Source organism: Lissotriton helveticus, chromosome 11 (assembly GCF_964261635.1).
Source record: "Lissotriton helveticus chromosome 11, aLisHel1.1, whole genome shotgun sequence".
In the NCBI taxonomy this organism is placed as follows: domain Eukaryota; kingdom Metazoa; phylum Chordata; class Amphibia; order Caudata; family Salamandridae; genus Lissotriton; species Lissotriton helveticus.
Genome location: NC_136072.1, coordinates 28,804,534 through 28,876,622, shown reverse-complemented (window position 1 = coordinate 28,876,622; position 72,089 = coordinate 28,804,534). Strand labels below are relative to the sequence as shown.

The 72,089-nt window shown below is 42.3% G+C and overlaps 1 protein-coding gene across 1 annotated transcript; it reads left to right on the top strand.

The window, feature by feature from the left end:
- The first annotated feature begins 18,202 nt into the window (after positions 1-18,202).
- On the top strand, positions 18,203-42,474 carry LOC144792113 (receptor-transporting protein 3-like). The gene is made up of 3 exons (XM_078666980.1): positions 18,203-18,460; positions 22,948-23,462; positions 42,347-42,474. Exons 1-3 carry the CDS (start codon positions 18,315-18,317, stop codon positions 42,472-42,474), a joined length of 789 nt encoding a protein of 262 aa, XP_078523106.1. The 5' UTR covers positions 18,203-18,314.
- Positions 42,475-72,089: the final 29,615 nt, after the last annotated feature.

The window sequence follows — 72,089 nt, the reverse complement described above, 5'->3', positions numbered from 1 at the left end:
GTCCTGTAAAAGGAGAAAAAGGCAGCATAGGGAACACAGGAGAAAGAAGCCGAACCTGCTGCCACGCAAAAACAGACAGCCTCGGTGTGACAGTATGGTAGTGTAGTATTGAGTCTTCAATATTGTGCTACAGCAGTATTGAAGCAAAAATATAGTTGACCAGAATGTCGACAAGGTAATTATATGTACATAAAAATAGCTGTGTTATAAACAGTGCTTAATTTGAGCCAGTCCTTCAGGTGGACCCCACTGGCACTCCTTTTGGGGAACGGGGACTTATTTCTCCACAACATGGAGATTGTGCTTCAGAGCAAGAGACAGAAAAAAACAAATGGGGAAGAAGTGGGACGAGAAAGAAGAAAGAAAAGTGAAAAGGGAAGACAGTAGAGATGAAAAGAACCTGCAAGAGTGAGATAAGGGGACAGGAAATGTCTGGATGTGGATTAAAGAGGCATGAGGTGCAATCAAGACTACGCAGCCTTGTCATTCTAACCCCACCTTGGAAAGTGACGGGCAGTGACTTCTTAGTAAAACTTTGGGCCCTGGCACTTATACTTTTCCAATCCTCATGACCTAAGCATGCCCCCTTCCCCCAAGAAATCAGTAAAAAACCTGGGGGTTGAATGGGATTCTAACCTCTCCTTCCAAAACCAAGTCCAGACGGTGACTGCGGCATGCTTCTCAAAAATTAGGATGCTCAAAAATGTATTAATTTCCTTCCCAGTAACACCAGGAAAACCATTGTCCAGGCACTTATAACTTCCCATTTAGATTATGCGAACAGTCTGTATATTGGACTTGCTTCTGGCCTCTGCCACCGGTTACAGACAGTCCAGAACGCTGCAGTCCGGCTGGTCTGTGGCATTTCTCTTCGAGAGCATATCTCTCCTCACCGACGTAGGCTACATTGTTTGCCAGTTCAAAAAAGGGCACAATTCAAAGCACTGGTGGGCGTAGTGCGCGTAGTCGCGCTACGCGAAGCTACGCGAAGCTACGCGAAGACGTTTTCGCACTACGCGAGCTTCGCGTAGCTTCGCGAGCATGCGTAGTAGCCTGCTGGTCCCGTTCGCGAGCCGTTTTCTTGCTCGGGAGCGCGTAGTGCGTGGTCGGGGCGCTGTCTGCGTGTTCGGGGAATTGTAGCGTGCGACCTTACCCTTGTGGTTGGGCTATGGGCGCGGCCATCTTGTTTTTTCAATTGTCCCGCCCGCCCGCGCCCCCTATTTCCTCTTCCGGGTCGCGAATAACGCGTTCGCGCGGTGCACGTCTTGTTCGGGAACACAACAACTTGTTTGCACTGACAAAGTGCGTGTTCGCGTGAAATCTCGCGCGAACTTACCCACGTGGTCGCGATGGGCGCGGCCATCTTGGTTTTCACACTCTATGCTATGGTTCTGGGCCTAGTTTTCTATCCACCTTATATCTCTTCAATCCTTACCTCTTTTCACAGTTTTTCTTACTTTTTTTACTTATCATCTATCTCTCTCTGTCCCTAAGTTTATATTTTTCATTTTATTTCTACTTTTCCACCTTTTTTTAGATTTTTTACTGTTTTATTTTATTCCTTTATTTAAGCTCCTACTGCTCCCCCCTAACTTTCTTTTCAACCTCCACCTCCACCCCAGAACCATGGCAAAGGGGAGCAGCAGAACCGGCTCGAAGGGCAAGGCGCCAGCGCCCAAGAGCCGGCTGCCTTGCGGCAGAATGCGCCCATCAGGGGTGAAGGCCCGGAATCTTTTCGGGGAGGCGGAGGTGGCCGCCCTTGTTTTTTTCATGCAGCGCCACCTCCCCTTGACCTTGGCAGCAGGCGGCAGGCCAGGGTCTGGTTACCTGCCAGAGGAGCGTCACCGGCGGTGGGCGAAGGTGCGCCGGGCAGTCTACCGTCGCTCAGGAATCCGGCGCACCCACCAGCAGCTGGCCCACCGGTGGGCAGACATCATAGACAGGGAGCAGGACCTGTTGGACCTGATAGGTGTTGAAGTCGTGGGGCTTGGTGAGTATCTAGTAATATTAATAATTTAATATATATTATAGTAGTACAAGTATTGTGTAGAATTCTTTGATGAATAAGTAATGTTTGCGGGTAAAAATAAAATTGAAATGCCAACGTACTGACCAATTGGCCCATCTGCATTATTGAATAGGTGGTGTAGGTCAGGTGGTACTGACTTCGTTAGTATTCTGCAATCAGAATGTTTATGGCACATTTGATTAGTGTTCTATAAGTAGACGGTCTGTGGATCTTGCAAGCCAGTAGTCATCACTTCGAAGTCAATTTTATTGGAATTGTTGTTTCCTAAAATGTTTGAGAGGATGTTTGAATGAGGTCTTTGTTTCACAGCACTTAATGTTTTTCTTTCTTTATTATTTCTTACATGGTCAGCACCACCGAAGGGCAAGAAGAAGACGGGGTCCGAGTTGGCGGGACAACCACAGGAGGCGCGCTCCTCTACCGCGGATCCTGCTGCTGGCCCCAGTAAGTCCTACAGTGCTTATATTATTAACAATTATATTTCCCTAACTTTTTAACGCACCTTATTTTTTCCAACCTATGAATGCTCCTTCGTAATTCAATGTTAGCAAAACCTTCTTTGGTCTTACATTTGTTTTCCAAATTTTGCGTAACTATCCAATGCCATCCCTGACTTTCAGTTCCTTCAAACTGCCTCTGCCCCTAGAGTCTCTGTGCTACTACTATTAGACTGTGTGTAGCTAAGCTTGCCCTGTTGGCCACTCTTTAGTTAAGGACCGGTATTCTTTTGAATGATAGAATAGCTGTAGCCATTGGGTCCACTCCTGTCTTTTGCGTTGTCCTCTGTAATCTCCAGTCTCTCAATCCCACCAACAAAAATGCACAACCAGATGTTTACCTACTAATTTTTGTTCAGTTAGTATACTTCTACTACTGTTGTGGTTATTATTATTCTCTCTCTGCACATACACAACTATGTACAAGAAGAAAATAGGATGTTGTTGATGTTGGTGATAGGGAGGTTGGACCTTACACCCTGGTCACAGAAGAACTCAGTCAGAAGAACCCATAATCCAATGACCATCTAGTCTACCTACCTAAGTGTCTCGGTCATAGCCAATTGTCCCACTCCCGACGCCCGCACGAAGATAGTTAGATATACCCAATGTTAATACACAACCCACGCCACAACAGAAGAAGAAGAGTCGAAGACCCTTTCGCTCACTCACTCGTTTCAGTCCCCAGCACCCCAGACACTGAAAATATACCACAGAGTCTACGTGCAAGTTCAAAAACTTTATTTTTTGTAATAATTAACAAGCTTTGTAATGTTGAAACCTGGAAGTATTTCAATGAGAAACATCCTGCTCCACCATGCAAAATGAAGAAGATAAAATACTGTACATTTTGTACATCTAGTGCACGATAGAGTAATGTGTGAATTGTGGGAGACATCTTTCGAAAGCTCTGCAAATCCCTTGTTTCGTAGAAGGCGATCTTCTCTTCTCATCTGCCTATGAGAAAAATGTTGCACGTTAGACAGTGAATACAACTATGCCAGTTTTTAGCAGTCATCATCACATGGCAACAAGTGCAACATTATGGACTAACAATACTGGTTTGTCAATTGTATGCCAGACTCATCATGTGCCCTCAATGGTGTCTTTCTTACCGTGCAACAAGCTGCAAGGTAACATGGGCAAAGCAGTAGACACGGATCAAAAAATGATTATATGGCTCAGGCTAACTTTCCAAAGACTATAGTAGGAGTAGATTAGATGACCCTAGGGACCATCTAATAAATTAAAACAAAACTCTGTCTAATGTGAGTGCTGTAAATTGGACGCAATTTGGACAAGTTACACTGCCACAACGATTGTTGTTGTACGTAACTGTTTTTTCAATCTTCCTTCCTGGTGAAAAAAGTACAACTAGTAAAATAGGGGGCGGTGTGCAGGCATCTAAAAAGCTGTACTTGTTTTTACAGGTGCACAATCAATACTAACGACCAGTGCTGACGGGGCCAGCGGCGAAGAGATTGGCATCCAGGAGGGGACAGAGGACGCGGCGCCTGCAGGAGCATCAGTGGGGGAGGAAAGTTCAGCGGTGGGCGGTGGTAAGTTATATTGATAACTTATTTGCATTACTAGATGGATGGGGGACATTTTTTTCCTCACTGTGCTATGAGACTTATTAGGAAATTATGAATTTGAAGTTGTACTGGACAAAATACAATGGTTGAAGAACACACCCTTTGTAGCATTACCAGTTTGCGTTGAGTAAACAAGGCCTCTTCCATCAGACTCCAACTCAGTTGTGTAACTTTTGGAGAAGACTAAAAGTCAGATCACATGACCTGAGGGATGTGTTGAACAAAAAGGGAAAGAAGTTAACTAGGGTGGAAGGATAGACATTGACTTTTAATGGGTGGATGCCCCCTAAATGTATTTGTACATTCATCATAGGTGAAGACTGTCACTGGAACCAGAGTCTTACTTTGAAAAACTAAAAGGATACAAAAAAGACTTTTGTTCTTCTTATGTGTACTCGAGTCAAGGCCACCCAGTACTAGGGCAAGTATAATGCCGGAAAAAACTTCAACAAATGCTACAGGCAGGGGAAGCAGGAGGACAGATTAGATAGATTCTAAAAGTAGACACCAATTGTATGTACTGCGCTCGGTAGTGCTACTATGCCGAAATGTACTGTTGAATTAATTATGAAGAGTTTCAGTTACAATTCTGTTTCTTTTTTTATAGATACTCATACTCCTTCCTCAAAACCATCGCGGAAGGAGTTGGCAGCCAGGGCCCGGCAAAGGAAACTGCAGGCCATTGTGGAGGAGTACCGCAAGCTGGTGGCTGAGGCTGAGGAGGAGGAGGAGGAGGAGGCGGCTGCCTCTTCCAATGCGTCTGGCCCCAGCAAGGCTCCACCTGCAGGAGTACGGCGCCGCGGCCAGGCAGCCGCTCACCGCCGCCATTCAACATCTGCCACCCCCTCACAGCATGGATGCCAATGTAGGTGCCGTGCATTTCGTCAACAACTTCTCCTCCGGGTGGCCAAGCTGGAGGCCCAATTAGAGGAGCGTGGAAAGAAAGATTTTAGTGGACAAACACCCGCCAATTGGACTGGACCCTGTTGATTTGCCCTTTTTTGAATACTTTTGTTGGTGGGTGGGAATTGGGTGTTGGGGTTATTTTTGCGGGACATTCTTTGGACTTGGACTATGGTTGGGGTTAGGGTGGGGATAGGAGAATATTTTTATACATGAATAAATGTTATTTATTTTCAACTTCTACAGATATGCTATGATGTTGTTTTGTGGTGGGGTTACTGTTGTACGTCACAAGGTTTACTCTAGATGCAGGGCAGCGGCCAGTGTTTGATTGAAATAGTTTATTAACTGACCACATGTGTAACATGCAAACAGATAGATGCTGTGCCCCTCACTGAAAGCTATATTTGTCCTATTAGTACTACGAGCCTCTCCTCCAGTATACCTCCCAGGAAACTTCTCTTCTTACCTGTGGCTGATGTTGATTACGTTTGGCACCGCAAGGGCTAGTTGTCAGGGAAGAGGAGCTCGTCCTCAAACCCTGGTGGTTCTTCTGACAGAAGTAGGTCCTGTAACCCAATACTTATTTCTTCCGACTCGCTCTCCTCTTCCAGCTGTGATTCACGGACTTTGTAGTCTGGTGGTATCAAGTGCTGGTTCATTTTTATCATGGTTAACCGCTCCACGCTTTTGGGTGACAGACTGGTCCTTCTCACAGTCACGATGGCACCAGCAGCACTGAACACACGCTCTGAAGAGACACTTGCAACAGGGCAAGCTAGATACTTTATCGCCAGCCTGCTAAGCAGTGGCCATTGGCTTCTTGTCCTATACCAATACACCAATGGGCTTTGCTCCATGCACACCTCTGTTGTGTCATCCAGATAGGCCTGGACCATCCGCTCAATGTTCATTGGTGCTCTGGTTTGCTCGTCCTCTTTTTGCTTTGCGGCAGCAACGGACTTCCCCATCCCTTTCCGTAGAAACCAAGCAGCTATTTTTTTGCTTGTGTCTGATGAATCAGATCCTGTGGGTGTTATTGTTTGTGTTGGTGACTGCTGGGAAGCAAACACACTGCTCGCATGCTGTAAAGAGGACCTTGACTCTGTAGGATGCTCAGTAGTACTTGCACTGTCCTGGGCTGGCACTGGCAGGCCTCTAATTGAGAGCCGTTCGTTTTCGAAATCAGTGGCTTCCTTGGCTATTACAGTTTTGTACTTGGAAACATCCTCTTTAGAAAAAGGAATTAATGCATTACTATTCACAAATAATTTGTACCGTGGATCCAAAATTGTGGCAGTAATGTAATGTTCATGTGACAAAATCTTATTTTGAATCCTTGTATTCTGAGATAAGCGCCATGCTAAGGACTTCGCAAAATTAAATGCTTCACGTTTTCCTTCCATACCTTCGTACGTTTCATACACCTCCTTCAGCTCTTGCTCAAGCATGTACAACAGTGGGATTGCTTGGCTCATAGTACAGTCCTCCCTGCTGACTGCACGTGTGAAGACCTCAAAAGGAAGTAGCATCTCAGTCAGGCATTTAATGAGATCCCATTGCCACATCTCAACGGTCATGTCTTTAACAGCATTATCCCCTGATCTTGTCATGACATATGCATTGAGTGGTATGTACTGCTCAAACAGCCGTTCGAGCATGTAATACGTAGAGTTCCAACGTGTTGGTACCTCCTGAATGAGTGCTTTGACTGGCATGTTACACTCACGTTGAATGACCCGTAGCTGCTTCCGGGCTTTAAAAGAATGATTGAAATGCGTGCAGATTCTTCTGCAAATGGTCAGTAAGTTGCTGACTTTGCTTTCACTTTTCAGAAAGTCTTGAACCACAATGTTGATGCAGTGTGCCAAACACGGGACCCTGAAATAGCCGCCATCTTCCATGGCCTTAACTACATTACTGCCATTGTCGGTGGCAACAAAACCAATTGTGAGGCCTCTTGGTCGCAGCCATTCAAAGACCTTGCTGTTGAACTCATCCAAAATGTTTGCAGCAGTATGCGAGTTCTCCATAGCAAACATGGCTACAGTTGCATGTTTGCGAGTATCATTAAAAATCTCATTAATGTCAATGCCTGTAGATATCTTGTCTCTAACACCTGAAAAAGAGATCCAGTGTGCTGTGATGCACATGTAATCTGTGCCTTGACTACTGCTCCACATGTCTGTTGTCAGGTGGATACTATGCACTGCACTCTGCTGCAAGGTTTTTCCAAGCAATTCCAGCACGTCGTGGTGTAGTGCTGGAACAGCAACTCTGGCGAAATAGTAGCGGCTGGGAACATTCCATTTTGGGCAGAGGGTTGACACAAATTCCAGGAAACCCATCCCTTCAACAAAAGAAAATGGGAGAAGGTCCAGTGCTAACATTTTAGCAAGCTTAGCATTGTATAAACGTGCTATTGGGTGGTTGCGCTCGTACTTTCCCTCCTGCTTAATCATGCTAAGAATGGTACGCTGCTGCTTGGTATTTCTTTCAGATATGCCCAATGTAGTACTTTGTGTCGCAGACTTCGCACCCGTACTCCTTGGTGTCTCCGGGCTACTCGTACTCTGGTGCCACAGAGATGTTGCTGATCCGGAGGATCTGGGTTCTACCACTGCAGTGCTGGGGAGTGGACCTTCTACTGCTTTCCCACCAACATTAATGGTTCCAGTATTCATGATACGTAGGTGGTCCTCCCACTTGATTTGGTGGTGTTTTTTCAAATGGGTCATTTGGCCTCCGGTACCATAGTTTGTGCCAAGCTTACCACGACGAACAGAGGAATGACAAATGGAACATATAGCAATGTTGTCCTCATTTGCGCTAACTGTAAAGAAGTCCCACACTGGGGAGCTTAACTTTTGTCTCCTGCTAGAGGTGCCACTTCCAATGCCGGATGAACTGGAGGTTGTGTGCTGAACTGCACTATGTGGCTGCGCAGTAGTACCACTACCTCCTTCCGCTGAGGTGGAACTTGTGCTGGTTGTAGGACGCTGCCGGCTGTGTGCAATTGTAAAAATGGAAGCTGGAGGTAGTTTTGGTGTGGCCTGGGTTGGTGGTATGCGTGCTACTACATCCCTAGTCGCAGCCATTCTTGATAGGGTAAAAATGTTGGTCTCCATGTCCTCAGGGCCAGGAGTAATGCTTGTGATGACTGGGTCTGACTCATCATCACCATCAGAGTCATTATCATTATCCGGCTGCTGAACATTGCACTCCATAAGTGGTAGGCTTCCTGGAACATTCCTTTTCTCTCGCCTGGTCTTCTTGGGATGTCCCTCCCTCTCATGCTCCGATCGTTCTGGCTCCCAATCGAGATCAAGATCATCAGAAGGGATGCTTGGCGAAGAACTCAATGTACTACTAACCCTCCTTTTCCTTGGTGGGGATTTCGAACCCAATAGATCTCCTGCAGGATGTGCTACCTCTTCTTGCTTTGCATCAGGCTCAATTTCCTGAACTGCCCCGACTTCAGGAGGAACTACTATTGCCAGTGGTGGTTCTTGAAAAACTATTGCAGGCGGTGGTTGTGGTAGTTGTTTTGATACATACAGTTGTTGTTGTTGAACATCTACTATTGCAGGCGCTAGTTGTTGTTCACCGCTTTTCTGCTGTGTTCCCTCTTGCGTGGAATGTGTACTACTTTGCGATAAGTCCAGGTGATGCTCAGTATCACTGCTTTCCAAGATTAGGCTGGCTACCTCTCCCCCACTCATCTGCTTGGGCGTACTTTTTTTTCTCCCAAAAAAGGTTTTGGGGTCAACACCAGACTTAAGTGTCAGTTCCTTCTTCTCAGCAACTATTTTGGAGGACCTGGTACCTGCTTTCTTTGGGGCCATCTTCTTCAGATGTCAGCAGCAGCACTCAGTTGCACAAGTTGCTGAAAATGATGTCTGGTCAGGTTAGTCACTCACACCACACGTGACGTAGTACAAAAGGACGCCCGTCTGGCAGTAGAACAGCCGATGAAGGATGACAGACACCTGCTCCAGTATTTTGTGCACCTACAAGCAAAGAAGGCAGAACAACATCAGTCAAATATGGATTTATTTTAGCTTTAATTACTACTAGAAGTATTTCTACATCCAGTAAGAGTAAGAATAGAAAAGAATTAAAATGCAAATGTAGTGGAAGTGGAACTTGTTTATCCATAATTTGTGCATCATGGATGCAGCATCAGTGACCTGCAGCAGATAGCAATGGGGATGTGAACAGTAGTAAGCCAACAGGAACAATGGCAAGACACAGGCCAATTTCTCTAATACAAAACGGCACACTACTACTACTACTACCACAACAGGTCCACATGGGCACTCATCACAGGTACATGGGTAAAGGGCAAAGGCCAAAAAAAATAAACTCAACCAGGCCGATATCCCTCCTTATATGGCCAGAAAAAGGAGGATGCATACATCACAGCTTAATGCAAAAAAAAAAAGTCCCCATAGCTACAAGGTTTGAAAGTTACACATCAACACAAACAACAAAGGCATTTTGGAGTTCCCCCCCAAAGAGTTAACTAGTTAACTACACCCCAAACACCACATATGAAAATTCAATGCATTGCCACCCATGCCCTAAATGATGTTAAATTCAACAGACAAAATGGCAACCGCTACATCAAGCATCCCAGCTGACTATGTCTGGGACTCTAGGCCTACTGGCAGAAAAAAATAACACAACTGTGGAGGCCTGCGGCAAACAGGATGGAAGGTCACACAAAATGGCCGCCCCCACATGGCCGGGCCAGTGCCACCCCCAAAAACAGGAAAAGAAAGAGAAGACAGACAAATAGACAATACATTCCTATGGCAAAAGGACAATGCTTGGCTTGACAACAAGGCCGCCACCAAGCCGCCCACATGGTCAGGCCACCCTCAAACAACAAGGTGCATAGAGGACAGAAACAGTGAGTGGTCCATGCTCCAAAAACTACGAGCAAACTACGAGCAAATGACAACATGAGGAGTTTCTATTAGCAAAATGAACAGCATCTACATTTTCGGGAGCTTTTTATGCAACTCGAGAGATATTGCTCGCGAGAATGCAAATTCGGCGTGTTCGGCAGCGCGAACTGAACAAAACGTCGTGATCGCGCCCCCGAGCACGCACATTGAGCGCGCGAAGATGACAAAAACTGTAAGGTCGCGTTGCAGCAAAGATTAAGAAGCACAGAAAACTGTAGTTAAAAAAAACATTTATACAGTACACCAATTCTCAAACTTACTTGTGAAAGAAAAGTTCAAATCCAAATTCCTCAATAAATCCAATTAAATGCTATGATGCAGCAGACACAAAGAGTAATCCTTCCAGCTCCAATTCCAAATGAAAGTGAACACCACATGGACAAAGCACTGGGAGGAGCCTGGTGAACAGGAACAGGAAGTTGGAGATTTAGGGTCACTTCCTTTCTCTTGAAACAAATAGTAGAAACAAAAAGAAGACTCCTAGCACAAAAAAAATAAAGCAAATCACAATCTGAGGGGTTAAATGAACATTTTAGAGAAAATTTTAACATGCTCGAGAGGTATTCTGTGCCAGATTGCAGTTTCTGCGTGTTCGGAAACGCGATCTTACCAACATAGCGCTGTAAGAAGATCGCGCGTCCTAATGACGTGGTCGCGCGTCCGAATGACGTCATCGCGTTCTCACAGTCGGGTTGGATTGTGCGGCCGGATTCCAAACATCGTCGCGAACGCAAACGGGAGAGAAAAGCGAGAAAGCGAACGCAGAACCACGGTAAGTCTTTACCGCGCACGCGAGAATGCTACTGAGCGCGCGAGGAAGAAAAACTACTACGCGACGGCGAAGTAGACGAAGTAGACGACAGCTTCGCGCTCCCGACGAAGCGCGAAGTTGCCAAAACTTCGAAAACTCCGCGAACGGAGCGTAGTTGTCCGCCCACCCCTAACCCTGGCACATCGTGCAATCAAGGGAAAGGGCTCTGTATATCTCTCTTCTTGTCTCCGCCCTTACAGCAATGCTAGATACCTCCGATCCAGCACGAAAAATCTGCTGTGTACCCTCATATTTAAAAAAGTACGTTCTGGGGGAAAAACCTTCCAGGTATGTGCTTCCTCTCAATGGAATAAGCTCCCTAATTCCATTAGGCTTATTCAGGAGGAGTTGCCCTTTCACAAGGCACTGAAAACATACCTCTTCTGCTAAATTCCCCATGAGTGAGATCCAGTACACACACAGAAGCGCCGGGACACCCCGTTGGGGTAGCTGTGCGCTATACAAAACACACTAAATAAATAAATAAATAAACATGGTCTATAATTAACTCCAAATGTTTTTAACTTGTTTGTCCATATATAGTAAGGAATGTAGTTGGAAACTTGCAGAGTTGGGTTAACTTTAGCGTCACATCAATAAAGTGTGTTATTGTTTGCACAAAGAAGACCTTTGAGGCAGAGTTTTTCTATGGGTTTCAGTGGGTTGCGCCGGAGGGAGTGAAAGGCAGTGGCTGTAGTGAAGCAGGGCCGGCTCTAGGACGGTGCAACTTGTTCCATCGCACCGGGCGCTGACTTGGGGTGGGGGTGGTTAAATGTCGACGTAACTCAGGCACTTCATGTTCTTCCTGAAGAGAGACCTTTCCTTACCTTTGTCTAGTTGAAGTTTTGACTCATCATAAAGTCGCTCAGAGGGTTAACGTGACTGCTGCAAAGACCGTGCACCATACAAATCACAAAGTGTAAATAATATAAATAGGTCAGAGGGTTAATGCTTTTGTCAGAGAGAGTATAAGTTAAAATCCAAACATAGAACAGTCAGCTGTTGGAGACGCGCGAGCGCGCGACTCCAAGATGGCTGCCGCGTGTGAGGCTTAAAACGTTTTAAGCCCTTTTTTCGAAATAAAACGACAAATTCTGTCAGGAAACTTAATTAAAGGAGGTCACTGTACTTATTAAGGAATTACCAACGTTGTGGAGCATTTTTAATGGATTTCTGGCCGTTGAAGTTGTTTTTTTTACTGCTTGGTTCCTGCTCCCAGCACAACTCACAGGTACAGCCAGTCTTTCTGTCAAGGGGGCAGACTAATCTTTCAGGAAAGGGCCTGACTTGGGCCTAGCCACTACCCCAGCCCATTTTAGCTGCTGCACCAGTCATTTCCGGGTTATGTACACAGCTTTCACTTTTAATTATTATTTTGCTTCTGCACTTATAATTTTGACTCTTTTGCATGAAAAATGGTAAACAAAAAATCTATTAATAGTAAACCGAGACAGCAAGTTGCTCCTCCTCCTGCTAAATCGAAGGTAGTAGAGTCTTCTGAACCATCATTATGTTTAATATTGGAGGAAATTCAGGCACTTCGTGTTAATACTGACACAATTGCATCTAAAGTAAAAAAATGTACGCAAAGAAATGGCCAGTCTGTCAATGAAAATATCAGATAATTCTATCAAAATACAGGATAATAAAGTCAAAATTGACGCAGTTAGTCCTCTTGTGGCAAAAATTTCACCTATGTGCTCAACATTATTGGATATGGAAAATCGTAAGAGACAATACAATCTTCGCATATTTAATTTACCAGCAGATGTTGAGGGAAATGATTGTAGACTATGGACATCATTAGGATGGCGGGTGGACTTTGTCCGCCCGCAATCCTCATGATAAAAGGGACTGCCCACCATATGTGCAGGGGTCCCGTGAGTGACATTAGGATGCACCGGCGACATTGGCAGGCGCATCCTGCATTTTTAACATTGCGGCGGTCGGTTCTTTCAGCACCGCCCACCGCAATGCCAAAAATGCATGTCCTGCCTGCCATGTTGTGCATGCACACCATGTGCCCCCCCAACCCCCCAACATCCTGGGGGCCCGCAACGGGCCCCTAAACTCAAAAACCGCATGCCTTTCCGTGGCGGAGTTGCCACCATGGAAAGGCTCCCTCTCGCCTGCATCCTGTCTAGCAGACACCGCCACCTTATGAAAACCTTTTCCGCCCGGTTGAGTTGTCGACCAGGCGGAAAAGCGGCAGACGGTCTTCCCGACCTCCGCGGTCCCCCCGCCATACTAATATGGTGGGGGAAATTGGTGGCGGGCGGGCTAGGATGTATGGCGGATCGCCACCGCCATGTGGGTGGCGGCGATCCGCCCTACATCCTCATAGGCCCCTATATTTGGAGAATCTACTTCCTGGCCTTTCGCAAATTAAATTTCTGGAAACCATCACATAGGAATCCTCAACACACAAAACTGCAACCAATGTTTTTTAAGGCTCTTCGACATCACCATTTGATTTTAATCAGAAAAGTTGCAAGACAAATACCTTCATTGATGGTAAATAGGAATAGAATATTTATTCATCAAGATTTTGCCAAAGAAACTGCCTCAATTCGCAAAGAATTTACTGCTCTTCGTCCTCAGTTACGAAGTCTGGGCTACAATATGGTCTCTTCGATCCATCGACGATGCGCATTTGGAAGGATACTTTCTCTAAATCTTTTCATCGTCCTGAAGAATTGAGACATTTTTTAGATCATCAGTCACAGCATTCAATGGATACCAATGACTCTGCTACTTGAATTCTACCAGTTATGTTTTTCCTGATACAATACTGAAATTTCTTTATAATGGGCTCCAGCAGTTCCGGTCATGCTTGTAAAGCGTGTGTGCGTTTTACTTTTCACATTTATGTCTTCTGTTTGTCCTTTTTTCATTTTTCCTTTCCTTTTTCTGTATCTGGAGCTACATTTTTCTTATTCACTTGATCATCTTTTCTCTTCCTCTTCTTTTCCTCTTTTCTCCTTTCCTCTACTATGGCTAATACTCATAATATTAAAGTAGTTTCATTAAATGTTAAAGGTTTGCGCCATCCAGTGAAACGTACAACAATTCTAGATTATCTAAGTAGTTGCAAAGCTGATGTATGTTTTATACAAGAGACTTATATAGATGATATGAAGAAGAAATGTTACCATCAGGTATTTTAGCCTTAGATGCTGAAAAAACGTTTGATAAAATCCATTGGCTATTTTTATTTCATACGTTATCATCATTTAATTTTGGAGATACTCTTATACAAATGATTTCAGCTTTATATTTTGCCCCTACTGCTCGTTTATTTATCAATGGCCAAGTCTCAAATCAATTTTCACTTTTTAGAGGTACTAGACAAGGATGTCCTCTTCCTCCTCTTTTATTTGTAGTTGCCATTGAACCTTTCCTTAACTCTATAAGAAAATGTGATAATATTAAGGGAATCATTATTAAGGATGTTATTCTTAAACTCTTGCTTATGCTTTTATTTATTAGTGACCCTATATCCTCCTTTCCTTCGCTAATGGATATCATAACAAGATATTCTAGAGTCTCGGGCTACACTTTAACCAAAAAAGCTGATTTTTTTCCCTTAAATGTTTAAATGCACTCCTGATATGCTTTCCATGCATGAAATTGTTTGGCAAAAGAATAAGTTAAAATATCTTGGTATTTTATTTTCTTCATCCATAAAGTCAACAATAACTTTAAATTGTGATTTCATCATTAATTATATTAAAAACAAAACATCTAAATGGTCATCATTACATCTTTCGTGGTGGGGTAGATTGGATTCTATCAAAATGACTATAGCTCCCAAAATCTTTTATACCCTCGCCATGATCCCTACTCAATTTCCATTAAAGTTTTATAAGGATGTAGACAAATCTCTGTCAAAGTTTTTATGGAACAACAAATCTCCTTGCATTAGTTATAAAATGTTAAAAGTGCCTAAACCCAATGCTGGATTTTGGTATCCCTGATTTTTTTCTTTATCATAAAGCCTTTATTTTAAAACAAAGTTCATTATGGTTTAATCGCTCCTTTTTAAATAATCCTCCTGCGTGGTTATGTATAGAGAAGGCAATAGTAAACCCATTTCTATTGCCTGCTTTGTTGTCCATGTCTAATACTGCTACATTTCTCCACAAATCAGTTATTATTAAATCTACTAAAATGTTATTTAATGATCTTCACTTAATTTTTCTTTTTCCCATGAATAATACTGAATAATTATCACTGTGGTATAGTAATGTTATTAAATTAAATAGAAATGTTAGTTTTTGGTTTTCATGGATTAAGGCTGTATTTTTTATCCCAAAGACGTTTATTCCAATAATTCTTATATTTCTTTTGAATCGTTACAATCAAGATTTGATTTAACTAAATCAGACCTTATTAAATATACATTTTTGTGTGGTTCAATGTTAGATTCCTTCCCCAATGTTATTCCTTCTAATGTTACAGCTGATTTATCTATTTATATTCAAACAGTTTCTCAATCATCTCATGGTGTTTCCATTTTATATAAAAATTATCAGATACCTAAGGCAGCAATATCGATATGATTTTAACTTTTTGGAATAAAGAACTTTCGCTTTATTTATCTATTGACATGTGGAAAGATATTTGGCTTAGTAGTATATCTGGTTGGCTTCCTGTTTCACTATACCAAACTAATTCCTATATTCTGTTCAATCGGTTATGGACCCCATTACGCCTATTCCAAGCTAAACGTCTCCCATTTGTAGATTGTTGGCATTGTAAATTACACCTAGGTAGATTATGGCATATGCTTTTCGATTGTCCTTTAGTTTTTTTAATTTTGGTCTGAAGTTTGGGTTATCATTAAAAAGATTTAAAAAAATTCATATAGATGGTTCCTTTCAAATAATTATATGTAAATCTGCTATACTATCACAAAACCTACTTGATTTAGAAAGCTCTTAAATTTTCCTAATTTCAGCAGCACAAAAATCAATCACTTTTTGTTGGAAAGATGTTTCTAAATTATCTATTAATGCATGGTGCTCTTGGGTTATCTTTACTAGAAGAGGTGCTCAATTATCCATGAATGGGATTAATCATAATTATGTATCTTATAAATCTTTTTGGTTACCTGTTGATATATACTTATCCTCTTAATGTATGTTTATAACTTAACTTCAGATTTTATCACATTTAGATTATTCTTGTTATAGGATATAGTAGCTCTATATTCATTTTTTGCAATATTTGTTATTATTGTCCCTTCTTCCCTCCCCTTTTTACGTTTCTTTTGAATATGTAATGTTTCTCTACCTAATGTAATTTTTCATTGAATTTAATTAATGTATCTATTGCTGTTAAGGTATTATTGCCAAATCATAATATTTTATGTACTGTCTTTGTTATTGTCAATAATCAAATTTCAATAAAATATTTTGAACTTAAAAAAGAACAGTCAGCTGTTAACTTTTATCAAAGAGCTGCATGCAAACTGCAAGGTATAGATTAGAGCATTGTGTGTTTTTTCTACCAAGTCTTTTGTTATCCTAATTTTGCAAAAAGGGTTCATTTGAGTAGAAATCATTTCTTATTTTTAAAGAGAACCCCAACCATGGTGTTACATTCTGAGTTTTTGCTTTCCCAGACCACACAAACTCTTAAACTATACTGCCTGCCAGTATGGGTGACGTGTGACTGCTATATGTTGTAGTTTTCTGTCTTATGTAGCATTTCCTATACGCTGATTTACACACGTATGATTGATTATCTCTGTGTAATGTATGTGATGTAAAGTGCCCTAAAACCCTACACTAGTATGAGTGGCGCTATGAAATTCATTAAATGCATCCGAGAGAGAGTGGTTATGGAGTCTTGAATGGCACTGATAAAGCGTGGTAGTGAGGGAATCAGTGGCAAAGGTGGTCATTGGGGGCACCTACAAACATTGGGCACCAACAATGCTAAAGTCGGCCCTGACTTCATACTCGCCAATGGTGCTATTAGCCTTTGCACAGTAAAAACGACAATGAACATATTCTGTGACAGTATTGTTTCACGAGTTTGTCTTTTTAATGCACATTAATAGCACTCCCTGGGCAAAATATAACTACCCGGGTACCAGTTTAATTCCAGGAGCTCAATCAACAACCTATTAATTACACTACTTACTTTTTAATGAGCATTCTGAATCAAGAGTACTACATCAACCCTCGCCCAAACTTTTACTCACTTTTGTTTGCCCCCCACATTTGTATGCTCATATATGTTTAATTTTCCTTATGTATAGTGCTCTGTGGACCTGGCTTGGCAGTTCGGGCTGGACTGTTCCCACAAGTAACAGGGTCAAGACTGATTTGCATATGGCTGGGTCCAAACTGGGGTGGTGTGCTGAGCAAAGGAATGATGGATTTAACCCAGATCCTTGTGAGTGGGGGTGAATGTTTGCATTGTCCAGCATTCCGTCCATCAATTGTTTCTTTTGCATTTATTTCTTTTGCATATGTCACCCTAAATGGGAAGAGTATGCCCAGACGTGGGTCCCTTGCTCACTACACCACTAGATTCAAGCTAGCCTGGCTGATGAAGGGTGATGACCTGGAACCAGTCCCAGGATGCTTGTTTCCGGTCCAGGGAAGACCTGACTTTGCAGTTTGGGCTGGACTGTTCCCACAAGGAACAGGGTAAAGAGTGATTTGCATATGGCTGGGTCCAAACTGGGGTGGTGTGGTGAGCAAAAGAATGATGGATTTAACCCAGTTCCTTGGGGTTGACGGTTTGCATTGTCAGCATTCTGTCAATCAATTGTTTCTTTTGCTGATTCCCGAAAAGGTCACCTGTATATGCTTTTCTGTTTTCCTCAAAGTAGTACATCGCTCTAATACCCGAAAGGGTCATGTTTGCGCTTTATGAAGCTCAATAAATAAAATACAAAATAAATTAGGAGGGCGGTTAACCTTGGCAAAGAGAAGCACATTGTTGGGTGTTTTCTGTAATAACTTTGATCCGTTTAAGCTATAAAAAATGTTTTAGAAAATCTGACAATTATGTAGCAGATGGGCCGTTCATCAAGTAAATCCTTAATTATGTGGAAAACATTATAACCGCATTGTTGCAGAATTCCAATGCCCTTGGCAACCCTCTAATCCCAGAATCTTGGCACATATTGGTTGATGTTGCAAAATGCCACCTTTTGGCCTTGGAAGAATGGAAAGGTGAGACGGCCCTTCCGTGAATGCAACTACTTCCTTGCAGATCTGTTCTGTGGCGGATGAAAGCATGTATCTCTTCCTTTATCATGAAAAAGAGGGAACGACGGGGTGAATTTTACAACTAGCTGTGTGTTGAAAGAGTTTTGTTTGCTCAGTGAATTACTTTATCAGTTTCGTTTCTCAGTCCTCACTGGCTGGTGTTTTTCCACCCTTGGCCACACCTGATATCTCGCCTGCTCCTCACCCAACATTTCCACCGACACACACAGCGCTTCTCTGGCAGAAGTGTCCCTTCCAAGCTCCCAACGAGGTGAACATGGGCAAAGATGAGGAAATCTGGGACTACTACTTCAAGGCCTTGATGTTTCGAGAAAAGCTGGAGGACAGCTGGTCCCTCCGGTGGGAGAACCGCGATTCCGTGGAACGCGACTGGGGTCAGTACGAACAGCAGGCCTTCGGCAGGTGAGACACAGGCTCAAAGGAATTTCAGCTCAGATGAAATGCTGAGCTGTGAAATATAACTAGAGTATTGCTCATGCTTTCAAATTGCTGCAGACCTTTCAAATGTCCAAGAGAATAGGGGATTTATTTATGAGAGCCCTGGGTCACTTTTGCACCATGTAAGGGCTTTCCTTTCAATTTATGAAGCTACACAAAACCACCCTGCGTTGCCTTACTCTGTGCCCGGAAGGCGTTCCTTGGGCGCTGCGGTCGATTTTCCCATGCAACACCCATAGAACTTGATTGCCCTAGATTTACAAAGTGGTGTAAACCTCGAGAAGTGTAAAATCTGTAAGTCTCCCAAGGTGAGGTGTAACGAGGAGAAATATCTTTGTTTCGCCTAATTTTTCCTCGTTTCATGAGCGTTGCATTCTGCAGCACACATAGAAAGAGGGAAATGATGCCTCTTGGGATTGTGTTTGTGTAGGATGGTGTCCCTTCCGGCTTCAAATCAATCCTGCATGCAATGAAGGCCATGGTGCAAGGGTGCCTACGTTGGTGCTAGGCTGCCGAAACGGATCCAGTGCAGGAAAGAAATACAGGAATGCACCGTATTGCATAAAGATGGTGCCTCGCTGCCGGAAAAGTCAGGAGTTGGTATTTTAATGCATATTTAAATAAAATCCTTTAGCTTCAACTTCTTTGTTTCTCGATGTTTCAAAGCACACAGGTGCTCATAAAAGAAATGTATTAAATAGTAACTTGCAGATTTGCAAAAAGCACTGATTTGCTTGATTCAAATTAATTATATGAAGAAAACAATTAAATAAAATATAATAAATATATAAAAACTTTTTTTTTTAAAGAAAAGTTAAAGTTTAACTCTGTTAAAGAGATGTATAAGAGTTTAATATGATCCGACTTGGCAATCTAGATATGATGGTTAATGATTAATAAAGTTGAAGACATTAATTAGGAGAATACTAGAGTCACCTGCACTCATATTTTAACGTGCCAATTCTGTCGCTTTTCCTTAAAAATGTTTAGGATTACGTCATATAATTTTAAGATGCTTTCCAAGTGATTATTTCTTGTATGTGCTATTTTAAGTAAATTTTTCAAAGGAGATGAAGGCCAGCTTGTGTTGTTTATTCCTGGTTTTAGCAGGCCTTATATAAAAATATCGCTAGGAATACGTGCCGGCAGCAAACCCAGTGGAACCCATTTTAATAACTTCAGACATTGATGGCGTCTGTGAACACAGCATTATTCAAATCTCTGACTGCAGGTTGAACAGTTGTAAGACAAACTATCATATAAAAAATCTACAATTTGAGATGCTTTGTGGTTTCCGAATTGAAAAAGACGAAATGTCTGCCAAAACGCATCGGTCTAATTAACAAGGATTTGATACCGTGAGTGCTTTGAAATGTTCCTTACTTGGGGCGTTGTTGATGAGAAATTCATTACATGCAGCCACTTGCACGTTGTGGATGCCCCCGGTCTGAAAAGTGTTCGATGGTCCAAAGTAGCATTTGTTGGTATATGTAAACATATATTTATATAGTAAATATATATACATGTGCGTATACATATATATAGAACAGCATATTTAGAATTTTAAAAAGTACAATACTATTAACAGCAAAAACAATTATAGAAACATAAAGTTATATAATTCCAGAAAATAAATAATGACTTTATTATATTAAATGTAAAGACATACATTTTTAATGCAATCAGCATTTTTTGTGAAAATAATAATATGGAAAAAAACAGCAAATTATTACAAAAAATAAAAAATCTTGCAATATCAAATACCAATCCCCCCAAAAATTATTATAAATACTGTTTAACAAACATAAAACAGAATATGTACCTTGCAAGGGCTTAATTTACAAATCCCACTCCATTCTAATAATCATTAGGATAAGTGTTGAAGTTCAGAGGGAATACATTCACTATTCAAATTGCAGTTTAAGAGAAGAGAGAAACTTTTGAATGCCGGAGGGGTTAGATTTACGGTTCCCACTCTAGTCTCACCAACAGTAGGGACAGTGGTTGGACTCTGGAGGAGGTAGATTTACTATTCTCTCTCAAGTATAGGGGACAGTAGACAAACTGCTGGAGTTTTGAGGGACTAAAAATAGCATTCTTACCCTAATCATTATATTCAAAACATGTAAATATCTAATATCAGAAAAATATTTTTTATAATATTAAATAAATAAAAATACATAATGAATTTAGACAAAAAATTAAAATGATTTAAAAAACTTCGGTTCTCTACCTACAAAAACAGTAAACACCAAAATATTAGTTTAAAATGTGTTGTAAAAAACTTACATAAACAGATTACACTTAACAAAATAGTTATACATTATTTAAAAAAATGTATATAAATTGTCCACCATTAATACAATACATAAATAATAATGATGCAGTTAAGTGAATATTATTACCAATTAATTTAAAAATATTACAACCTCAAAAATCTCCCACCCTATTCCTATACCAAAAACAGAAACCCACTTCTATAATATAAATAATTAATATTTAAATATACTAATTTAAATATACTTACATATTTAAAAATAAAATGCAAATAAAACAACAATGAAAAATGTAAACATTTTACATGATTATTCATAAAGTACATAATTTCTAATTATAAATGAATTACCATTGAAATCTTCTATATAAATTAATTAACTTCCCATCATATTCCCCAACAATCCCTACAACCTGCTACTACAAAACAACATAATTAGCACAAAATGAAAACTTAAGTAGGCATAAAAAATGACAAATTAAACTTAAATACATAAATTAATTATTAAACAATAAAACAATGTACTTAAGTATTAATTAATAAAATATTTACATTATAATATAAAATGAATAAGCAAAAAATTAAGTAAGCAAACTTTAATTAACTTCCCACTCTATTTTCATACAAACCCCTAGAACCCACTACCTCATTATAAATTACTATTTTGAAAAAAAATTAAACATTTTAAATTTCAAACTGTACTTTAAAGCATTGATTACAATTATACTACTAATATTAACACCTACAATTAATATTTTATCTAATACATATTAGATTCATCGAAAAACATTATTTTTTACAACTATATTTAAATAAATGACATGAAATAAAACAATATTAGTTACAACAATATCATTAACCAGACAAAAAATGATACCTGCATGTAGCCTCTAACCGGCGATGGTTAGAGGCTACATGCAGGTATCGAGCGGGTGGCAGGCGTTGCGGGCGGTGTGCCATTTTCACCTCCACCCCCCTCCCGAGACCTATGGTGCGTGGATCTTTTACTTTGCAAACTATACAGGCTCCTCTGATTTTGAGGTAATTTCCCCACAACTTGTTGGTTTGTTCTTTTTGCACTTTTTTCTACACCGATTTTTAACTTTCATGTCCTCTGGTCAGGGTGGGCCTTAGCGTGCCCATACCGCCGAGGTACACACCCCATGGTCGTGACGAATGCCCAGTAAATCACACATTAAGGGCAGAAACATGTTGACCCCTCTTTAAGTGGAAATAGCCAAAAAATTAACTTGGTAGTTTCCTAACACATCACTTTTAATATGTCAGATTGGCCACAGAAAAAAGTTTTTATGTGAGACACAATCGTGACATTTTTAACCTTTTCACATTTACATAATCTTCACAAATAACCAGCTCCACAGTAACCTGGTGTTTTAGTCGGGGAGGCATTTGGCTTCTTCCGGTGGGCCCGATGATGAAGCATGTCACCAACCAGGGTGGTGAGTGAGGGCTTTCTATACAAATGTAATAAGATTTGCATATTCATCTCTCCTTTTGTGCTTTTATACATCATACATTTAACAGTGCCACACATGGTGAAGGGTATGTCCTGTGTCACAAGTACACACAATAGACTCTCTCATTCACCCATGCACATGTATCCCATTCATACACACACATGTTCATACATCCCCAAACACCACACTCTCACTCACACACATGGCAGCCCTGTCATCGTGCCAGTAGACAAAGTATTTTCATCAGAGTCCTTGGCTATATGGACAGTAGGCTTCAATTCAATGAAACTGGACATGGGGACTCTGGTAACAATGCACAAGTGCCTTAGCCTTCAGTAGCTCACTATCATTTTCACTGATCAGAAGTAGCTCTCACTACAGAAAAGGTTGAAGACTCCTGATCTAACACAACCACTACTCACCTATATCATGGTTGGATCCTAAAGAATTTCCGAGGGTGAATCGAAAACTATTTTAAAAGCTATTCTGGAATATAAAAGACATTACTATGCAATTATAATACTAATAAATATATTTCTCATTTAGGGCAAAAATTTAAATTAGTATCAAAAGGATGAGTAAGTTGTACAAAATATTTGGGGATTGGGAGCGCGTGCAGACGTAGCACTATATATTTTGTCATTACTCTTTGCGCTGTTCCAGGACCAGGTAAATTCTTCAACATTTTTCGCCCGCAGGTTCAACTGCTCCCACTGCGCTAACTCCTGGACCTCAGTACGTGTGTGGATCCTCTTCCAAATGAAACTGGAAAAGGAGAGAAGACGAGGAACTGTGAAAATGCACATCTTGAAGCAGAAGTGTAACAGCTGCCGAGCAGGAGTTTATGAAGAACCAGAGTTTACTGTGGAGAACATCAACATCATCTTAAACAACCTGCTGATCTCCATCCTGGAGTCGTGCTACGGCAAGGACGTGGAAGACGACGAGCTCCAGCCCATCGTCGTGTATGGAAGCCACCGTGGGCCACACCAGCCGGAGCACTGCACTGCCTGCCAGCAAGGGATCTGTGACTGGACTCCGAGTGGCAACAAGGCTTCTAAGAAGCCATCCTCTACCGATCACGCTTCTGATGCATATCAGCGCCAGTACCCCAGAGAGCCGACTCTGCCCCTTTACGCCACAAACCCTGTGGCTTTTGCAAACCAGCCTGATTGTAACTCTAAAAGCAACCTATTCGAAAACCAGCTTGCTTGTAACTCTGTCCCTGACCTGTTAAAAAACAGCCTGTTTGTAACTTTTTTATGTGGTTGTGTTGCATTTGCTATTCTACTGTTATTCATATTAGCATTTTCTGCCAAGTAAACTAGAAAAAAAGGGCCAGATTTGCTAAGGTCTTCCTTTGATAACACCTATGATGGGGAGATAAAACCCATTAACCCCTTGTGTGCTGTTGACGAGCTCAGCTCGTCGTAAGGGACGGTTGAGCTGCCCTCATGACGAGCTGAGCTCGTCACAGCTGCTGTAACGTTCGCACGCGGGGATAATTACCCCGCTGTGCTGAACGTTAGAAAAATGGGTGTGGTGTGACGAGCTCAGCTCATCACGAGGGCAGCTCCGCTGTGCCTCATGACGAGCTGAGCTCGTCAACAGCACAGCGGCGCCGCACGCGGTCCACCGCATAGCGGGGGGAAAACACCCCGCAGCCAGGGGTTAAAGAACTAGCCTAGGTTTTTTAAAGACCCTCATCCACTTTATTAGTGGCATGCTTCATCATCGGATCTCATCCTGGCCCCTATAAACCAGAACGGGCTCAACCAAATTTCAGGGATCACTTTATATTTTACCTGACTGGGTTTTTTAGGATAAAAATACCTGAGGGACATCTCAGTTTCCCTTTATTATCAAGTGGTATTGGTATAGTGATAGTCAGACGTGGGTGTTAAAAGATATTATTGTCCATGCACCCTTTTATAAGTCAACTTGTTTCAGCCTTAGAAATATAGCCTCTGTGGGTCTTAGGCTTTCTTCAGGACTGATTCAATCAGGGAATTGTAAGAGCGCTACTCACCCATGAGGGTCTCAAGGCGTTGAAGGGGTGTCCGCAGATCTGTTTAGCTGAAGAGCCAAGTCTTGAGGGTCTTCCTGAATGTGTCAGGGAGGGAGCGCGTCTGATATCTGCCGGTAGCTCGTTCCAGGTCTTGGCTGCAATGTGAGAGAAGGATCTTCCGCCTGATCTGGCTCTGTGGATGCATGGGGTTTCGGCCAATGCGAGGTTGGAAGATCGGAGGCTTCTTTTGGGTACGTGGAAGTTGATTCTGTCGTTGAAGTATTTGGGTCTGTTGTTGTGTAGGCATTTGAAGGCGAGATTATGTATCCTTACATAGTGGTTTGGCATCAAGCCTTGTCCTTACCAGTCTGGTAAGATTCAAGGGAAAACACAGAAGGCCACATAGGGTACGTGGATGTTGGACTATTCTACAGTCATTTCCCCCGACCTCTGGGGTTGTAGAAGTCAGGTAGGTGTAACAGCTGGGAAATTTTTCATGGGAAATGATCAGAGAATAATCCGACGTCCAAGTACCCAATGTGACCACCCTCTAATGAGGGATTTAGGGTAATATAATTTGAGTCAACTGCAACCTGAGCTTATGGGATGTAACTTATGTGGACAAATGTGATCCTTTCACCAGAGGTGGGGGGTTTACTTTTTTCCTCATTAGTATAGGAACTCAACCACAAGAGAAGATTAGGTTATTGTTATTAGGTCCTGAAGAAATGCCACATCCTTTTGGACGATATAGGCATGAAACATGTAGACCTATTGATTGACAACAAACCAACAGATAGACTATCATCCAAGTATCATTTATTGAGAATAAAGGAACAATATTTGCCCTATACGCTCTTAATTGTTTTGAATCTTAAGACAGAACCCACTATTAAATAAAAATGACTATCAGGGTTCTAGAGTTGATTTTAGTCTCCCTCCACCAATCTTCCTAGAAAATACTTTTCATGCTTTTTAACACTGGAGGCATTTGAATTGCCCTTTAGACAACCATATTGGTGATAAAAAGACCTCCGGCAAAGAGACCTTTTCCGGGGCACTTTGGGAATTACGGTGTCGGTCCAACGAGGAGCGTGGCTCGATGACGAAGCTTGCCACCCTTGGGTGGGCGAGGGGTTTTTGCTCCACTAAGCAAACGCTTCCAGTGGCCTTCAAGATCTGGACATTTAATACTTGATCTAGGATATACTTAAATTATATTTGTAGAAAGTTTGGACAGGAATATCTCTCAGTCCTCTACATTTAAGGCAGTGAAACTGGTGCTCCGTTGAAAAACTAGGACTTTAAAAAACTCTAGAAGCATTTTATATGGTGATCCATATACATGTGGAATGTTTTAATTGCCTAATTGGATGTTTATCTATAAATGAAAATGTTTGTGATAACCCCACAATTTCTTATCTGATTTAGATTTGCCTCTAAAAAGCTGTCCTATAAATAACAAATTGACTTGATTAAATTAGACCGGAAATGAACGAAGAGTGACGTGTTCTGAAAAACATATTTAAGGAAGGTCTTTAAATGCACCTTTATAATGGTATTTTATTATAATTTTGTTATGATCAATGCACAGATACATATATGCTTTACATTTGTACTGCTTTCCATATATTGGGCCATATTATCAAGAACGGCGCTAACGTTATCACCGCTTTAGCGGCAGAAAACTGCAGCTAAAGCGACTATAAGGGGCTTGATAATATGCACTTGCGAATTCCCTTAGAAACCCAGGTTCTGGTGTTTACCTGGGCTTGTATGGGAATTCACAAGGTCATATTATCAAACCCCTTATCGCCGCTTTAGCGGCAGTTTCCTGCAGCCAAAGCGGCGATAATGTTATTGCCGTTCTTAATAATATGCTCACTGTTTATTAAACGTGTGGGATTTGCCTCGAAGATGCTTTAGAACTGCCTCTAACACCAACTCCATTTAAAACAAATATGTGACCAAAAAGTATTTTGAAATCCCAATGCAGAGAAGAAGTTTAACAGGAAAATATTGAAGCACCTGCATTGCTAAAACATCTCTCAAAACAATTTTAATTTTGACTAGTGTACTTTTAAAACTGTTGAAACATTAACTGCTGTAAAGTGAATTTTGAAGACCTAAATGGATTAATATCGCAAGATTGAAAAATGCACCAATATCTCTAATTATTTTACTATTTAGAGAATGCTGCAAACTATGGGCCCGATTCTCAGAACTAACTTAAGACAAAATCCTAAACGTACTACTTTTGGTATTCACAGAAGTTAGGATTTTGTCTTAAGTTTGTCTTAGGACAGATTTAAGACAGACTTAGGACAAAATCCTAACTTAAGTCTGTCTTAAGACAAACTTAAGACAAAATCCTAACTTCTGTGAATACCAAAAGTAGTAAGTTTAGGATTTTGTCTTAAGTTAGTTCTGTGAATCGGGCCCTATTTGTTTTCGACCAAATAGTCAGGCGCAATTTATCTGAGATTGGAAGCTCGGAAAAGAGAAAGTGGTAGCTGTCACCATGTTACCTCTCAGCCGGAAGTGGAAAATAGAGAACAGGTAGTGGTTAGGCAAGGGGTAGATGCCACACCCAGTGGTTTGGGTAATTGTTGGGTGCGATATTACCTCCCCGACTAACAAGCCACGCGCTTGAAATCGTAAGTGATTAGAGCTGCACATTTCTGCACCTATTTGCAAATGTGAGAAAATCTTCATACTATAGTTGCAATATTAAAAACATCTGTTTGGCATGCTGTCCCACTGGAGGCTGATGAGGGGTCGGTGGCCCACTCATCCTGAGTTACATGGGTTTAAATCCTCACAGTCACCAGCAGAGCGGGGAGGGTGTGGTATGGGAGAACAGCCATGACAACGCGGGGATTACCCCGCATTGCCATTACAACGCGGGGATTACAACGAAAGTCGTTACAACGACTTTCACTGGGGGGCGCTGTTGGATAGGGAATAGTTTAATTTTCTATCCAACACCTTCTCTACTATCCACGGGGACTGGAGTTGGAATAGAAAATTAAACTATTCCACTATCCAGCGCCCTCCAGCGAAAGTCGTTGTAACGACTTTCGTTGTAATCCCCGCGTTGTAATGGCAATGCGGGGTAAAAGCCCGCATTGTATTGACATACAACCATGGTATGTAGCCGGTGATGCATTTTGGAGCACGCTGTCCCAAATATATCACTAATGCATGGTGTGGTAGTGCACTGCTATTTACAGGCTGCACCTTTTCCACTAAAATGGCCGCCAGACAAGCAGTTTTACTGATTCAGTTATTTAACACATAAACAATTTTGTGGGGAAATCAGGTTTCACAAATATGTGTCATGTGTGCACCACCTAGTAAAGTGCTTGGATTTATTTTGAGCATGCAGGAATCTTTGTTTCCATCATGCTTAAGAACTACAAATAATTTGTGCCTCCTTTGTGCTTTCCTAACTTCTGATATGTTTTGAATAACTTGCACATCTCATTTACAGGGATTCAAATGTTATTGTGGGTTAAAAAAACATGACATCCTACAGCCTTCCTTTCTACTCTCCCTTTAGCACTTGAAGATTGTGACATAGTTCACTTTACAAAATCCTCTGACTTTGCACTCAGACAAGAAAGTAAATAGTCTCCATGTTTAAAGAACGAGCATTGGTAAAACCAATAGATCTCGCCCGTGAGAGCTAATGGCTTTGGCAAAGTTTTGTACCCATGCTCTAAAGCAGTGCGGATGCTTTGTAGTGTGGCTAAAACTAATTTTTAAAAAGTACTATGACGCAGTCAAGGTTAATGCACTTCTTTTTTTAAGGGCATTAGTGCTGGATCCATCATAGTTCTTTATTATATTATATTTAGCCATGCTGCACAGTAGCTGCAATGCTACACAGCCTGACTGCAAATCATTACCAAACATGGCAATGCACATGCTGTACAAAAGGCAGTGGCAGATTAATATTCCAAGAGGCGACACCTATTTGCTTTGTCAATGCTTGTTAGGTCTTGGCACAACATTCTTTTTCATTCTGAGAAAATCAGTTAATCTCCCCATGCATGAAAAAGAAAGAAAAAAATTGACATTAGTCAATGAGTAACATCAGATAAAGATAGCAATTGCACGCATGTCCATGTCATAGTGAAAATACATTTGTAAACAGATAACATCTGTTGTTACTATAAACATCCATTTTAAAAGAGAAAAGGGCTTCTTTGACGTGCGTGTGGCAGAGTAAAAAACAGCTACAGATGGCAAGAGGTTCAACAAGGATGACAGGGGAGAATAAAAAAATTAAAGTAGTGCCTCATTTACAGGGCAATCAGCAGAAGGACAGCAAGCTGAAGAGATCAGTACTTGGTCCATGCTCCAACCCAACTAAAAGGAAGTGAAGCCAGCACATGCTGGCCAATCAGAAGGCAACAAATAAGAGTCACAATTAAGCTAACGAATGCTAAGCAATGAGTGGGCTATAGGCTCTTGTATGCAATGTCTCTTGCAAGTGAGACCCAGCAAGACTTAAAAAGCAGAAATCTGGCAAAAGACATTGCCTGACATTTGGCCTCTGCCTCTGAATGCACAGCAATTGTGACAAGATTAAAAACAAAATGTAAAGGCATCTTTATTGCTTAATTACCTTCTGAAGTCCAGCATAGTTATTTTGGGGGGGGGGCTGCAGCACACACACCACCCCCTACTTCCTGTACCTATGTTTTTTGGCCGATTCTGCACAAATGGTTTAAACATCTCACAGGAACTATCCACCTGTAGTTTTTTACCACCTCTTCTGCTTATTGTGAAACTTTTCACTGCTTTGTTCGTCACTACACCACCTCCCGAGGCTCCCAACAAATGACTTCTCCAGCATCTTTGCAAAGTGTGCACACCACTGATTCGATAGTGCTGCATCCTTAATCAGCCGCGGCCGGTAGTGGGAGTACCGGCCGGGCGGTGATGTGGGGAGGGTGAGGGGCAGGGTGGGGGGTAGTAATGTATGGATTACGGAGTTTAACAGGTAAGTAAACATATAAATAAATAAAACGAATTTCGTTGCATGCACTGCATCGCATTTGGTGATGCAGTGCGCGCAACGAAATTCGTTTTATTTATTACTACCCACCACCCTGCCCCTCCCCCTCCCCACGTCACCACCCGGCCGGTACTCCCACTACCGGCCGCGGCTGTCCTTAATATGTAATGAGTGAGGAGAAGAGAGAATGGTTAGAGGTGCTATGAGGTAACACTAATGATACAGTTCCACCTCAGCCTTTGCATGCGTGCCCACCCACACATTGGCAGGCAGCTACACACACACACACAAACACACACACACACACACACTCACACTCATGCAGGTAGTCATAGATACATGCAAACCTAGACTCTCAAACACAGATGAGTACTCAAATGCACGCAAACACACACACACACACCTACAATCACAAGCATGCACACCCATGTATGCATGCATGTCTGTGCACACAGACACCCATAGATACCCATACAAATGTGGTCACACAAACAAGTGCATAAGAACATGGAATCTGACACAGAAACACACACACTTGGGGGTGATTCCTGCACTTTATAAATTCTCTACATACATACATACATACACTATCGAAGACACAATCACACACACACGTGTATGCAGCCACACACAAAAAGAGACACGTACATGGTCGGCGACTGGCTGTCGTCCCCCCCCTCCCCACTCACCACACCCAACACAGGATTCAGGCTCATGAAACTTGGTTAACTTTTGGAAGGCGGGGGGGGGGTCGCAAGACCTCCCCCCGGCCGTATTTATTAAGATAAAAAGATCATAAAATTTAATAGCATGATAAACGTTTTATACAAAATCATCAAGACATTAGATACAATGTTGTCAACAAATGTGAGAGCCTAACCTTAACAGAGACTCTAATACAGCTTGTTCCTAACCGAATCTAACATCCTCATCTAGATTTTGTATATTACATTTCTGGCCATATGGCAAGGTCGCTAACCGGTGTCTGGTCCTACAAACTGCGCCTTACCTAGAGATGTGCGCATGCGCAGCCGGGCCCGTTAATTACCTCGGTCCACGCCGTGAACTCCATTTACCCACTAAAGGAGGGCCCTTACTCTGCGTCATCCGGTGACGTCATAAGTATGCACGCGCGGGGTGTCTACCAGCCTAAGGAAAGCGTGACTACTCCAACCCGCGGCCCTTTGAAGCACCAGTTACCTTGCCCCTGAAGTTCTAGGAGGGGCCAATGGCCCCTCCCCCTGGGCGGGAACCTCCATGGGATGATGCCCGCCCCCTCAGACCTTAAAATTAGCTGCTCACCGGTCATGACCTTACCGCCACAGGCCAGCATTGTTAACCGACGATCTGGCCTCCCCCTGTCTTGACCCACCCTAGAAAGTGCTCACCTAGCAAAACCCTCCAACCAGGCCCAGACATTGTTAGACCACAGTACGTTCCCTGCTTCAGTCAAATGTACCCCATCACCCAGGTAGAATTGTGCGCCCCAGATACACCCATGTGGAATCGTCTGCAACCGGGGGGCTCGGAATAATTTGTCCAACTGTGTGTTGATCCTCTTTACCGAGTGATTCAACGCCCTGACCGAGTCCCCCCCTCGCCACTGCCACCGAGGGATAAGTTGAGACCATACTACTGTGCAACCCGGGCAAGTCCTAGACACCCACCCCGCAGTGGAAATGATCTCATCAATGAGGATGCGCCTCCCCAGTTTGGCCAGGTCATTCTCCCCTAGGTGAAGTATCACCACTGACGGGGGGTCGGGCTGCTGAGCTAAAAGTCCCTGAAAGAAGTTCCTAAACTGACCAAGGCACAAACCGCCTCTCCCGAAGAATGAGATGTCTAACCCCTTCAATGCCGCCCTTCTCTTACGGTCTCCTGAAAGAAAAACATTTTGCACCCGTCTTACATAAGAGTGGCCCACGATCCAGATCTTCATTGTCCCGCGTCCAGCCTGTTGCTTGTGCTTTGACGTTGTAGCTCCTCCACTTCTGGCGGTGAGTTCCTCCCCTGCGTCACAGGTTTGAGAAACTGCAAGAACCAGAAAACATACCCAGCGTGAGAATCATCTTGTCATAACATGTCAATCCGTACATATCGTTTATAACAATCAGATGACCATCTCCCAATCTTCTTCACACTCTCAGCCGAGAGACCCCCTAAGGCTGCTTCAGTTGCCGCCCCTATCCTAAAGGAGTGCGTGCCAAATTCCTTGGGGTCCAACCCTGCCTGTCTAACCGTCAGTTCCAGGACCCGCCTAAACTGGTATCTAGTCAATGGTGTCCCGTCGGCATGACACAACAGTGCACCCCCCGCCGTGCCCTCCCGTTGCCTGTGGAAAACCTCCACATGAGAAACCGGGCAACAGGGGTTGGTCCCGGCCCGGTGGAGCACTATGGTGTGACCCCGAGATTCCTGATCCGTTTTTGACCTCTGAATTGTCACCCACATGGTATCCTCCTTGATCCTAACACTAGTCAGTCGTAGGCCGCCCAACTTATCCCCTTTTGACCCTGCCACCAGTTCGCCAATTCTTAGAGCCCCATAGAAAGCAAGGGAAAATGCGGCTTTGAACAGATGTATCTCCCATTCTGAACTACACACCCCGTGCAATGCCAGTAATAGGGCTGCCAGCCGCGCCAATCCTATGGGCTTTCTCGTATCCGCAGAGTGGCCCTGCAACCGGCGCCATCCCCTCATGGCCTTGCGCACCATAAAATTATTGGTGGGGTCTCGCATGCCCTTAGCCTGCGCAAAGAAGGAGACCGCCGCCCTATGTCTGCTTGCGGCTGCCACTGATCTCCCTTCCCTGTGCATCCATTCCAGATAGTCCGCAAAGCTGTCCTCCTGTGCCCACCTAACCTCCCAATCCTGCCCTAAGAAAGCGCGGTTAGACAAAAACGCCCCTTTGTAAGCTGTCTTGGTCCTGGGGGCTAGGCTAGCAACCACGAGGTCCTGTAATCTGGGGCACCAATCTGCCAGAGTACTGCCGGGAAGTGTGCTGGCGAGGGGTCTGCTGCAGGAAGATGTTCCCTGAAAACCTGCATTTTAAAGCGAGAAAGGGAGGCAGCTGCATTGTTGAGGACGCCTGAGACATGTTTGGCCCTGACGAGTACATTCCATTTTAAGCACTGAAGCACAATCTCTTTAATCAGGCGCAAGATGAACGGACAGCGTGCCCCCTGTTGGTTTATGCATTCGACCACTGTCATGTTATCCGACCAGAACACCACTGATTGGTTACATAGATGTTCAGGCCAGACCTTCAATGCCACCCATACTGGAAAAAGTTCCAGGAAGCCGATGTTGGCAGTCAAGCCCCATCTTTTCCATTCCTCCGGCCACCATTGGGCGACCCACTTGGTCCCTAGAATGGTGCCAAAGCCCACACTACCAGCAGCGTCTGTCCATAAACCTAATTCTGCTGATGTAGCGGGAGGACCTGACCACACTACCCTGCCATTAAAGTCCTCCAGAAATGCCATCCATATATGCATGTCCTGGCGAACCTCAGCTGACAGCCTAGTGCGGTGGTGTTTCTCCCGTAGTCCTTTCATAGCCTGGGCAATAGAGCGTGAGAATGGGCGCGCCATCGGGATGACCCGTAATGCAAAATTCAATTGCCCCACCACTTCCTGCAGCTGCTGCAAGGAAACCTTGCTCTTACATAGGCATTGACGCAGGGCTGCCCTGAACCTAGACACCTTGTCCTTGGGCAACCTGAAGCATCCCTGTACTGAGTCAATTTCGATACCAAGGAATTCCAGGCAAGTGACTGGGCCAACCGTCTTCCCCGGTGCCAGCGGGACCCCAAAAGCCCGCATGAGCACGCAAAATTCCTGCAATGCCCAAGCACACTCCTGAGAGTCCGCCGCACCTAAGAAAAGGAAATCGTCCAAGTAATGCATGACCTGTTGGTGGCCCGTTGCCTGTCTCATAGCCCATTCTAAGAATGAGCTAAATGTCTCAAAGTATGCACATGATATGGAACAGCCCATGGGCATACATTTGTCCATGTAAAACTTGCCCTCAAAAGTGAAACCTAAGAGGTGGTGATCCATCGGATGTACTGGGAGAAGACGGAAAGCAGATTCAATGTCAGACTTTGCCATTAATGCTCCTGTTCCCAGAGCACGCAATAAATCAACCGCCTGGTCAAATGAGGCATACTTCACACTACAAATCCCTTCATCAATCGCATCGTTCAAGGATGCCCCCCTCGGGGCCGATAGGTTGTGGATCAGTCTAAATTGTCCTTTCTCTTTTTTGGGTACTACCCCAAGAGGTGAACACACAAAATTGGGGACAGGCACCTCCTGGAAGGGGCCAGCTATCCTGCCTAGCGACAATTCTTTGGAAATCTTAGCGGCCACCACCTCTGGGTTCTGTGTTACTGACAGTTGATTCTTGCAGTGTGGGCTACCTGTGTAACCCATCGCCGGGATCCTAAAACCTTGTGAAAAACCTTCCTGAAGTACAGTGGCCGCCGTGCGATGAGGGTATCTATTCAACCAAGGGATCATTGCAAAAACGTCTATTGGCGTAGGGGGGGCCGGCTTGTCTGAATTACTCTGGCTTCCCCCTTCCCCTGTGACCGTGGTTACCTTGCTTGTTCCTGCACGTTGTCTCGGGGTGGGACGGGTGACCACAGATTGCACATGCATGTCTAAATCTACAGGTGCCCTGGGCCCTTGTGCAGGAGCGCTTATTAAAGTCCCAACATACCCCTTTCCTCTCTGATCCCCCCCCCTATTCTTCCCCGGGACCTCACTCCCTTGATTTGACCGAAAGGGTTGTTGGGGTCTGGCGGAGAACACCCTGACTGCACTGGTAGCCTGTGTAGGGGCTGTGTCCCCTGATAACTGCTTGTGCCAGGACATAGAATCCACCACGTCCCACGTTAATGATGTATTAAATTCTTTGGCCTTCCTGAAATTAACATCATACTCCTTCCAGGCATCCCCCGTATATTGGTCGCTCCACCCCACAATCCTACTCATGTAGCAAGACATTGCTGCCTGCACATTGGGGGGGCGTTCGGCCGTGATAGCCAAAAGGACGGAAAAAGCCCTGATCCAATTCTTCAAAGTCTCCTCTACCTTGAACCTGGAGCACTGTGCCCTCCATTCACTTGGATGCATCCATTCCTTTAGTAACTTAGCTTGTTCCATCTCCCTATTGTCTAATAACAAAGAAAAAATGTATACATACTTTCCCGCCCAAATCAACTCTTTCACTGCCTGGGACACATGTTGTCCCAAGTTCTCACTCCTGGATGGCACTACGCCGTCCCCCAAGAGGGGCAGCGCCACCTCCTTACCATTTACGGGCGCCTGGGCCGGTAGCACACTATCTCCATTCGGCTGGGCGGGACTGGAACCTGTAAGTGAAGAAGATACGGGCACAGCAATACTGTCAGCCGCCGTAGCAGCCTTAATCTTCTCTACCAATTTCACCGCTTCTGCCGCATGATCAGATGAGGCAAGACACACACCCCCTTTTCGCAGCCAAGGCAATAAGGCCGCTATCTGAGATACCAACTCAACCGGGACCGGGTCCGGGTTACCAGCTGGCACATCTGGTACCCCAGGGGGAATGTCTGACTGCCCTGGCGTATCAGGCAAAGGGGCGGGTGTAGGTGGCCCAGTCAGGACAGGTATCGGCCCCACGGGCGCCGGGGGGGTAGGTGCTGCAGGGGGGGCCAGTGCTGCAGGGGGGACCAGTGCTACGGGCGCCGGAATTGCCGGTGGAGGCGCAAGAGGAACTGGTATTGCCGGTACCGGCACATCAGGGACCGGTGCTAGGGGTACAGGGGCCGGGGCACTGTACCTTGGCTTTTTGGCCTTGGATTTCTTAGGTGGGGTAACGAAAAACCCCCTCTGCAAGGGTGCCGTTCTCTCCCGCACTGGCCTGCCTGATGGGCCTGGGGGATCAGAAAACCTCTCATTTATGCGGGCCTCTAATTCATCAACCTTCCCCAACTTCTTGTTAATTTGAGCCATTTCACGCATCATTGCCTGCATCATTGCCTCCATGCCAGCCCCCTTTTTACCACCCCTTGGCCCCGGCATCGTTCGCACGCCACTGCCCTACACTCCTAATGTTAGCTGACCGCGCGCTTTGTACCTTCACCAGCTGGAGGATGTACAGGGGGCTGTAAGCACCATTCAACGGCAACCGCAACGCCCCGGCTTATCCGGTTTGTCAGGGGTGAGTAAACTCTACGTAGACTCACCCGGCGGCAACCAGAAGCTATGAAATGCTAGCCCCCGCTCTCCTCTTACCGATCAAATCCTGCGCACTCCCCGCCGGTATCGGATCTGCAACCACGTCTTATGTTCACCTCCTTGAGCTCACGACGTGAAATGTCGCAACTATTGTCGTAAATTGCCTGGAATAAAAAATTGTATCAATACCTGGCAATATGAACTAGGAACACTTGATGAAATAGAATTATGCAAACAAAGTGGCAAACTTATTGGAGGCTTGAACCCCCCTGTTAACCACCCCCCAAGGCTGCCCTTGGCTGTTAAGATCACCTAACTAAGTACAGTCGCAACCTTAATAAAAACAACCCCTTGTCCTGTATTTGGATCCCAAAATTAGCACAATATCCACTAAGGGTCTCCCATCCAGGTCCTACCCTGGTCGACCCTGCTTCGCTCAACCTTAAACTATGTGCCCGATAGCTAGTGCAGGCTGGAGGCGCCGGAAACACACCACAAGCAGTTAATTACACCGAGCAGGGTGGGGAGTACAACAAAATTCCCCAATGTAATCGTGTGCACAACAAGCAGTCAATTAAAGCGGGCAGGGCGGCGGAGAACAAAGAAATGGCCCGATACTATCGTGAGCACAACAAGCAGTTAATTAAAGCGGGCCAGGCAGCGGAGAACAAAGAGATGGCCCGATGCTACCGTGTCTCTGGGGATCGGCTCCTTTACACCCCGATCAGCCGACACGAAGGCAAGTCCCTCGTCGACCTGCTCTGCCGACGTGCAGCCCGCCCCCCGACAAATACCTCGCACAGCTCCGCACACCGCCTCCTATGACCTGTGACCAGCTCCCCCCGCCGCACGAAATTCCTTCGCGATGCTCGAAGATCCGACAGCAGACCCCTTCAGTAGCACCGCTGCAGTCCGGATTAAAAGCGGGAAAAAACACTCTCAACAGCAATCCTGGAGGCTCCCGCGGGTCCGAACCTGAAAGAAAAAAAAAAGGGGACAGAAAATTATTAAAACAAGAAGCCCCCGAGCGCGGGGCACGACAGGCTGTGGGGGAGCGTCCAGGGAACAAGAGGGTCTCCTGGGCGCTCCCCGCCTCTTTATTCCCGAGGTGTCCGAGGGGGTGGCGGCTACGCCCACCCACCCGGCCCCTCCTGCGGCCCGCCCCCCTGCCCCGGAAGTCCTATGGTGACATCCGGGTCAGGGAAGGTGCCAGCCAATCGATGGTGAGGCGCACCCGGGAGGGCACGCCCCACCACCGAGAGGCCTGGAGAGGGGGGCGGTCGCCGCGCCGCCATGCGGGCGGGGGGGCCAAGAGCCCCCCTTTTCATATGCAGGCAGCCACACACACTCATACTGCAAAACGTATGCACATTCCCCCACATACAAAATGTGCTCATGCAAACAAATGCATAAGAACATGGAAGCCAACATAGAAGCACACTCATGGGTACACAGACACACACAAGAACACACAAACATACACATGTGCATGCAGCCACATGTACACAGACTGCAAAATATATGCACACCCACGCACTCACGGACACACACACACACACACACATGCTCAAGCACACACACAAGCACCCATACACAAAACACTCCCCTGGTTTCACAGCCACAAACATCCAATTTACTACACACACATCTACAAATATTCACATGGCACATCATATTTACACGCACGTATACACACACATCTATACAAATGTGCACATACAGTCAAGTACATATGAATACAGAAGCCAACATACAAACACACATGCGTACACACACAGTCAAGACACGCAAACGCAGCAAGCAGGCCCACCAAAGTATGATACATTTAGTGTAATGCTGTGAAACTGAATGTACACTGTTGTTTAGCTATAGCCAGTACTGATTTTCATGTAACTAACACATCCTTTCACATTTCTCATTCAGTCCTTTATATTTCAGTTTGAAAATCTGTATAAATCTGTTAAACCACGTTTTTTCCAAATACATTTCATATTTCTCATGTAGGAACTGTATTTCTGATTTTGGAAATGCGTACAAACCTGTCAAGCCTCATTGATACTTAAGAATAATAAAAAGTATATTTGTTTTCACTATTACTTTCATAAAGTTTCAAAGATGTATAAAGATACCACGTGTGATGGTGGAATGTTCTGTCAGTGTATAAGAGGTTTTAGCTACACGATGAAACCTGGTGAAAATTGTGCAAACAACTTCACAAAATCTGAGTTATGCAAAACCCAGGAACCAACATTTACCAACGTTTCCGGTGACGTAAGTTCAGAATGATGCTTAGTTTGTACAACCGGTGAGTTCCAGGTTACTATTAACCAGTATAATACCCTACAACTTCCCAAATGTAGAAGGATGAAAGGCTGGGTTGACCTTGCCACGGTTCCCACTTATAAACTGCAGATCACAGTAGAGTCAGGGGTCTCCAACCAGTAGCCCGTGAGCTACTGTAGCTTTCCAGCTACCTCTGAATAGCTCACCTGTGTACAGCCCAGCTTATTAAATTAGAATGCTTTCACTTGGTTGAATTAATATATATTTACCAAAATTGAAATTATACAACACTAATATTATTAGTAGCTCTCAATGTGTTTCATTGAACATAAGTAGCTCTCAGTACAGAAAAGTCTGGAGACCCCTGCGAGTAGATGTTACAGGTGAGTGCTAACTCGCTGAGCCATCCTGCGTGCAGCAGCCAACTCACTGGTTAATCATGAATACTAGGATCAAAGTCTACAATCCTGCACAAGGATTGTTCCCAATACACCTTCAGTAAAAACTTTACTAGCTATTAGTGCATTCTGGGTCAGAATGTTGTTTTCACCAGTGCAAGATTCATCAAACATTGACAAATACTGGCTATTTTATAAGGTTAACTGCGTCGTCATTGATTGGTGAGTTTGTATGTGTGTGGTTGTGTATAGGGGCGAGTAGATGAATGTGAGAATGCCTGAATGTGTGGATGGATGAGTGAATGCATAATTGATGAAAGAGTGAGTGCATGGGAAATTATTTTGCAAGAGTAAAGAAACGGGTGGTTAAATGGACACGTGTTTGTTCAATGGTTGTACAATGAATGCATGGCTGGATGAATGGATGAGTGAAAGGAAAGAAGGATGTAGGCATTTAACATCAAACCTACATGCTGAGGCTGTGGAAAGCAGTAGTGCTAAGAAGATTCTAGTAATTTCCAATGCTATGGCTTAGCAATCATTACATAGGAGGTTATGGATAGCTATGCTAAGTGTGCATAGAATATGTCGAGATTTACACCCGTTATGCATGGTGGGCACCCTAGTGAAAAGCGCCCCCATCATATATCAAGAATTACTACCATTGTGCATGCTCGGATTTGTCCATCACTTAGTAATCCTCAGTGTGTGTCCAGATGGGCACCATAACCCACTAATACCAACCAAAGGTTTAGATTAACCCCATTATTTTGTTATTCGTAGAGATATTAAAATTTGCCCATCACACCTTATTCGTTAGTGCATGGTCAGACTAGCACTCTCACTCAGTTGTGAAGGAATGTTTAGATTTGTACTATCAGTCAGCCTTGAAAGATGTTCAGATCTCCACTATAACTCAGTCTTCAATGCATGTTCACATTTGAACTATCACTCAGTCTTGAATGCATGTTCACAGTTGTACTGTCACCTAGTCTTGAATGCATGTCCACATTTGTGCTATCACTCAGTCTTCAATGCATGTCCACATTTGTACTATCACTCAGTCATCAATGCATGTCCACATTTGTGCTATCACTCAGTCTTCAATGCATGTCCACATTTGTACTATCACTAAGTCATCAATACATGTCCACATTTGTGCTATCACTCAGTCTTCAATGCATGTCCACATTTGTACTATCACTCAGTCATCAATGCATGTCCACATTTGTGCTATCACTCAGTCTTCAATGCATGTCCACATTTGTACTATCACTAAGTCATCAATGCATGTCCACATTTGTACTGTCATTCAGTCTTCAATGCATGTCCACATTTGTACTATCACTAAGTCATCAATGCATGTCCACATTTGTACTGTCATTCAGTCTTCAATGCATGTCCACATTTGTACTATCACTCAGTCATCAATGCATGTCCACATTTGTGCTATCACTCAGTCTTCAATGCATGTCCACATGTGTACTGTCATTCAGTCTTCAATGCATGTCCACATTTGTACTATCACTCAGTCATCAATGCATGTCCACATTTGTGCTATCACTCAGTCTTCAATGCATGTCCACATTTGTACTGTCATTCAGTCTTCAATGCATGTCCACATTTGTCCTATCACTCAGTCATCAATGCATGTCCACATTTGTGCTATCACTCAGTCTTCAATGCATGTCCACATGTGTACTGTCATTCAGTCTTCAATGCATGTCCACATTTGTACTATCACTCAGTCATCAATGCATGTCCACATTTGTGCTATCACTCAGTCTTCAATGCATGTCCACATGTGTACTGTTATTGAGTCTTCAATGCATGTCCACATTTGTACTATCACTCAGTCATCAATGCATGTCCACATTTGTGCTATCACTCAGTCTTCAATGCATGTCCACATGTTTACTGTCATTCAGTCTTCAATGCATGTCCACATTTGTACTATCACTCAGTCATCAAGATCAGATCTGCACTATAACTCAGTCTTCAATGCATGTTCACATTTGAACTATCACTAAGTCTTGAATGCATGTTCACAGTTGTACTGTCACCTAGTCTTGAATGCATGTCCACATTTGTGCTATCACTCAGTCATCAATGCATGTCCACATTTGTGCTATCACTCAGTCTTCAATGCATGTCCACATTTGTGCTATCACTCAGTCTTCAATGCATGTCCACATTTGTGCTATCACTCAGTCTTCAATGCATGTCCACATTTGTACTATCACTCAGTCTTCACTGCATGTCCACATTTGTGCTATCACTCAGTCATCAATGCATGTCCACATTTGTGCTATCACTCAGTCTTCAATGCATGTCCACATTTGTGTTGTGCTATCACTCAGTCTTCAATGCATGTCCACATTTGTGCTATCACTCAGTCTAGAAGGCTTGTTCACATTTGCGCTATCACTCAGTCTTGTGCTCTTAAGTCTTCAGTGCTAACTCGTTTTGCACCATCATTGAGAATTCTTGGCTAACTGGCCACATTTGCAGCATCAGGACCTCATCCTGGTCTGGGTCGCCCACCTCCCAGCTATTGGCACTTAAATGCTAATCAGTCATTTCTTTATATTTAAATGAAGGCTTGAGAACTGTTAGCTATGTAAACAAAATAATTTCATTCAGTCTTCACTGCATGTCCACATTTGTGCTATCACTCAGTCTTCAATGCATGTCCACATGTTTACTGTCATTCAGTCTTCAATGCATGTCCACATTTGTACTATCACTCAGTCATCAATGCATGTCCACATTTGTGCTATCACTCAGTCTTCAATGCATGTCCACATTTGTGCTATCACTCAGTCTTCAATGCATGTCCACATTTGTGCTATCACTCAGTCTTCAATGCATGTCCACATTTGTACTATCACTCAGTCATCAATGCATGTCCACATTTGTGCTATCACTCAGTCTTCAATGCATGTCCACATTTGTACTATCACTCAGTCTTCAATGCATGTCCACATTTGTGCTATCACTCAGTCTTCAATGCATGTCCACATGTTTACTGTCATTCAGTCTTCAATGCATGTCCACATTTGTACTATCACTCAGTCATCAATGCATGTCCACATTTGTGCTATCACTCAGTCTTCAATGCATGTCCACATTTGTGCTATCACTCAGTCTTCAATGCATGTCCACATTTGTGCTATCACTCAGTCTTCAATGCATGTCCACATTTGTACTATCACTCAGTCTTCACTGCATGTCCACATTTGTGCTATCACACAGTCATCAATGCATGTCCACATTTGTACTATCACTCGGTCTTCAATACATGTCCACATTTGTGTTGTGCTATCACTCAGTCTTCAATGCATGTCCACATTTGTGCTATCACTCAGTCTAGAAGGCTTGTTCACATTTGCGCTATCACTCAGTCTTGTGCTCTTAAGTCTTCAGTGCTAACTCGTTTTGCACCATTATTGAGAATTCTTGGCTAACTGGACACATTTACAGCATCAGGACCTCATCCAGGTCTGGGTCGCCCACCTCCCAGCTATTGGCGCTCAAATGCTTATCAGTCATTTCTTTATATTTAAATGAAGGCTTGAGAACTGTTATCTATGTAAAAAAAAAGAATTTCATTCCACATGAGTCCAAAAAACATTATTGATCCATATTTCATTTTTTATTAATCCCACTGAAATTCTGGGCCCTAATGCACTTTTGAGTTCATCCTTTATGGATATTATGCAATCAAGGTAACATGGCCACGATATGGGTAGCAGTATCAGGACCACACTGGAATATGGTGAGCCAGCATTGATGGGGGCTGAGAACGGGATGGGTGGCTCAAGGCTCTTGTCTGACAGAATTCTTTTCGGTCTTTTGAGAAACATCTTTAGCTGTCTGCTAGAGCTCACATCATCAACACAAAACTATACAGAGAGGGCCTTAGTATCAGCTTGCTTCACCCATTGCATTGGTAAAGTGGCACTCATACTTTGGATAAGCTCACAGAGGTATTAGTGTGACTACAGACACCATCAGATGTCCGACAATGCTCATGTTTACAAATTAAAAATATACATTATTGTGCATTTGGTCAGCCCAATTCAAATATTAATTTGTTTGGTGGAGTCCGCCAGGGTTGTTTGCTCCCACCTTTTCTCTTCCCACTGGCCATAGACAGGATCATGAAGACATCAGCAGCAGGGACAAGAAATGGGACCCACTGGACACATTGGAAGCAGCTCAATGTCTTGGACTTTGAAGATGACCTGGCCCTAGTCTTCCACAAGCATCTGCAGTTGTGAGAGATGACCGACAACATGGCAGCCATATTAGCAAAACTCAGCCACACCATTCACGGGGGAAAAACCAAGATCCTGAAGGTGAACAAGGCCATCACAACTGTAGTCATTCTTGTGGGCAATGCACTGGAAGAGGTTGAGACCTTCCTCTTCCTGGGCAGTGGCACAGACAACACATGGGAGAAAAAGAGTCTAGAACCAAGTATATGATAATCACAAAACTTACAATTTCCAGGACAACACAATGATAATAATTAAAAAAAACGTTGTGCATTGTTACTGAAGAATGACTATGTCCATATTCAGTTATTATTTCAATATCACATTTTTTTTATTTTCCTTCTGTTTCTAATTTTCAAGTATCAAAAAACCATTTTCATTTTATAATTAGAATCATCAATGCATCAAGTCAGAAATGTATATATTCAACATGATCATACATTCAAAGAGAAAACAATACAACGCAAGAAATGAGTTACACTGTGTATTTGTCAACAGTAGAACAATCCAGATGGTTCATGGACAAAAAGAAAGGCTGGTGGTAGATGGAAGTCTACGCACGTTTTGGCTGGGTGCCTTCGACAGGGGTCCGTCTCAACTTTCTCTGCATTGAATATAATATGTACATGTATATTAATGGTTTGTCCTGGACAATTGTCTATTCTATTTCAATCGTTTAGGGTATAAATATTTTGGATAGTGATGTTCAGTACTTCTTAAGGGAACTAATTAGAAGGGAAAAGATATTAAAGATTTGTGAATTAAAACCATATTCTAAAATTGGAATATGCAGATTAAAACCTATTTATTTGCATGCTTTAAGTGAAATACACCCCCAGTGTATATAAATTCTTTATTGTATAGTTAATAAAAACCGTTACAATATTCACTCCCAGTGATAATTATCCATATTTTGGAGATGAGTGAAAAAGCAAAGCATAATCAAGAGACTGCGCATGGATAGAACATGCATGGGTCTGATTTTGGTTTCACAGGCGGTATTACATGCAATGCTTGTTGTATAAAAAGAGAGAGAATGGCGATAGAAAGATATAATAATCACCTATTTCTGCTTGGGTATCAGAATATGTATGTAGTAGGTGAAAACAATTTTGCCTTTTGAAGTTCCTATGTATACAATCTAGGGATGCACTTGGGGCTGAAATGAAGCATAATATATATCCTTATACCCAGTAGTATGAACTGCCTAGATAGAATTTTTAGTGTTAAATAGTGGGCAATGATGAGTAGTTTGTATATACCTTTTTTTTATAAGCAGTGCGGAAAAAGATGTATATCCACACCTCTTGCTGAGGCACTGTAGTGATCTATTATATGTCCTTATTTCTTTTGCTGATGCCTATAAGAGTATTCTTAAAACAAGTAAAAAGTTTAATTAGTCAATACCCAAATTTAAGGACAGATGGATTATTTAAACCAAGAGCTAATTAAATGCAACCGCTAAAGTACTCTTTTCATTATTATTTGTATTTATATTTAGGGAGCAGTTATATCTATGTACCTGGGTATAACCGAGGATCCCAATCTCGTAAAAAGTGGGGTCCTTTCTGCTCTTTTTGCACTTTTCTCCGTATAAAACGAAGTATGGAGTGTGCAATTTCCTATACTTCGTATTTCAAATCTGCAAGAAAATATATATTCATAAATAGAAACAATAATGTAATGCTTGTAAAGGATCCTTTAACGTGTCTTCATTTATATGAGCTTCAATACAAGCCTATTTAGATCAAATGAGTGGCTAACATACATACATTTTGTTCCGACTTTATATCTCGTGTTGGAATGATGTAGTTCCCCGTTCCACAAGACAGGCTTATTATTATCTAATCAGATAAAATGTAAAGGATCGTCAATGATGGGGTCTGAACATATTCTGATACGATGTATTTATCCCTAGTTTAGTGCTCTTATTTCTCGTGGGAAGCGAAATAAAATTAAGTTACTAACTGGTGTTTTACCGTGTGGCCAGTAAAGAATAGAAAACAGTTTTGCTTAAGGTGCACAATATCTGTCACCATAGCAGTGCATGTCAAAATGTAGGGGCCATCCCTGGGTTCATAAGCTCCTTCTTACTGTTGTTCTCAAATGCGGGAATTCAACAGTATGTGATTGTCATAGGAATGTCGAAGGCAATAGATAATAACCTATAATTTATATTCTTTCCTAAATTTATATGGAGCTATCAGTATTGGTTATAGATGGCTAATGGTTACATGATGGATAAAGAGTAACTAACTCCTAGCCTACATTCTAAATAAATGAAATGCTCTTGTAAGAGCCGTGTTTTTAATCTAAGGTTAGCAGAAAACTCAAAACGCTAACAAGCTCTATGTTGTTAAAACCGGCAGATTAGAGAGATAGTCTTACTTTTGTATAGCTGTGGCTTCGTCCATCTGGGCGTGTGTTTGATCAGGAAAACGCGAGACGAAGTGGCGTCCCCCTTTTAAAATAATGCGCTGCAAACCTACGAGTGGTACGTGAATCGCGTAAACTTGCGTGGTTTACATCATTGCGATAATGAGATGAAAAGAGGACTTAATTAGGTAACCTAGTGAAAATGTTCACCGCCATATTAAACTGGTGTAGCCATTCCGTGTATCGTACCGGTAAAAAAATATATATTTATAGGCAATACGGTTTGTATTTACTATTCATGAAATTATTAAATTCAATTTGGTTTCTGTTTCTATTTAGATATATACAAAGACCATTACATTACATAAATAGCATAAAGTTACGCAATATATGTTGTAGCAGCATAAAAGTCATGGGCAAACTGAGATGAAAAGGAGTAACTGAACCATCTTGAATATGTTTGTCTTTACCATACATAATACCACCAATATTTCTTACATAGATGGGTGTACATAGAAATTATACATACTAGTGTACTAAGGTGAATAAATATTTACCTCGTATACTTATTTTACCGATATCAAGTACAAAAGTTAAAATATTAATTCAAATATGTGCTGGCCTTTTATTGATTACATGTAATGGCTTGTTCCCAGGGAATTTCCTGATTTAAACCTTTCTTAAAAGTATTTAGTGTACAAATCCAGTACACTTCACATCGCTTCCTAATTGTTTCTGAAAGTTGACCTTGTCTGGGTTGAATTTTATCTACAATGAACCACTTGATCTCGTCTGCTGTGTGGTTCATTTCAATGTAATGTTGTACCAAGGGTGCTGTTGTTTTTTTTTGGTCCGGATTGCTGATTTATGTTCAGTTAACCGGGTATTATGGGTACGTGCTGTCTCCCCCACATAACCCATGCCACATGGACAGGTTAGGAGGTATATCAGATCTTTTGTTTCACAGTTAGTCATCCCATTCATAATAATGGTATGCTGTTTGTAGCCACACAATACTTCTCTGTATTGCTTGTTGTGGTGTGAGCATATGTGACCTTACCACAAGATCTTTGAGGTTTTTATTTTTGCGGTATGCAAACAAAGGTTTTGGGATTTTATCTTGATTCTCTTTGTTGGCATTAAGTATGTGTCAATTGGCCCAAATTATGCATCAAATTTGTTCGTTTAGCATTGAATTACTTGTCACAAACACTAGTTCTGAGATATTCTTGTTGTTCTTATTGGTTAACAAATGCTGCCTATGAAAACATCTTGCTCTTTTATATGAAGTACCTACTAATTTGTGTGGATAGCCATGTGCCAGGAATGTATCTTTCATAGCAACTGCTTTGACATCAAAATCTTTAAGACTGGTGCAGTTGTGGCATACTCTTAAAAATTGGCTAAAAGGCATGCTGTTTTTTTGTGATGGATGATGGAAACTGTTGTAATGTACTAGGTATTGCATGCTGTGGGTTTAGTCTAAAGATCTACTGCCAACTGTCCAGTTGTGTTTTTAATAATAATGTCCAGAAATTCTAACTGGATGTTACTAAAAGTATATGTGAAGTGAATGTTACTGTCACATACATTTAGCCATGTTAAAAATTCCTTCAAGATGTCATCAGTGTCTGTCCATATGAAGCGCAACCACTTCAAGACTGTCTAAAAAATGGGGCTACTTCATTGTATAAGAGCGTGTTTTCGAATTTGGCCATATAGATATTCGCAACTGTGGGGGCGCAAGAGACGCCTATACTTACGCCCTTGACCTGTTTATTTTATTTTGCCATTGAATTCAAATACGTTTTCCTCTAAGACTATTTGTAGACAATTGATGATAAATGTCTCGTCACATTCAATATTCATACTTTGGATAAAACACTGCACAGCTTGTAAGGAACTTAAGATGGGTATATTACTATATAGGCTTTCAATGTCCAAAGTAACAAGATATTGTTGTTCTGGGTTGAATGGAATGCCTTCAACCAGGCTTATAATATGTCTTGTATCTTGGACATATGCTGGTGTTTGGTTTATATTGGGACGAAGAATGGCGTCTAGATATTTCGATAATGGTTCGGTTATTTAGCCTATCGTAGTGACTATAGGTCTGTACGGCGGTACAGAGCGGGAATATCGTCGTAAAAATATCGACTAACATTAATATCGTCACAGAAATATCGACAAGAAGAAACATCGATGACAAAAATATAGTTTGACAAGAATATCGACAGACAGGTAAGTAATATCGTTAACATTAATATAGTTGTAATAAATATCGTTTACAAAAACATCGTTTACAAAAATATCGTTTTTTAAATAATAATAAGTAATTAAGTGTTTTAATGAGTATTGGTTGTCAAAGTAGTATTTTTTGTAGTATTTTATTAGTTAATACCGTATTTTATGTTGAATTTAGTGTTAATAGTTCCGTAGCGGGTTGTGGGTTTATAGGGGAGTAGGGTGGGAAGTAATTTAAATATAATAAAATAATTGATTAATGTGTTAATTGAATATAAATAGTGTAATAAATAATAGTTAATTAATTCCAATTAGTTAATTGATTAATAATTATGTAAATTAATTATGTTAATTGTTTAATTAATTTTAGGTGTGTGTAGTTGAATTTTTAAGTGAAAAAGTAGTGAATTAATTACATTTTAATTGAATAAATATTTAATTAATGATTAATTAAATAAAAATTAAGATTTGTTAATTTTTAAACATTGTAAATATAATAAAATAATTGATTAATGAATGTGTTAATTGAATATAAATAGTGTAATAAATAATAGTTAATTAATTTCAATTAGCTAATTGATTAATAATTATGTAAATTAATTATGTTAATTGTTTAATTAATTTTAGGTGTGTGTAGTTGAATTTTTAAGTGAAAAAGTAGTGAATTAATTACATTTTAATTGAATAAATATTTAATTAATGATTAATTAAATAAAAATTAAGATTTGTTAATTTTTAAACATTGTAAATATAATAAAATAATTGATTAATGAATGTGTTAATTGAATATAAATAGTGTAATAAATAATAGTTAATTAATTTCAATTCGTTAATTGATTAATAATTATGTAAATTAGTTATGTTAATTGTTTAATTAATTTTAGGTGTGTGTAGTTGAATTTTTAAGTGAAAAAGTAGTGAATTAATTACATTTTAATTGAATAATTATTTAATTAATGATTAATTACATAAAAATAAAGATTTTTTAATTTTTAAACATTGTAAATAGATTTAGTAATTTTAACCCCTACACTATCCAACGCTTTCCCTACTGTTGCACCCTCTGGAGTGGGAATAGTAATTTTGACCCCTACGCTATCCAACGCTTTCCCTACTGTTGCACCCTCTGGAGTGGGAATAGTAATTTAAACCCCTACGCTATCCAACGCTTTCCCTACTGTTGCACCCTCTGGAGGGTATACAACCTTTACAACGCAACTTTTACCACGACCTACCATTACCACGCATTTTTTACAACGCAGGATCCATTACAACGCATACCATTACCACGCATGTATTTACAACGCAGGTACTTTTACAACGCATACCATTACAACGTAAGTATTGGTAAGTATATTATTTTTTTAAAAATATTATTTGGTTTTTTTTGTAAAGGGGTATTTTTTGGGTTCAGGCTCAGTTTTGGGTTTTTGGGTAAAGGGGTATTTTTAGGGTTCAGGGTCAGTTTTCAGTTTTTGGGTAAAGGGGTATTTTTAGGGTTTAGGGTCAGTTTTCAGTTTTTGGGTAAAGGGGTATTTTTAGGGTTCAGGGTCAGTTTTCAGTTTTTGGGTAAAGGGGTATTTTTAGGGTTTAGGGTCAGTTTTCAGTTTTTGGGTAAAGGGGTATTTTTAGGGTTCAGGGTCAGTTTTCAGTTTTTGGGTAAAGGGGTATTTTTAGGGTTTAGGGTCAGTTTTCAGTTTTTGGGTAAAGGGGTATTTTTAGGGTTCAGGGTCAGTTTTCAGTTTTTGGGTAAAGGGGTATTTTTAGGGTTCAGGGTCAGTTTTCAGTTTTTGGGTAAAGGGGTATTTTTAGGGTTCAGGGTCAGTTTTCAGTTTTTGGGTAAAGGGGTATTTTTAGGGTTCAGGGTCAGTTTTTAGTTTTTGGGTAAAGGGGTATTTTTAGGGTTCAGGGTCAGTTTAGGGTTTTTGGGTAAAAGGGGTATTTTTTGGGCTCAGGCTCAGTTTTGGATTTTTGGGAAAAGGGTACAGTGTAAAAATTAAATATAATTAAATTTAAATTACATTAAATTAAATTGATTAAATTAAATTAAATTAATTAAATTAAATTAAATTAAATTAATTAAATTAAATTACATTAAATTACATTATATTAATTTTAATTAAATTAAATATTAAAAAATATTATATACTTACCAATACTTACGTTGTAATTGTATGCGTTGTAAAGGTATATGCGTTGTAAATACATGCGTGGTAATGGTATGTGTTGTCATGGATCCTGCGTTGTAAAAAATGCGTGGTAATGGTAGGCGTGGTAAAAGTATGCGTTGTAACGTCATACATCCCCTCTGGAGTGGAAATAGTAATTTGAACCCCTACGCTATCCAACGCTTTCCCTACTGTTGCACCCTCTGGAGTGGGAATAGTAATTTAAACCCCTACGCTATCCAACGCTTTCCCTACTGTTGCACCCTCTGGAGTGGGAATAGTAATTTTTACCCCTTCACTATCAAATGTTTTAATTAATAATATATTTTATATTTTAATTATATGTATGTATTATTGTTGTTATATAAAGTAATGTGTTAAATATATGTATATGTACACATTTATTAAGTTATAATGAAAAAGTGTATTTAATTTGTTTTCAATAGTCAAAAAATAAAAGTAATGTAATTTATTTTGTTAATAGTACTTATATTTATTTAATATTGAATGTAATTTTAATTAATTTAAAAATTCGATATTTTTTACAACGATATTTATTACAACGATATTTTTGAGTCGATATTTATGTACTTACCTGTTTAGGTATAGGGTGTCGATATTTTTGTAAACGATATTTTTCCAACGATATTTTTGTCAACGATATTTTTGTAATCGATATTTCAACACCCTACCCTGTACGGCGGCTTTGTTTCACTTTTGTGGATTTTAGGCACTCCGTACTAGCTCGCCATTTTTAGGTCCTGGATATTCATTTTGGCATATTTCTTCTTGCATATGTGTCCATCTTCAAGTGCTTTATTGGTTAAGCGTTGGATCTTCTCTGTAGTCTTGTTAGTTGGGTTACTGTAAATTTAAATGTAAAAATTGGTGCTATTTAACATTTCCTCCATTTTGGATATATAGGCAGGCGTATCTATGACAACAATTCTGCCTCCCTTGTCACAACTTTTTGTAATTTCAGGAGTTCTTTTAAGACTAAGTAGGGCTTGATGTTCCTCTTTCCCAATATTGTAAGGTGTTCTTGGCACAAATGTTGTAGCTGCAGTTAATTTTTGAAACACCACCTGTTCCAATATTATTACTTCAGGTGGTATTTGTTCTGCAGTGGAGGGGATTGTGGATTTTAACGATAGATCTGATCTATTAAACCCATTAGATGTTGATTCTTGTTGCGCTCGGCGCGGCGACCTTTACCCCCGCGCAGCTCTACACCTGACTGAAACAGACGGAGGCTACGGCCCACGCACACCGACTTGGAAATTTTGCAGAGGCCAGAAAAAGGATTCCCCGCAAGGGGCTAGTGTTGGTGACATGTCTGTTGGATGAACTTTGAGCCGCGTTTGGTGTATCACGCTACTGTTTATCTTTTTAAGGATTACTGTTATTCGGGGAGAGACAACACACATTATCCCCTTTGACTTATTGTGTTAGGGTTCTGCCCTCCAGTCAGAGCTTTCAGCCGTTAATTTGACCTGCTTTTCAGAGCACTGCCTTAGGTGCAACTCCAATAGAAGATTGCACAAATACATGGCTACCTGATGATGGCCCAAGACCGAAATGCGCGTAGATTTTATTATTAGCCATGAAAGATATATGCAATTGAATCTCATTTGTCTTGTTTGTCTTTCTCTTTTCCTGTCTTTTAGACATTCATTATAAATATGATATATGAATGGGATATAGAATTATTGTCACTGGATTGATAAAATGATGGATGTATAGATTAGTGATTATACTGCATAGACGGGATTGTATCATTGGACAATCGTCGCAACAAGAGAATGATTTTACATTTGTGGTCTTATCAATTAATTGATGTGCATATATAAATATATATATATATAGACAGAAATAGCTCCTTTTTCTCTTTTTTGTATGAATTATTGAATAAAAAACATGAATTTTGAATAATATTTATCCATGGCAGTGTACATGTTTGTATAGGTATTCGGTCCACATTTTATTGTGTTTCCTATATAGTTATTCGCATATATGTTGCGCAAAGAATGTCTTCAGCCAAATATTCCTGAAGAGGGCCATCAGGTCTCCAAAGAGTTCAAACTTGTTTATGCCCGATTGTGGTACAAACGTTAGTCCTTTAGATAATAATGAATATGTAGCATCGGTCATATTAGAGGTACAAAATTTAAATACTGGTATTTCTGTTATTCTCTCCAGTATTGTGCATTTCGTATTACCAGGTACTGGTTCTGATTGACTTGTTGATTTCGCTGGTAACGGGGTTGGTACTGGGGCCGCCAATTGCCCCTTCTCTGGTTGCGCCTGCCTAAAAAAGGCTGGTTAGTTTGATACATTTTTGATGTATAGTGACCATTTCTAGGATCAAATTGATTTGGGGCACTTTCATTGTCAGAATCTGACGGATCTGAGAAAATTGACACTTTCCTACCATATTGCCTATATATAGGTTGTTCCAGTTGGTTTCCGTCTGTTTGCGTATAGTAATTCTCTGACAGATATGGATATGTGCTTTCCCTGCTAGAAAATCTGAAGTTTGTCTGTTTTTCTTTTATTGAGATAGTCAGTATATGAATGCATTTCAGCATCTATTTCCTCCAATTTTTTCATTGCGTCATCTATTGCTGATGTGGTTTTGATTTTATTTTCTAGTTCTAGATATTCAGCCAATAGCTGTTGTAACAATTCTTTGGCCGTTTCCAAGATCAGCATCATGAGGTCTCTCGAACATCGGTTAGCGATCAGCGACCATTTTTCGAGGAATTGTTTTATTTGAACAAACAAACCTTGGATGTTTTTTACTTTTAACCTTGTGGGATAACACCTGCACATAGATATTCCAACATATATTGCCGTGTAATTCGATTCTCTTTGTTGTTTTCTTTAGTGCCACTAATTTATCTAGTCATTTATAATTAAACAAGGGAACCCAAAGAATACCTATGGACCATGGGAAACTAGTTATTTGAGACAACAAAGGTCCTTAGGACAACCAAAATAGACACTAGAAAATGAAATTATAGACCACAATAGGTACTACAACCAGACTTCCACACCCAGCCGGGTGAGGAATATTTAATTCATAGATAAAAAAGATTAGGGTGACCAACCTGTGGTCAATTATACACACTTTGGATAGGGTACAGTCCTGTACCTATCTTTACAAGGAAAGAAACAAAGTGAACAGGCAAGTAGTTTTGGAGCCAAAATGTCGCTTGTAGATTAGTGATCAATGCATACAAGTACCGACATACAGTATGTACAGATTAGTATACAAATAAATTTGTCTGAACTACTGTTTTAACCGTCAACGTTTCGATCCCCTGGCTCCTAATGAACCGGGATCATCATCAGGACTATTAAAATCAGTTGCCTGTGTTCTAAGAACGCCTGCCAGGTAATTGAGTTGCTTAATACTGGTCAGGTCTTGGAAGAAAGGAAGGCAGCCGAGTGGTGCCGGTGCCTTAAATCAGGGCTCAGAAGTGGAGCCTTAGCGGTGCGTGCTCTAGATGACACGTATTACTGCAAAGTTTTTACTCAGCCGAGTAAATAACGTCTTGTGGGTAGGGCGAGGCAAATGCAACGCCGGGGCCGCTTTGGAATACCGCGGGAGATGAGGCGGGGTGACGGCGAGACGCAGTGGTCTCTCTCCGTGTCTCGGCAGCGTGAATCCGCTGCCGAGACACGGAGAGAGACCACTGCGTCTCGCCGTCACCCCGCCTCATCTCCCGCGGTATTCCAAAGCGGCCCCGGCGTTGCATTTGCCTCGCCCTACCCACAAGACGTTATTTACTCGGCTGAGTAAAAACTTTGCAGTAATACGTGTCATCTAGAGCACGCACCGCTAAGGCTCCACTTCTGAGCCCTGATTTAAGGCACCGGCACCACTCGGCTGCCTTCCTTTCTTCCAAGACCTGACCAGTATTAAGCAACTCAATTACCTGGCAGGCGTTCTTAGAACACAGGCAACTGATTTTAATAGTCCTGATGATGATCCCGGTTCATTAGGAGCCAGGGGATCGAAACGTTGACGGTTAAAACAGTAGTTCAGACAAATTTATTTGTATACTAATCTGTACATACTGTATGTCGGTACTTGTATGCATTGATCACTAATCTACAAGCGACATTTTGGCTCCAAAACTACTTGCCTGTTCACTTTGTTTCTTTCCTTGTAAAGATAGGTACAGGACTGTACCCTATCCAAAGTGTGTATAATTGACCACAGGTTGGTCACCCTAATCTTTTTTATCTATGAATTAAATATTCCTCACCCGGCTGGGTGTGGAAGTCTGGTTGTAGTACCTATTGTGGTCTATAATTTCATTTTCTAGTGTCTATTTTGGTTGTCCTAAGGACCTTTGTTGTCTCAAATAACTAATTTATCTAGGTCTTCATTTCTATCGGGATTGCTTGTTAGTTGTTAGACAAAGCTGCCTAAACTACCAACCATTGATACAAAATCATCGTCTGAAAACCCAAATGTTTGGAGATTGGACATTGTGTAATGGACGGATGCTAATGGTGACAAGGCAGTAATTTGTGAGGATGAACAAAGGAAAGTGAATAGTTAATGGGCTTTGTGAAATGTTATAATGAAATTAATATGCATTACTTATGTGACTCCAGGATATTATTGTGAAAAATATATTGTGAATATAAGAATAAAAAATTAAAAATTAGTCCCTTCAGAACTATGTTGTACTGAACAGTATTACTGGGGTTCAGTAAGCCTCCAAAGACAAATATCCTCTCACAGACAGGCTGCGAAAATTGTGGTTTGAGAAAAGTAGGGACCCCTACATGCAATGAATAAACTTGCTAGCAGTAGGGAAAATAACACCAGGAAGAAAAAGAGGCTAGAATAAAGTATATGATAATCACAAGACTCAAAATTTCCAGGACAACACAATGATAATAATTAAAAAAAACGTTGTGCATTGCTACTGAAGAATGACTATGTCCATATTCAGTTATTATTTTAATATCAAAAATCTTTTTATTTTCATTCTGTTTCTTATTTTCAAGTATCAAAAATACATTTTTATTTTATAATTAAAATCATCAATGCATCAAGTCAGAAGCTAGTTAGCGTTTTGAGTTTTCTGCTAACCTTAAGTTAAAAACACAGCTCTTACAAGGGCATTGCATTCATTTAGAATGTAGGCTAGGAGTTAGCTACTCTTAATCCATCATGTAACCATTAGCCATCTATAACCAATACTGATCGCTCCATATAAATTTAGGAAATAATATAAAATATATGTTATTATCTATTGCCTTCGACATTCCTATGACAATCAAATACTGTTGAATTCCCGCATTTGAGAACAACAGTAAGAAGAAGCTTATGAACCCAGGGATGGCCCCTACATTTTGACATGCACTGCTATGGTAACAGATATTGTGCACCTTAAGCAAAAACTGTTTTCTATTCTTTACTGGCCACACGGTAAAAGACCAGTTAGTAACTTGATTTTATTTCGCTTCCCACGAGAAATAAGAGCACTAAACTAGGGATAAATACATCGTATCAGAATATGTTCAGACCCCATCATTGACGATCCTTTACATTTTATCTAATTAACCCGTTGCATGCTGATGACGGAACCGCTCCGTCATCAGCTGCGGTGGCGCTGTGCTGATGATGGAGCGGTTCCGTCATGGCCCTGCCGCCGTGCCTGCGTGGCGCGGATTCGGCGCCTGCAATGGGCCTTCTATTGAGCGGGCGGGGCCATGACGGAACCGCTCCGTCATCAGCACAGCTCAAGCGCGGCTGGTGACGGAGCGGTTCCGTCACCAGCATGCGGCCGCCCCGCCCCCTTAGCACTGCGACGGAATAGCCACCGCAGTGAAGGGGTTAAATAATTATAAGCCTGTCTTGTGGAACGGGAAACTACATCATTCCAACACGAGATAAAAAGTCGGAACAAAATGTATGTATGTTAGCCACTCATTTGATCTAAATAGGCTTGTATTGAAGCTCATATAAATGAAGACACGTTAAAGGATCCTTTCCAGCATTACATTATTGTTTCTATTTATGAATATATATTTTCTTGCAGATTTGAAATACGAAGTATAGGAAATTGCACACTCCATACTTCGTTTTATACGGAGAAAAGTGCAAAAAGAGCAGAAAGGACCCCACTTTTTACGAGATTGGGATCCTCGGTTATACCCAGGTACATAGATATAACTGCTCCCTAAATATAAATACAAATAATAATGAAAAGAGTACTTTAGCGGTTGCATTTAATTAGCTCTTGGTTTAAATAATCCATCTGTCCTTAAATTTGGGTATTGACTAATTAAACTTTTTACTTGTTTTAAGAATACTCTTATAGGCATCAGCAAAAGAAATAAGGACATATAATAGATCACTACAGTGCCTCAGCAAGAGGTGTGGATATACATCTTTTTCCGCACTGCTTATAAAAAAAAGGTATATACAAACTACTCATCATTGCCCACTATTTAACACTAAAAATTCTATCTAGGCAGTTCATACTACTGGGTATAAGGATATATATTATGCTTCATTTCAGCCCCAAGTGCATCCCTAGATTGTATACATAGGAACTTCAAAAGGCAAAATTGTTTTCACCTACTACATACATATTCTGATACCCAAGCAGAAATAGGTGATTATTATATCTTTCTATCGCCATTCTCTCTCTTTTTATACAACAGGCATTGCATGTAATACCGCCTGTGAAACCAAAATCAGACCCATGCATGTTCTATCCATGCGCAGTCTCTTGATTATGCTTTGCTTTTTCACTCATCTGCAAAATATGGATAATTATCACTGGGAGTGAATATTGTAACGGTTTTTATTAACTATACAATAAAGAATTTATATACACTGGGGGTGTATTTCACTTAAAGCATGCAAATAAATAGGTTTTAATCTGCATATTTCAATTTTAGAATATGGTTTTAATTCACAAATCTTTAATATCTTTTCCCTTCTAATTAGTTCCCTTAAGAAGTACTGAACATCACTATCCAAAATATTTATACCCTAAACGATTGAAATAGAATAGACAATTGTCCAGGACAAACCATTAATATACATGTATTTATTATATTCAATGCAGAGAAAGTTGAGACGGACCCCTGTCGAAGGCACCCAGCCAAAACGTGCGTAGACTTCCATCTACCACCAGCCTTTCTTTTTGTCCATGAACCATCTGGATTGTTCTACTGTTGACAAATACACATTGTAACTAATTTCTTGCGTTGTATTGTTTTCTCTTTGAATGTATGATCATGTTGAATATATACATTTCTGACTTGAAGCATTGATGATTTTAATTATAAAATGAAAATGTTTTTTTGATGCTTGAAAATAAGAAACAGCAGGAAAATAAAAGATTTTTGATATTAAAATAGTAACTGAATATGGACATAGACATTCATCAGTAACAATGCACACCGTGTTCTGAATTATTATCATTGTGTTGTCCTAGAAATTGTAAGTCTTGTGATTATCATATACTTGGTTCTAGCCTCTTTTGATAACTTCACTAATGCCGCACTGAAGTTCCTGGATTGGTTTAGGATGAAGGTTGTTATTTACGCTCTGCAATTTATGTGTCTCCTATAGTGACATGTGTCACCTACGACTTCCCATACTCCAAGGGGCAGATTTACAAGAAACAGATGCATCTCTGCATCAGTTTACTTGCATCGCACAAAAAAACCCTTGCGCCACCATGGATGTGTCGCATTTACAATACGGCACACCATGGCGCAAGGATTGACAGATGCGTCACGCATCTGTTGGTGCAAAGGTCAGGCATTGCTGAAGTCATGTCGCAAGTATGATGCAACTCCAGCAATGCTCAGGAAGGCCTATACCTATTGTACTGCGTCACTCCTTACATCTGCTTTAAGCTGGCGTAAGGTTTTGACACTGTGGCATCGTAGAATTGGCGCAGTGAAATCTTACAGATTTCACTGCATCACTTTTACAAGGTTTTCTTGCATTGGAAGACCCGCCCTGGATACATTATACCTTTCGCAGGAATAATGTGGCACAGGGCTTTCCAACATGAGGCATCTCCCTAGATGCGTCACGTTGAAAATGTGTTGCAACGTGGCGCATTGTTTACGCCGCCACTGCGTCACAAAAGTGTCGCAAGGGGCTTGTAAATCTGCCCACACATCATTGTTTTTAGTCTACTCTCTCTATGCTGGTGCTTTGTCCCCTTGGATTGCTGGTCCGAGCCTCCAGGAAGATTGCTTTGCACATTGGAGATGCACTTTTCATGATTTTGCCATTTCATATCAGGATGTTTTTGGGATCATGTTGACAGATTCCTAGTAGACGCTGTCTCTAATCAGGGACTTAAATTCCAATAGTAGTGTCACCATATTTACAGGTTTTCTGTTTGGGTTGTTTCTTTTTTTCCTTCTGATAGTCAGTCTGATGCCTGTCTCAGGGTTTTTACCCTAGTCTCCCATGCTCGGTCTGCCTGAAGGCAAGAGCTCGAATCCAGGACCGAACTTGTTCTTTATACTGTCTGATATATTCACACATCAGCCTTGTTGGGAATATTTGACAGGCTTCCTGACTGCAAACTCGCTTCAGGGCCTCGTCAGGGGCGGCCTTAGGCATGTGCCTGCTGTGCACCTGCACAGGGCCACCAAACCCCAGGGGCCACCACGCCAATATATATCCTTAATATATTAATCCTCTGAGGATGGATACATATTTGCGTGGCGGCCCCTGGCAGGGATTTGGCGGCCTCTGGCTCTGTTCCACTTCCAAACACCCTGACCCCCCCTCTTCACTGGCCTCCGTGCTCCGCCCCGCCCGGACTCCCTCTTCCGGGGCCTCCTACCTAAGGCCCCTGCCCAGGGCCGCCATGAGCCTAGAGCCGCCCCTGGCCTCGTCAGGAGTAATAAGCGCTATACAAATACCAAAATGCTACCACACCATGGATGTTGATAGGGACAGTTGGAGAGAGAATGGAGCCCTGACAGGACCTGGCTGCTGTTGCTGTAGCCTAAGGGCCTAGCATGAAATGAAGAATTCACTTCCTTTAATGGCTTCAGGCACTTTTTCTAAAGGTTTGCCCTCCCCAAAACTCTCCCCCTGCTTTCAAGTGCTGGGCAAGAGCAGAGGAGCAATAGGGAGACATGTATAACATGGGCTCTGCTCCCTGTCACCAAACAACAATTGGCCTGCTGCTGCCCATTCCCAGAATCCTCTATGTCTTCAGTCGCCCTCCCCTTCCCTACCAGCATGGCACTTACAGGCTCTGTGAGAGCCCTTCCAGAGCAGCATGGAATTCCTTTATGACATTGCAACAGTGGGTAACAGCTGTTGTCAACCACTTTTGCTACATCACAGCAGTGATTTTCTAGAATTATAATCTGGGTGACGCTTTTGTTTCAGGGGGCAGATATTGCGGAGCTGCTGCAAAACTGCACCCCAGGAACAAAACTGGCGCCCACCACTCGAAAAACGGTCCCCACCCTTCCGGACCACCTGGAAAACGCCCAATGCCCACTACGGCCACTCTGGCATTGGGTGAGAGCCATGCATAGCGTATAGTATTATGGAAGGGTAAAAAGTGAATTACGGAGATTTGCCTCGCAAAGTGGTTCAAAGTGACATCATAGACAACAAGAGCAAAGCTTGAACCCAAGGTGAAAAGCATATTTATAATTCACCTTTTGCCCATGTATAATTTTATGTTTTGCATGGCTTCAAAAATCATCTACCCCTGCTTTTAATTGTTATGCTGGAACAGAGGAGTAATGTATACATAACATGGCCATTCTTCCCTGTCACAACTGTTTTTTAAATGGCTGGCCTCCTACGCTGCTTGAAAGAGATAGCGGGCATGGCGCGGAAAGCACGCTGTGCCCGCAGTAGGAGAAACCCATTAAAGAATAGAGCGCTTACAAACTAAATGAGACATGCCGTGTCACATACGAAGTAAAGGGGGCAGTCGCCATGGGTGTTTACAAATGCAGACAAGCCGGTGCCAAGGAGAGACTAACAACAACTCGCAAGCCAGCGTTTACGAAGGACAATGACACAAGCCAATGAAAAATGTGTGTGGAGAGTGGGCGGGGCTTCTCTTACGTACTCAACTACAAGAAGTCTTGCAGAGTAGCACATGCGCGCTGACTCAGGCGCGACCTAAAAAAGATGTCCTAAGCAAACCAGACAGCTGCGCTCTCTGGTAGGCTTCGAGCAAAGAAGACACTGGATATGTTTGAAGGCTCAAAATGGGTCTAAAGACCCAGAGAAAACACACAGCCTACAGGACCTAGGTCCTGTGAAGGGAGGAAAACAAAAAGCAAAAGTCAGCCTAGGGAGCAGAGGAGAGAGAAGCCGAACCTGCATTCATGTGTGTGACAGTATGGTAGTGGAGCATTGAGTCTTCAATAATGTGCCAAAACAAAATTGTAGCAAAAATATTGTTGACCAGAATGTCAATAAGTATATATAAATAAATATAGATGTAGTATAGTGCCGACAGGGGCGGCCTTAGGCATGTGCAAGCTGTGCACCTGCACAGGGGCCACCAAACCCCAGGGGCCACGACGCCATTCTATATCCTTAATATAATAATCCTCTGAGGATGGATACATATTTGTGTGGCGGCCCCTGGCAGGGATTTGGTGGCCTCCGGCTCTATTCCACTTCCAAACACCCTGACCCCCCTCCTCTTCACTGGCCTCCGCTCTCCGCCCCACCCGGACCCCCTCTTCCGGGGCCCCCTACCTACGCTCCCTGCCCAGGGCCGCCATGAGCCGAGAGCCGCCCCTGGTGCCGAGCAGGGAAACCATGGCTCAAATTAAGCACTACTTTGGGGCCTGACACCTATACAATTCTAACACGGTCTATACTTAACGGCAAATGTGTTTAACTTGGTTGTCTATTTATATATATATATATAAGCCAGAGCTTAGTTTAAGGGTATATATATATATATATATATATACATATATATATATATATATATATATATATATATATATATATATATATATATATATATATATATATATATATATATTACCTACTGGCGGTCGCCAGTAGGTATATATAGTTAGGATTTTTTCTCTATGGGTTTTTTGAAAATTCTATGTCTAATAACTTTGGCGTTTGTGGACGGAATTGGCTGAAATTTTCAGGAAAATGGCACATTTTGTTTCTGAGCAGCCCCTGAAAATTGGGGGGGGTTTCGTCCAGGGGGGGTCGAGAAAAAAGGGGGGTCCCAAAACGTGTTTTTAACATTGAGTTTTCCATAGGGCGGTTGGCCTCACTTTTAGCCCGAACGGCTGAATGGATTTGCACGAAACTTGGCAAAATTGTAGGGACTGGTAGCCCGATGTGCCTTTTGTAGGTCTCAATATATGTGCTCCAGTGGATTTTGAGAAATTAACGTTTAAAAAAAGATATATATCTGTAACAGCGGACTGGGCAGCGGCCCAGGACGCGTACTTTTCGCGCAACGGAGCTTTGTGAAGCGAAGCTGATTGGTTCTCCGGCGTCTGTCAACATTCCAAACAGTCCGTAGCGGCCGCCATCTTGTCTCTCGGTAGGATCGAGAGACAAGAGGAGGTCAAAACAAAGGGGGAAATAACTATAAGGGGGCATAGTAGATCCTCGCTGACCCCCTAGGTTTGATGTGGAGGTTTTAAAAGGGCCCCGCGGGGCAAAAAATAATAATAATAATAATAATCGAACGGCTGAATGGATTTGCACGAAACTTGGCAAAATTGTAGGGACTGGTAGCCCGATGTGCCTTTGCTAGGTCTCAATATATGTGCTTCAGTGGATTTTGAGAAATTAACGTTCAAAAAAAGATATATATCTGTAACAGCGCACCGCTTCGCGTACTTTTCGCGTTACGGAGCTTTGCGAAGCGAAGCTGATTGGCTCTCCGGTGTCTGTAAACATTCCAAACAGTACGTAGCGGCCGCCATCTTGTCTCTCGGTAGGATCGAGAGACAAGAGGAGGCCAAAGCGAAGGGGCAAATGACCATAAGGGGGCATAGTAGATCCTCGCTGACCCCCTAGGTTTGATGTGGAGGTTTTAAAAGGGCCCCGCGGGGCAAAAAAAAAAATAATAATAATAATCGAACGGCTGATGACCATAAGGGGGCATAGTAGATCCTCGCTGACCCCCTAGGTTTGATGTGGAGGTTTTAAAAGGGCCCCGCGGGGCAAAAAAAAATAATAATAATAATAATCGAACGGCTGAATGGATTTGCACGAAACTTGGTAAAATATTAGGGACTGGTAGCCCGATGTGCCTTTGCTATGTCTCAATATATGTGCTTCAGTGCATTTTGAGAAATTAACGTTCAAAAACAAGATATATATCTGTAACAGCGCTCCGCTTCGCGGAGATAAAATTATATGTGTATTATCTAGCTGTTGCTAACACCAGTTAGCGACGGCTAGTAGGAGATAGCGACCATCTTGGGTCCCACTTTGCATGTGAGTGATATTTATCACTAATGACATGCAAAGTGGGCATGCCAAGATGTTAGCGACTGGAAACAGTCGCTAACATCGCTATCTCCTATTATCAACTTTTGGAAATATTCGAGATAAGCGCGAATATCTCCAAAAAGTAACAGCTGCCCTGAGCAGTTCTTAGCCATGTTATCCAATGGGAGGTGGATAACATGGCTAAGAGCATTAGCTCGGTAATGCATGAATATCGCGGAGTTTTCAGCGACATTAATGCATTGCGCTCGTTTTTTATCGTATTTGCGATAAACCTTGATAATAGCAAGGTTTATCTGCGATAATTTCTGACGGTAAAAAAATCTTTGCAATGCATCGTTAGGGATAAATATCGCTTAACTTTGGTAATATGCCCCAACGTCTGTTAACGTTCGATTCGAAGGAAATCAGGAATTGTTGAAAAACATTGTGTGCGCCATCTTGTCTTTTTTCAAATGCCACACTTTTGTCGTGCACGGCAGCCATTTTAGATGCCTTGACCAGATCCACTCTGTGAACGCTGTCGATCCTTACCATGGCTCCCCACCCTCGCAAGCATCTCCCCCAGGCAGTGGTCACCCCCGCTCTCTGTTTTATGCATGGGTAATAAACCTCCCCCCATCTGCGCTGTTCTTCCCTGAGAATCACACCCTGTGCCCGCCCGACACCTCCCTTTCGCCCTATTCACTACCGCACCCTCTGACACTCCTTTTCCTCTGTGTCCGATTGTCCAGGCCGGTCCTAGGCTATCAGCTAGCCCTGCAGATGTAGTTTATGGCCACAGCTGTAAAGAATCACCCGTCTTCAAAGGAGTTATAGTAGATCAAGGCCCACACTCGATGAGATCCGTCACAGCAGAAGCGTTGCTATTATCTGAAAACCATCCTGTATTGTGATTGGGGAGGGGACCGAGCGTGAAGCGGAAGATTCCAGGGATGACTCTTTGTACATCAAAGTTTTTACAATTATGTGTCACATTAAAAATATATAGCACTCCGACAAAGTAGTAAGATTATAAAACTTTAATAATTTATAAATATATACAAGAAAACAAAAATAGTAATAACATATAAACATTTTTAGAGAAAAACAACGAAGTAGCGGTCGGCTGTGCGAATAGTCCCAACGCAGCACAACGTCCAGATTTCCGGCGTGGGGCGTCGCGGGGGGTGGGTGATCAGTAGCAAACTGTTGTGCGAATAGTTCCAAGGCAGCAGAACGCGCCGAAATCTAGATGACACAAAAGTGATGTCTAGTAAGTTGCCACCCAGCAAATAACGGCGTGGGGCGTCGCGGGGGGTGGGTCATCAGTAGCAAACTGTTGTGCGAATAGTTCCAAGGCAGCAGAACGATGGCACCAAGGTGATGTCCAGTAAGTTGCCGCACTGGTTTTGGTATCCTACAATGCTGCTCCGAATAACGGCGTGGGGCGCCCCGGGGGAGGCGGCGTGAACGGGCCTCTCCAGGTGGAGTGTCATCTGTTGTAGTGGGGCGCCCCTTTACCGTTTCAGTTGCCATTCCGTCCGCTTTTGGTCCACTGTGTCAAAATCCGCCATTCAGCTGAGTTGCGCCCACTCTTGCGGTGCAGCGATAGGCGGCTGCCACAGGACTCTCAAAATGGCGGCAGGCTGTTTCCTTTTTGGGCCTGGTCCACTGAAATGGCCCTGGGACACCTTGGAAATCGGACGCTTGTCTGCTAGGTCTTGGACCCCATTCTCGAAAGCGTCCCCTCCGCCTTGAGAATTCATCAAAAGTTTTGGGGGCCCCGACTCCTGCAGGCTTCTGGTGGGGAGCGGCTGCCATGATTGCTCGCGGAATGACCACGACGGAGCTACGAGATGGTGGTGCTCTCATGGTGACGCCAGCTTCAGTCTGAAACATCCAGAAACAAGGTGGGGCTTTCATCGTTTGGGGGGAAAAAAAAGTTTTCATCCAATGAAAAGTGTTGTTTTTAGGTCATATGATCAAGCCTTCCATCATTAGGAAACCAAAAGTAAAATGAACCAATGAAAAGTTTTATAAAGAAGTCACATGACCTGTTATGCGGCATAGGGTATAAAATGTGGAGAAAATACGTTGGCACGTGAGGCGGTGTCAGTAGCGGACCGATGTGCGAATAGGCCGAAGGCAACACAACGCGCCAAGATCCGGATGGCATCGAGGTGGTGTCATAGTTGAGAGTTCTGAGCAGCGGTTGTAACACTGTCTGAAGCTTATTTGCAGCTGCTGCAGCTTCACTACGCGCGAAGATCCGGATGGCACCGAGGTGGTGTGTAGGAAGTTGCCGCACTGGTGTGGCCATCCTACAATGCTGAAAGTCGGCGTGGGGCGCCCCGTTGGCCTGTGAGTTTGCGTCAGTAGCGGACCGATGTGCGAATAGGCCGAAGGCAGCACAACGCGCCAAGATCCGGATGGCACCGAGGTGGTGTCTAGTAAGTTGTCGCACTTCTGTGGCCATCCTACAATGTTGAAAGTCGGCGTGGGGCGCCCCGTTGGCCTGTGAGATGGTGTCAGTAGCGGACTGATGTGTGAATGGGGCTAAAGGCAGCGCAACAATATTTTCTACTATATTTCCGGTGTAGAAGAGACCACAAGGCGCTGAGATGCCAAGATCCGGATGGCACCGAGGTGGTGTCTTGCAAGTTGTGGTACTGGTGTGGCCATCCTACAATGCTGAAAGTCGGCGTGGGGCGCCCCGTTGGCCTGTGAGATGGCGTCAGTAGCGGACCGATGTGCGAATAGGCCGAAGGCAGCACAACAATATTTTCTGACTGACACCACAAGGCGCTGAGATGCCAAGATCCGGATGGCACCGAGGTGATGTCTAAGTTGCGGACTGGTGTGCGAATGGGGCCAAAGGCAGCGTAACAATATTTTTTGTATGGAAGATACCACTAGGCGTTGAGATGCCAAGATTCGGATGGCACTGAGGTGATGTCTAGCAAGTTGGTGTGGTCATCCTACAATGCTGAAACTCGGCGTGGGTCACCCCATTAGCCTGTGAGATGGCGTCAGTAGCGGACCGATGTGCGAATAGGCCGAAGGCAGCACAACGCGCCAAGATCCGGATGTCACCGTGGTGGTTTCATAGTTGAGAGGCACTTCATCTGCAGTGGGGCGCCGAGATCCGGATGGCACCGAGGTGATGTCTAGCAAGTTGCTGTACTTGTGTGGTCATCCTACAATGCTGAAACTCGGCGTGGGTCGCCCCATTAGCCTGTGAGATAGCAGTTCTTTGGATTTGCGAATAGGCCGAAGGCAGCACAACAATATTTTCTGACTGACACCACAAGGCGCTGAGATGCCAAGATCCGGATGGCACCGAGGTGATGTCTAAGTTGCGGACTGGTGTGCGAATGGGGCCAAAGGCAGCGTAACAATATTTTTTGTATGGAAGATACCACTAGGCGTTGAGATGCCAAGATTCGGATGGCACTGAGGTGATGTCTAGCAAGTTGCTGTGGTCATCCTACAATGCTGAAACTCGGCGTGGGTCACCCCATTAGCCTGTGAGATGGCGTCAGTAGCGGACCGATGTGCGAATAGGCCGAAGGCAGCACAACGCGCCAAGATCCGGATGTCACCGTGGTGGTTTCATAGTTGAGAGGCACTTCATCTGCAGTGGGGCGCCGAGATCCGGATGGCACCGAGGTGATGTCTAGCAAGTTGCTGTACTTGTGTGGTCATCCTACAATGCTGAAACTCGGCGTGGGTCGCCCCATTAGCCTGTGAGATAGCAGTTCTTTGGATTTGGGCCTGGCTCGTCTGCTGTAGTGGGGCGCCCCTTTACCGTTTCAGTTGCCATTCAGCTGAGTTTCGGCTGCTCTTGATGCTACAGCGACAGGCGGCTGCAACAGGACTCTCAAAATGGCGGCCTGTTCTTTGGATTTGGGCCTGGTCCACTAAAATGGCCCTGGGACACCTTAGAACTCGGACGCTCGATTTTTTTTTCCTTTCCTGTACATGCAAAAAAAGGTAAATGCCCGGTACGTTACACGCTTCATCTGCCACGATGAACTCTCTAGAGGAACCGAAAAAAAATATAGTTGTGGTAACTATACCATGCATCGTCATATGGAGAGGTGGCAACAATTAATTATAGTGCTGCATAAAAGAGAGATTTGGAGGAGAACCCCTGACCTGCTAGTACATTCATCAAAGAAGTGGCACTGAGAGCTTCAGAGGCAAGGGAAACGGTCCCAAATATTTAGAAGAACTTTGGAAAGATTAAAATGACATGTTTAGATTGTGGCAAATTTATTTCATGTGGACATCTGAGTGTTACTCTAATAAATACAGCATATGAACATCATCATAGTCGATGGTTGGTAGAGACATTTTGACTATATCCTGGACCTGCCCGTCCTCGCCCAAAATGGCGCCAGAATAAATGGGACTCGTAACTCCTTGTTGTGTACTGGTTGCAGAACCTTGAAATCACGAGATACGTATGCAGTTTTGAAGCACATGGCGGGCGGGGACGAGAATTGATTGAATATTTCGACATCCCTATTGATATTAAGTTCTGATGTGTTATTGATTACTGTACTGTTGAAAGTTCGAATTAACGTCACCCATGGTACTTGCCCGCAAATGTATATCTAGATAATTTTATTGTAACTGGCCCTGTCGTATTTTAATTATAAAATGTACGTCCACCGATTCCGTAACTGTTAGACACCTTAGTTCTTGCAACCTAATGGCCCGCCCGTTACGTTCCTCTACAGTGTAAATGTCTATTCATCATATACGATTACAGTTTGCTCCGTGGCCGGCCCACGTGGTTATAGGCTCGTATTTGTATAATGAAATTTTCACAATAAAGGTTTTTAAAAGAAAACATGGTAGTAGTATATACATTGGTAAAGTTTTTAATAATAGTCACTGTTTTAGAATCATTAAAAGGCAAGTGAAATAAAGCAGACCAATTACATGAAGGGTAAAAGGTATAATACGAAGGAACGCAGTAAAGATAAATGGTCAAGGGCTGTTGTGTTTTCTATTCCTGCAACATAAAGTGATCGATAAGAATCTCATATTCAGGCGTATCGGCGACTAAGACAGCAGGTCGACCCTCTTTTGCTCAACGGCTCCGTCATGGGACGAAGAAACGCTCTTTTTCTCGAAAAAAGAATATATTTTACTTGCAGGACAGTTGTAAAATTTCCGGGAAAGTACATTAGCCTGGAACATTATAACATATATTTAAGAAAAAATAATGTTCGGAAGTAATGAAAAGCGTAATTTTTAGGTCATATGATCAAGCCTTTCATCATTACAATAAGAAAAGTAAAATGAACCAATGAAAAGTTTTATTAACAAGTCACATGACTTGTTATGCTTACGTTACGCGCTGCGCGCCCCGGATGACTTCCGGATGCGCTAACGCGGCGCGTCATATGACGCATTACGCGACAACGCAGGTACAGAATATAGTCAAAATGTCTCCACCAACCAGCGGTCGGAACACAACCCCTTTCAGCAGGCTAAATAGTTCTGTTAAATGACAACAGAAGGGACAGGCAACAAGAACCATCAGTCAAAGAGGGGAGGGCTAGTTCTTCTCTACCGGGTTACATTGGGGCGCTACCGGAACTGATCGAATTGGTAGTCTACAGTGTTTCTGGATGTTTCAGACTGAAGCTGGGGTTAGCATGAGAGCAGCACCATTTCGTAGCTCCGTCGTGGTCATTCCGCAACCAATCATGGCAGCCGTTCTTTATCGTTATTTTGGGCGGGGTGGGTGGCGGAGCCGAGCTGTTTTGCAGCCATCATTGTGTGGAGTTCAGTTCATCTCACTAGTTTTGTATTTGTCATGAGGGGTTGTTCCTAATGTTTCTATTTTTGCGAGGTCAAAAAGAGATCCCATTAGTGGCCTACTGATTTTGCTCGATTCTTTTTCTTTTTTTTTACACGATTTTTCGTTATCTGCAAAGACTAAACAGAGTATTGCGACTCTGTGTTTGTTTGTAAATAGAGAATGAACCAAAGAGAACTAATTCTAAAACAGTAAATACTTGGATAACAATGAATCAAATGGAGAGAGAAGCAGGCACGACGGATTACAATGGGGGCAAAGACCTGCGTTAACTACCTTTCACTATCTGCAAAGAGAGAGTACTCCTAATAGAAATGAGGGGGGGGGGCACCATTCAAAGCAGATCAGTGTGCATAAACACGAAAATGTTTTCACTTACCACGTACTTGACATTCGACAGCTTATGATATTTGCTATTAAAAAACCATTGAAATTCACTGAAAAAACCATAGGTTATAGACCATATATAGTTAGGAATTAGCATTTACAAAACCTTGAAAATTCACTGAAAAAACCATAGGTTATAGACCATATATAGTTAGGAATTAGCATTTAAAAAACCTTATTTTACTCACACAAAACCATTGAAATTCCATATATAGTTAGTTGCACTAACTATATATCGCGCACCTGCAATCCACTGCTGATGATGTCACATATTACATCATTCATGACATGGTCAGTGACATCACTGATGACATCACTGATGACATCTCAAATGACATCACTGATGACATCACTGATGACAACATCCAGTGACTGTATGTTTCTGTAAAGTTAAAATGTGTCTTACATATTGAAGAATGAGTGGAAGTATAAGTGTCTGGACAAAGGATTTAGTAGGTGCATGACTGAATGCATGAGTGAGTGATTAAATGTGTCTCACTGAGTGCATGGGTTAGTGACTAAAGTGTCTTAATTTGTGCATCATTATGTCTGTTGTTCTGTAAACTGCTGCATGTTTTGATCAGTAGCTATATGATTAACTATATGGGTTACTGATTGATTGTCCAAGTATTTGTATGGGAGACTGAGTGTGTGTGTGGCTGGCTGGGAGGTGTGTGACTCTGTGCAGATCAATGTGTACTTGTATCAATGATTGTATAACAAGGTAAGTATGTGTTAGTATATGTTTGAAAATGTAAGGTGCTCTATGTTTAACTGTATAGACAAGAAAATGGAAGTGTCATTGATTCTTTACAGGACTGACTAGGTGTGTGAGTAACTCCATGGATGAGTGGCAGACTGTGAGTGTCTGTATAGGTGTATGAGTGCATATGATAGTGTTGTAAAGATGAGTGATTGTATGTATGAATGATAGTATGGGTGAATGAGTGAAGGTGTGTGTAGACGTAGGAATCAGTGAGTGCGTATGTAGTAACTAGTATTGGTGTGTCAATGGTTTCAAAAATTATATTCTGTATTTAACACTGGGTGAAACAGAGGTTATATTAAAATGTGAGGAGATGCATTGTATTGTCACATGAATGATATCATCAGTGATGTGGTCATTGATGTCAAATGAGATGTCATCAGTGATGTCATCAGTGATGTCATTTGAGATGTCATCAGTGATGTCATCAGTGATGTCACTGACCATGTCATGAATGATGTAATATGTGACATCATCAGCAGTGGATTGCAGGTGCGCGATATATAGTTAGTGCAACTAACTATATATGGAATTTCAATGGTTTTGTGTGAGTAAAATAAGGTTTTTTAAATGCTAATTCCTAACTATATATGGTCTATAACCTATGGTTTTTTCAGTGAATATATATATATATATATATTCATCTCAAATGCCTGAAGCTTCTGAGAGGCACTCAACAGTCCTCCGCCCTCCGGGTTTCTTGATCAGCGCACTTCTCCCTCTTGCAATTGTCACACTTGCCTGACGCGTTTCAGGGAATTCATCCCATCATCAGGGGCTGCCAACAAGAAACACTCGTTAAGGCATCACTGGTTTCACAGATATTTATTGAACAAGTCACCTGGTAGGCGCAGGCTCAATGCAGCGTCATACCTTCATTTCTAGGATTTGTAGTCCGTTTAAATGCCCTTTCGTTTGTCTATACTAGCAGCCCGCCCCAGCGTTGCCCGGGGCAGAAGAGGGCTGGGGGCCGCATTTGAGGCTTGCCTGCACTAAGGGCTCCCGCCCGTCCCTCTGTGCGCACCCGCTCCCGCCCCGACCCCCTCCCGCCCCGACTCCAATGTGTCCCTTTACCTTACCTGAGCCGCCGCTGGGGGCAGTATTTGAGGCTTGCGTGCAGTAAGGGCTCCCGCCCGTCCCTCTGTGCGCACCCGCTCCCGCCCCGACTCCAATGTGTCCCTGTACCTTACCTGAGCCGCCGCTCCTCCCCGCGCTCCTCACTTCACCGCCGCTCCATGTCCGCAGCTCCTCCTCGTCATGACGCACCTGAGCCGCCGCTTCTCCCCGCGTTCCTCACTTCACCGCCGCTCCATGTCCGCCGCTCCTCCTCGTCATCACGCACGTCACGGCTAGCGCTATGTCGCGGCCAGCGCAGCATCGCGGCCGGCGCTACTTTCAGGGCACTACTTTGTTTTTAAAGTTATATTTTTGAATGTAGGTTTTTAAAAATTTTTTTAGAACCTATGTCCATCTGCACACCCTGACAATTTCTACGATGTATCGGGTGTGTATAGACCAAAACATGACAAATACTGACCCAAATCAACATGACACATCCAATGATCAAGAATTACAAGTTATCAACTTATCATCAAAACAATTAAGTGAATTGGAACTACAGGTTCTCAAACGAGGCATGAATTTTTGCCCCACCAGTGGTATGAATCTAGCTGAGACGCGAATAGACCTCTACAAATTCATAAGAAAGATTAAACTTGCCAAACTTTTCATTGATAAACCGGATATGGCTAATTACAGGAGTAAAACCATACAACCGACTGTTCAGATTCCCATGGAGGATGCTGAACACTTTGTAAATTTGATGGAACTAAGCCAAACGCCCCGAGAAGGAGGTGGACAAGTACAAACTTATTGCACACAATTAGGAGCGGGAATCTCAAACTTAAAACCAAAGTCCAGATTTTACCCACAACTCCCTCCTGGGAATAAAATTGATTTCTTTCAGGAATGTGTTGTAAAAGACCTTTACCAACTAAACCTACCACTTACTAAAGACAATCTCTCTAGACAAGAACGCCAGGCACTGAACTCATTGCAAAAGGATGATTCTATCGAAATCAAAATTGCCGACAAGGGTGGCAATGTCGTTGTTCAAGATAAGGAGGCATACATGCGGGAAGCCTACTCGCAACTACAAAACCAGGAATATTATGAGAAACTAAAGACCAACCCTCTACCCAAACTCAAAGAAGATCTAGATACAAAATTGGATTTGTGGTTCGCACAAAAATTATTGGATTTTGAAGAATACAAATATCTGCAAACTAAATACCCTAAAATGGCAACAATTTATTTTCTGCCCAAGATCCACAAACATTCCACTAGACCACCAGGAAGACCAATAATCTCTGCCAAAGGGGCATTATTAGAGCCCATTGCCAATTACATTGATGTCTTTCTATTACCCTATGTAAAGGGCTTAACATCTTACATAAAGGACACTGGCGACATGTTGAGAAGACTACAGGACACTCCATGGCAACCTACGTATAAATTGATTACAATGGATGTAATATCTCTATATTCCAACATTGAAAATAAAATTGGCATGGAAGCATGCAAATCCTTCCTTAAAGACAGAAGTATACAACTGGCCGATCATAGCAACATGCTGTTGGAGATGATCTCGATGTGCCTGGAGCAAAACATTTTCTTATTTGGAAATGAAATCTATCGCCAAGCGAAAGGCACCGCGATGGGCTTTTCCTTTAGCCCTTCGTATGCCTGCCTAACAATGGGGCAATGGGAAAAGACTTGGGCCTGGAGATCAGAAAACGACCAAGCGGTTAAAAAAACCATAGCTTGGTTGAGATATATAGACGACTTGTTGCTCATTTGGGAAGGAACTAATGAGGAGTTTGAAAAGTACTTTGAAATTCTGAACAATTCCAATTTTGGTTTAAATTTTACCTATACCATCAGTGACTCCAGGGTTGTGTTTTTAGACACGGAGATTTTCGTTAAAGACAATGTTCTGCACACTACATTGCACCGAAAAAGTACCGCAACAAATGCGGTTCTACATGCGCAGAGTTTCCATCAATCTAGTCTTCTGCGAAACATCCCATATGGAGAATTTCTCAGAATCAAAAGAATCTGTTCAAATGAAAAGGATGGACAAAAACATAAAGACCTAGCCAGGAACAGATTTTTAAAAAGGAAATAATATCCAGCATGGATACAAACTGCCTCCAATCGCTCCACAATGATAAAAAGAACTGATTTATTGGCGGATAAACCAAAATCAAACGAGGATGAATTAGATAAAATTCGTTTCATCACCACTCACTCAACGGCCAACCAAGCCATTAAAAAGATTTTTAAAAAAAACTGGCATATTCTCCATATGGA

Excerpts from the sequence above, each read along its gene's own strand:
- LOC144792113 (XM_078666980.1), top strand. The coding sequence starts at position 18,315 with ATGGGCAAAGATGAGGAAATCTGGGACTACTACTTCAAGGCCTTGATG. Across the intron at positions 18,461-22,947 it reads GAACAGCAGGCCTTCGGCAG|GTTCAACTGCTCCCACTGCG; the intron begins GTGAGACACAGG and ends TTTCGCCCGCAG. Across the intron at positions 23,463-42,346 it reads ATTCGAAAACCAGCTTGCTT|ACAGGATCATGAAGACATCA; the intron begins GTAACTCTGTCC and ends CACTGGCCATAG.